The sequence below is a fragment of the Ovis aries genome, chromosome 13 (assembly GCF_016772045.2).
Source record: "Ovis aries strain OAR_USU_Benz2616 breed Rambouillet chromosome 13, ARS-UI_Ramb_v3.0, whole genome shotgun sequence".
NCBI lineage: Eukaryota > Metazoa > Chordata > Mammalia > Artiodactyla > Bovidae > Ovis > Ovis aries.
Window position 1 is genome coordinate 41,401,432 of NC_056066.1, and position 71,379 is coordinate 41,472,810.

At 49.2% G+C, this 71,379-nt stretch overlaps 2 protein-coding genes, 1 long non-coding RNA gene and 1 pseudogene across 3 annotated transcripts; 1 reads left to right on the forward strand and 3 right to left on the reverse strand.

The window, feature by feature from the left end:
- Positions 1-13,360: 13,360 nt before the first annotated feature.
- THBD (thrombomodulin) lies at positions 13,361-17,007 on the reverse strand. The gene has a single exon (XM_015099674.3). The coding sequence runs from the start codon at positions 16,886-16,888 to the stop codon at positions 15,152-15,154; it is 1,737 nt and encodes a 578-aa protein (XP_014955160.3). The 5' UTR covers positions 16,889-17,007; the 3' UTR covers positions 13,361-15,151.
- Positions 17,008-21,192: 4,185 nt separating this feature from the next.
- Positions 21,193-25,886, reverse strand: LOC132657554 (uncharacterized). The gene is made up of 2 exons (XR_009595929.1): positions 23,210-25,886; positions 21,193-22,920 (listed from the first exon to the last, which is right to left on the reverse strand). It is a non-coding gene; the product is annotated as an uncharacterized LOC132657554 (long non-coding RNA).
- A 14,176-nt stretch (positions 25,887-40,062) lies between these two features.
- Positions 40,063-42,244, reverse strand: CD93 (CD93 molecule). Its single transcript, NM_001161888.1, is given in 2 exon segments — positions 40,063-40,087; positions 40,323-42,244. Coding segments are annotated over 2 exon segments (1,947 nt in total).
- Positions 42,245-53,555: 11,311 nt separating this feature from the next.
- On the forward strand, positions 53,556-54,319 carry LOC101103498 (elongation factor 1-beta-like; annotated as a pseudogene).
- The last annotated feature ends 17,060 nt before the right edge of the window (positions 54,320-71,379 follow it).

A 71,379-nucleotide genomic window follows, 5' to 3' on the forward strand; every position in this document is an offset into this window, starting at 1 on the left:
GATGGCCGTGGGGGAAATCTGGGGAGGCAAATGGAAACCAGCCCGGATTTTGGATGGAGGAGGCAGCTCTATCACCCCCTAATAAAAAAGAGTCGACATTCAGTAAAACATCAGCCAGATGTAGATAATAAACAGATGGAGGCTGAACACAGTAAAAGGCCATAACTTTTTGCCTGATATTAACCCAAGGATAAATTATCTTTCCCCAAAGGACAGAGTCAGCTTAAGAGGAGCTTCAGTCCTGTTTTCTGCCAAAAGTGGAGGCGGGGGCTGCAGAGATGCATGCGGGGATCCTGCAGGGGGCTGGACGGCAAACGGGCTGATCTGTGTGCAGGGAGCGCCTCGGGGCCCAGTCTCAGCTCAGCCAAGGACACTTCTGGGTCTGGCTGGCCTGTCCTGGCTGCAAGAGGAAGATACTAGGGTGGGAGGGGAGCTGGCCCCTGAGGAGAGGCCCCCTCCACTCCCCTGAGTGTTGGCCTCGTGGAGCTCACAGCTTCCTGGCAGGAAAGCTTCAAGAGAAAACATCCTGGGCCTGCCTTAGCCCAGGATCTGCCAGACTTGGGTCTCCTCTGACACCCTGGAGGCACCAAGGTGGACACAGAGGGTGCTGGAAGGCTAAAGAAAACCTGAAGGATGGGGCAAGGCCAGAGGGGAACCCTCCACCACCACCCCTACTTCCCCGGTGGGCAAGGACACCTCCCTCAAAGCCAGGGCAGGAGGAAAAGCAGAAGAAGACCCTCCCCTGAAGTTCTCGGGCCAAAGCCAGGCTTCATGAATATGAGCAGGCACCTGGTGTTCTGGAAACAGGCAGAAAAGCTGAGTTCTGGTCCTGGATCCAGTGTCCTGTGACCTAGCCAGTGGCTGAACCTAGGTCCTCAAGTTCTGCCTGTAAAATCAAGAGAGCCATCCCCAGCCTAACCTTAGGGACTTTTCCACATGGCTGCAGATGCTGTTTTCTCCTTCACTGGATGAAAAAAAGAAACAGCCTTAAAAGTGACCATTGGACACTTACTCCCTCACGTGGCCAGCCAGCCTAGTGACCCAGAAGCAGTGATCAGCGGGGATCAGTGAGTCGCGTGGGCTGGAGTCTAGGTGGACGCACAGATGCATCAAGTCTGCCCCGGGGTGGTCTCCATCTGTCTCAGAGAGAAAACGTGTAGCCAAGTTTGCACTATAGAGTGGAGACATGGCTGTGGGCTGGAAGCTCCTAATGAAGGCGTGAACCAACCCACACACATAAACACACACACACATGCACACAGACACACCCAGACCACCCCCGACCTGGCAGTATGTCCTGGAATCACCTTGGACACCTGGAGTCAGTCAGTTGTTGGGGCTGCGCATAACTGTAACCTCCTGGCAGCCTTTGAAAGTCAACCATGTCTTTGTTCCCTGGTGCCTGGCGATGCCTGGCAGGACAGACACTTGGTACAAGTGGCTGAGCTGAGCTGCATGAACCACACAGGTTGATGTGGTTCCAGCTAGGCATGTGGTTTCCTGGCGTGGGCAGTGATCTGAATGGGCCTGGGCTCCAGGTCTCTGCCCCAGCCCTGAGTGGGGCTTGGAGGCCTCTCTTCAGCCTCATGCAGTGATTCTCACGGGGCACAATCTCTGACATGCAAGACTGGGCACCAACCCAGAGCCCTGGCAACAACTCATGCTCCACTGAGTAATTTTTTTTTGTTCTTTTGGCTATGCTGGGTCTCCACTGAGCTCTGTAGTTGTGGTGCTCAGGCTTAATTGCCCTACAGCATCTTAATTCCCGTCTAGGATCTTAGTTCCCAGACCAGAGATTGAACCTGCATCCCCTGCATTGCAAGGAATGTTCTTAACTACTGCACCATCAGGGAAGTCCCTCTGCCTGAGTATTTTGTGTTATTAACAGACTGAAATCTAAATACCACTTTCTTTCATCCTACGGGAGGGGGAGACCCAGTCCTGTACAAACATCTATTCTGATTCTTTGGACGTCCTGAAGTCTATATTTTAATTTCACCTGAATTATGAATAATTTCAAATACTGTAACTTATGATCACAGGGGAAAAAGGGCCTTTTCCCCCTGAATAAATGCAACCTTTTCAACTTAGTTGGTGATGATTGGAAGCAAGGTGATGGAAAGAAAGGTCACTGGGAAGCAGGGGACCTCCTCGCTAGCTGACACAGTGGATAGCGGTGTAACCTCACTGAGCCTCAGTTTCCCACCTGAAATGTGTACAAAGCCACAGGTCCCACCTGAGACTGAGTTTTGAGTTCTTCCCAGCTGCAACTCAACTTCATCAAGGAAGCAGGAGCGGGGTTCTGAGGCGGTGGGAGGGGACTATGGCATTCTTTTTTGTGTACCGCTCTCTTCACCACTTAAAAATGAGCACTGACACTGCCTTTGACCTTGGAGTCACGAATCATGCGGTGGAGAGGGGGTGTCTTGCTGGGCTGTCTTCTTTGTCAGCTGCAGGGCCTTCTCAACTCTCAGGCTTAACAAGTCGGCAGCTATGAGTCATGCCAAGCGTTTGTTGGGAATGCACTAGAGCGCTAGAGCCAGCTGTAGTAACAAGAGTCTTCGCTGCATAAAACCCTCCCTTGAGCTCTGAGGATACCTGCACATTTTACTGGCCTGGGGCATCGGCCATATAGACACCCTCTGACCCCAATCCTGCTCCACTTATCAAGACCAGGAGGTCCCAGTTTGTGGCTGCATCAGGAATGAAAACATTTTCATCCCGGGTAGAAACAGCCTTCAGGTACCTTCCACCAGTGAACTAGCTTTACTTTTTAAAACTGCCTTTGATTTACTGTGCAGTGACCAGCCAGGCATTTAATTTTTTGCAGACGATCAGGAAGATGGTATTCGCACGTGACAGGTGATCACTCATCAGAATTCTTGCCCAGCTGGTCAGCACTATGTTTTCAGCAAACATGAATGCAGTTTGCACATTTATCTTTAAATTCTTGCCTTCACTTTCACCATAAACTCGCCCTACCTAGCACATGGTAGGTGCCAACGCTGATATCAAAGGGAAAAACAACACGAGGTCTGCGTTGGCTGTGCTACCTCAGAAATCGGACTTGGCAGCTTGAAGAGTGGCTGGGAAAATTCCTGCAAACCTGCCCATCCAAGCTGTTCTCCACCAGGCTGTTGAAACTGTGAATCATTCCCACCCCGCCCTCCCTCTCCCTAAGGAGATAACCGAATAACCTCCAACTCTGTCAGCACAGATGTCAGAACCCAGAGACCTGTCCTGTTGCACCTGGTCAGCGGGCACCATGCCCTGTTGCTCTGCTCTGGGAAGGCAAGAGCAGAGCTCAGGGGAGGCAAGCTGACCGCACACAGGGCAGGGTGGTGGGAGAGGCTCTGTAGATGGGGCCCTGCCCTCTTAGAGCCTGGAGGCTGCTTAGTGGTCACCTCTTGCATTAATCTTGAATCTGGAGAAGACTCTTGAGAGTCCCTTGGACTGCAAGGAGATCCAACCAGTCCATCCTAAAGGAAATCAGTCCTGAATATTCATTGGAAGGATTGATGGTGAAGCTGAAACTCCAATGTTTTGGCCACCTGATGCGAAGAACTGACTCATTGGAAAAGACCCTGATGCTGGGAAAGATTGAAGGCGGGAGGAGAAGGGGACAACAGAGGATGAGAAGATTGGATGGCATCGCCAACTCAATGGACATGAGTTTGAGTGAGCTCTGAGAGTTGGTGATGGACAGGGAGGCCTGGTGTGCTGCTGTCCATGGGGTGGCAAAGAGTCTGACACGACTGAGTGACTGAGCTAAACTGAACTGAACTGGCATTAATCAGATAAGCCCAGGAATGAGAGTACACTTCTGGGCCAAAATAAGAAGCATCAGGGATCAGGCCTCAGCGAGGTGAGGCACCCAGGACCCTACTTTGTGCAGGGCTGCCTCCCCAGGAAGGCTGTGGGGGGCCACGTCCTCCGTGGGCTACATGGCAGTTACCAGGACCATAGCGCTTGGCAGAAGGGCCAAAGCAGAGGGGACAATGGGTTCCGGTGGCTGGGAAAGGAGGCACTGAGAGTGTCCAGGAACACAGTCCAGTAATTGCTGATCATCGGGACACACTGGCAGGTGAGGACCAGAGGCTCCTCACTGGGGACTTAGGCCGTGGGACAGTGGTGGCAATGAGATGCATGGGTCCACCTGGCCAAGAACCCATGGACAGTTCCAAGTCCCTACAAAACCGGGGTACATGTGCCTCCATTTTTCAGGGGGAGGTTGGCCAAAGGAGTCTGTCCTCATCATTTTAATGCTTTAAAATCATTTTATCGCCAAGGAGGCAGGATCCCAGGTTCTGTGACTAGACTGGCCTAGTGTCTATCAGGGTGGGCCTCTTTTGAAAACAAGGGAACCAAATTAAAAACAAAAACCCAAGATCATCAACCATGTTGCCTAGAAAGGGAGCCCTGACCACCGAAACAAGACCCGAGGCTTCCTAGCTGGCGAGATGTGGACGGTGCGCCAGGTGAGAGGACAGATTTGGGGACATGGAACAGGAATGGGTCACTGGTCACTGACCCAGCACAGCCACAAGGAAGCTGTGGGATCCCTGGAGACAGAGCAGAGCAAGAGTGTCCGGCCTGGGTGTGTGGGGCCAGCCTGGGAGGCTCGGTGCTCAGATGGATACCCAGTGGCGCAGGAGGAGGATGGGAGGACTGCTCCAGGGAGCTGGGGGGTATTTGGGGGGATTGTGCTTAGTTGTTTTTGTAATTTTTTAAAATTTACTTTTAATTGAAGCATAATTGCTTAACAGCATTGTGTTAGTTTCTACCAAACATTAACATAAATCAGCCACAGGTTTACCCATGTTGAACATCCCTCCCACCTCCCTCCCCTTCCCACCCCTCTAGGTTTTTGCTGAACCCTGCTTTGAGTTCCCTGAGTCAAACAGCAAGTTCCCATTGGTGTTTCTATATTTTTTTGCATCTAGCTTTCTTTAGCCATTCCAAGGAGGCTGTGATTTCTTTCAAAACCATTTTTATGGGAGTATAACTTACATATTCTATCACCTCCACTAGCTTTGTTCGTAGTGATGCTTTCTAAGGCACACTTGACTTCACATTCCAGGATGTCTGGCTCTAGGTGAGTGATCACACCATTGTGATTATCTTGGTCTTGAAGATCTTTCTTGTACAGTTCTTCTGTGTATTCTTGCCATCTCTTCTTAATATCTTCTGCTTCTGTTAGGTCCATACCATTTCTGTCCTTTATCGAGCCCATCTTTGCATGAAATGTTCCCTTGGGATCTCTAATTTTCTTGAAGAGATCTCTAGTCTTTCCATTGTGTTTGTTTTCCTCTATTTCTTTGCATTGATCACTGAGGAAGGCTTTCTTATCTCTTCTTGCTATTCTTTGGACCTCTGTATTCAGATGCTTATATTTTTCCTTTTCTCCTTTGCTTTTCGCTTTTCTTCTCTTCACAGCTATTTGTAAGGCCTCCCTAGACAGCCATTTTGCTTTTTTGCATTTCTTTTCCATGGGGATGGTCTTGATCCCTGTCTCCTGTACAATGTCACGAACCTCAGTCCATAGTTCATCAGGCACTCTATCTATCAGATCTAGACCCTTAAATCTATTTCTCACTTCCACTGTATAATCATAAGGGATTTGATTTAGGTCATACCTGAATGGTCTAGTGGTTTTCCCTACTTTTTTCAATTTAAGTCTGAATTTGGCAATAAGGAGTTCATGATCTGAACCACAGTCAGCTCCTGGTCTTGTTTTTGTTGACTGTATAGAACTTATCCATCTTTGGCTGCAAAGAATATCATCAATCTGATTTCAGTGTTGACCATCTGGTGATGTCCATGTGTAGTCTTCTCTTGTGTTGTTGGAAGAGGGTGTTTGCTATGATCAGTGGATTTTCTTGACAAAACTCTATTAGTCTTTGCCCTGCTTCATTCTGCATTCCAAGGCCAAATTTTCCTGTTACTCCAGGTGTTTCTTGACTTCCTACTTTTGCGTTCCAGTTTCCTATAATGAAAAGGACATCTTTTTTGGGTGTTAGTTCTAAAAGGTCTTGTAGGTCTTCATAGAACTGTTCAACTTCAGCTTCTTCAGCGTTACTAGTTGGGGCATAGACTTGGATTGCTGTGATATTGAATGGTTTCCCTTGGAAACGAACAGAGATCATTCTGTCGTTTTTGAGATTGCATCCAAGTACTGCATTTCGGACTTTTTTGTTGACCATGATGGGTACTCCATTTCTTCTAAGGGATTCCTGCCCGCAGTAGTAGATGTAATGGTCATCTGAGTTAAATTCACCCATTCCAGTCCATTTTAGTTCGCTGACTCCTAGAATGTCGATGTTCACTCTTGCCTTCTCTTGTTTGACCACTTCCAATTTGCCTTGATTCATGGACCTGACATTCCAGGTTCCTATGCAATATTGCTCTTTACAGCATCAGACCTTGCTTTTATCACCAGTCACATCCACAGCTGGGTATTGTTTTTGCTTTGGCTCCATCCCTTCATTCTTTCTGGAGTTATTTCTCCACTGATCTCCAGTAGCATACTGGGCGCCTACCGACCTGGGGAGTTCCTCTTTCAGTATCTTATCATTTTGCTTTTTCATACTGTTCATGGGGTTCTCAAGGCAAGAAAGAATACTGAAGTGGTTTGCCATTCCCTTCTCCAATGGACCACATTCTGTCAGACTTCTCCACCATGACCTGCCTGTCTTGGGTGGCCCCATGGGCATGGCTTAGTTTCATTGAGTTAGACAAGGTTGTGGTCCTAGTGTGATTAGATTGACTAGTTTTCTGTGATTATGGTTTCAGGGTGTCTGCCCTCTGATGCCCTACACTGAAGAACTATATAAAAAATATCATCAAGACCAAGATAATCATGATGGTGTGATTACTCACCTAGAGCCAGACATCCTGGAATGTGAAGTCAAGTGGGCCTTAGAAAGCATCATTATGAACAAAGCTAGTGGAGGTGATGGAATTCCAGTTGAGCTATTTCAAATCCTGAAAGATGATGCTGTGAAAGTGCTACACTCAATATGCCAGCAAATTTGGAAAACTCAGCAGTGGCCACAGGACTGGAAAAGGTCAGTTTTCATTCCAATCCCAAAGAAAGGCAATGCCAAAGAATGCTCAAACTACCACACAATTGCACTCATCTCACATGCTAGTAAAGTAATGCTCAAAATTCTCCAAGCCAGGCTTTAGCAATAAATAAACCGTGAACTTCCAGATGTTCAAGCTGGTTTTCGAAAAGGCAGAGGAATCAGAGATCAAATTGCCAACATCCGCTGGATCATCAAAAAAGCAAGGGAGTTCCAGAAAAACATCTATTTCTGCTTTATGGACTATGCCAAAGCCTTTGACTGTGTGGGTCACAATAAACGGGAAACTTCTGAAAGAAATAGGAATACCAGACCTCTGACCTGCCTCTTGAGAAACCTATATGCAGGTCAGGAAGCAACAGTTAGAACTGGACATGGAACAACAGACTGGTTCCAAATAGGGAAAGGAGTACGTCAAGGCTGTATATTGTCACCCTGCTTATTTAACTTATACGCAGAGTACATCATGAGAAATGCTGGGCTGGAAGAAGCACAAGCTGGAATCAAGATTGCCAGGTGAAATATCAATAACCTCAGATAATGAGATGACACCACCCTTATGGCAGAAAGTGAAGAGGAACTAAAGAGCCTCTTGATGAAAGTGAAAGAGGAGAGTGAAAAAGTTGGCTTAAAGCTCAACAGTCAGAAAATGAAGATCATGGCATCTGGTCCCATCACTTCATGGGAAATAGATGGGGAAACAGTGGAAACAGTGTCAGACTTTATTTTTTGGGGCTCCAAAATCACCTGAGATGGTGACTGCAGCCATGAAATTAAAAGACGCTTACTCCTTGGAAGAAAAGTTATGACCAACCTAGATAGCATATTGAAAAGCAGAGACATTACTTTGCCAACAAAGGTCCATCTAGTCAAGGCTATGGTTTTTCCAGTGGTCGTGTATGGATGTGAGAGCTGGACTGTGAAGAAAGCTGAGTGCCAAAGAATTGATGCTTTTGAACTGTGGTATTGGAGAAGACTCTTGAGAGTCCCTTGGACTGCAAGGAGATCCAACCAGTCCATTCCGAAGGAGATCAGCCCTGGGACTTCTTTGGAAAGAATGATGCTAAAGCTGAAACTCCAGTACTTTGGACACCTCATGTAAAGAGTTGACTCATTGGAAAAGACTGTGATGCTGGGAGGGATTGGGGGCAGGAGGAGAAGGGGATGACAGAGGATGAGATGGCTGGATGGCATCACTGACTCGATGGACGTGAGTCTGAGTGAACTCTGGGAGCTGGTGATGGACAGGGAGGCCTGGCATGCTGTGATTCATGGGGTCGCAAAGAGTCGGACATGACTGAGCGACTGAACTGAACTGAATTTATATATGGTAAAATTGCATCACTGACTCAATGGACATGGGTTTGAGTAAACTCTTGAAGATGGTGGAGGACAGAGGAGCCTGTTGGGTAGAGTCCATGAGTTTGCAAAGAGTTGGACACAACTGAGGGATCAAACAACAACAACAACGACAAAATTCACTCCTGTTAGGCGTATGGTTCTACGCATTTTGACACTGAGAAGACTTGTCTCCAGGTGATGACAGAAGATTCCAGGAGGACAAGGAGACCCTGCCTGAAGTTGAGGGTGCCCTAGAGGGGCTTCCCAGGGAGGGACAGCTCATGAGAGTCTTGTCCGGGGGAAGGTTATTTCAGGTGTAGGCAGGGGAGATGTCTGCCCTAAGGTGGAGGCATTAACATCATGGACCCCAGTTTGGAATCTTGGCTTTCTTCACTGGATTCCTGAAACCCTTCCGCTTCTGCCACCCCATTCATTTCCACTGTTTCCAGTGGGTGTGACTGAACTAATCATCCCCAGGGCTCCTTCTATCTTTTGCAATCACACTTTCAAAACATACTGAAGAGGATTTTGATTCTGTTAGAATCTGATGTTAAAACAATATTTCATTTCTCTGGTGAGAGGAAATCTGTTGTTTGCTTATATCTGAATCTGCTGACCATAAAAAGGAAGAAGGGCGCTCTCAAAACAAAAGGAGACAGTGCTGAACCCGGGCACACATTCTGAATAAGACAGACAAGCAGAGGCGGGTGTAGCCTGTGTTGTTTTATGAAGAAATGCCAAGAAAGTCAGGGATGTTTTCAGATGAGCTTGCTGTCCCCCACCGAGTCAGGACAACCATGGAGACGTGTTTTTCCATCTTTTCTGTGACCTCGGTTTTCCTTGAAGGGATGACGTAATGATTAACCCTGATTCAACACACAATCAATGTGAACTTAGGGTTTTCTGCCCCCTGCTCTGTCCACACGGGAAGGTCATGCCCAGGAGCCTCAGGAAGGGCTGTGTCTCTGTGGGGGTGGGGGGTGGGGCACATGGGGCACCTTGAACAGCACATCCTTACTTCCTGTTCCCTGAAATGTCTCATTTTGTGTCTTTACACTTTCCAGTGGGCTGCAAGGGTTCGGGCCTAAGCATGGGGAGATTGAACAGGGTCTGGGAAGACACGTGAGCTGGGTTTTGTTAAAACCTGTTGGTGAAAGGGAAGAGAGGATGTCAGTCTGGTCAATCCTTGGAAAATCTTGTCTTTGGATTTGAACGTGACAACACAAGACCCTCGTTTTGCGGGGAGTGTGTCGAGGGGCAGGAGGAGGGCGTATGGAGTGGAAGCCAACTTCGTGTGGCCTGTCGTATAGATGAGCCCAACATCAGAAGAGGAAAACTTCCTGGTGTCATGAAAATATTCTGTATAGTGACGACAGCAGTGTCTCCACAGATGTGTGTTCTTCAGGACTTGCAGAAATGTTCGCCAAATAAAAGGGGGGAGGGGGGCGAGTTTTGGTGTATGTCAGTTGTACAGTGGTTTGAAGAAATCACGAGCATTAACACCCACCCACCAGGGCCTGCAGATACTAACATTCCTGGTCCCTTAGCAGCAGGCAAAAGCCCCTTGGGCCATAGGCTCTTCTTTCTCTACAGAGAGCAGGACGGCCACCAGGGGACCCGGGGTGGCTGGAAAGCCCCTCGCGGGACGAGGACACTGCCTTCCCTGAGAGGAGGAAGGTGGCAGCCGGAGCTGGTCTGAGTGGCCACTTCTGACGGGCCCCTGGAGATTCAGTCCCAGAGGCCTGTGACTCCCTGGTTGGGGGCTGGGTGCCCAGGTCCACAGCCTCGTGCCGTGTCCCCTGTAGCAGACAGACGGCTGGAGGGGCTGGGTCCCTCCAAGACCACCATGGACACAGGGCCGGTCCCTTGCTTTGAACTGAAGATTCTTTCCTCCTCTGCAGGTTCCCCTTTGGTGTGACTAGATGTGGCAGTTGGGGTGGGAGTTGCTTCAGGCTGTGGTCGCCCCTCCTCTGTGGCTTCCCTGGGAGCATGGAGGAGGTGGGGAGGAGGGGCCCTGCTCCCGCATTCTCTGAGGGGCCTGTGGGCAGGGCGAGTGGGGCTCTGAGGTGGAGTTTACACCTGAGGACGTGCTTCGTCTCTGCTGTGTCACCCTCCCCACCTGCTGCTCTGCCCCGTGCCTGAGATCCCAGCAGGATATGTGTCTGGGGGGCAGCAGCCCTTCCAAGTGACCACATGGCACCTGGAAAGAACCCTTGCCACATGCTGGAAAGCTTGCACTTGTCCTCAAGGCACTCCAGATCTCAACACTTTTTTGTCTTTCCCCACTTACGCACCCACCAGTTCGATGGTGCATATGCTATGTTATGGAGCACCGACTCAGGCCAGCTCCCCTCATCCAGTCCTCTTGCAAAATCCAGGGGGCCCTGACAACGCCCTTTACAGCTTGAGGGTTATTTTTGGCTGGGCCCTGTGGTTTGTGGGATTTCAGTTCTCCAGCCACAGGACTAAACCCAGGCCATGGCAGTGAAAACAGCAAGTCCCAACCACTAGGCCACCAGGGAACTCCCAGCCTTGGAGGCTGCGTGGTGCCTGTGGCCGTGTGACCACCGTGTCAGGCTGCAACTCGTATCCAGGGGTGCATGACACCCGTACTCCTTGTTGGCCCTGAAGGATGTTTACAATGCAGACTGTGCTGTGCGTGTGTTGCCCATGGGGACATGTAACTAAGTCTAGAAGTAGCTGTGGTCTTCTCAAATGATTTCGGTGGGTAAATGGATTATCCGACGGCTCTTAACGAGACTGACTCCTTGAGTGGTGCATTTGCACAGAGAATAGAATTTAACATCTCTAAGCTGACCCATGGCGCCCTTCCACTTTTCTCTCTGCATACCACCTCTGCAGGCTTGTCATGGACCCCCTCCTCCTCGCCCACCTCACGCCACACCCTTTGCCAAGACACTTCCAGCACAGGATCTTTGTGCCTATTGTGCCCACCACCCAGACTGCTCTGCCCTGCCCTCTGCCTGGGACCAACCCTGCTCCTCCATCAGCCCAGAGTGTGTCCGCTGGCCCAGTGGCCTCTCCAGACCTGTCTCTCTGGGCTCCTCTTCCCCACTCCCACCATGGTTTCAGAGGCAAATACAGTTTTGTGGCAGTCAAGACAGGCTCATTGGTTGTATGCTATCTCTCCAACAAGAACTCAAGCTTCTCAAGGCAGGGGGTTGGTCCCTGTGTCACCCCCAACCCCTTAGGACACAAAGCACATGCTCAGTAAATATTTGCTGAACTGATCCAAAGGGTTTGGTCTGAGAACAACAACAAAAAAAGCCACGTGAGCAGTCAGATTGAATTCTGACTCCTCCAGCCTGGCCTCCTCCCCCAGGCTCCATGAGCCCTGGAACACTACCTGCAAACACACACCACACACCCTGCTGAGACCGAGAGGCCTGGATGGCAACCACGTGAACAGAAGGCAGGGTTTATGGCCCATTTCACAAGGGCCACCCACTCTGGTCTGAAGTGCTGAGGACTTGTTTTTAGGGTTAACTGACTTGTTCATACGGGTCTTTTCCGAGAGAGGCTGAGGTTTGACAACCTCAAGTTCAGGTGAAGCCTATAGGTGCTTCTCCCACGGGACAGAAAGTGAAGGGCCTCAGCAAGGTCGACACCCACCCCATCAGTGTCCTTGGGTCCAAGATGCCCCGGTGACGGTTCTCGCCTCTGAGTCTTGAGCACTCGCTTTGGTTTTCTTGTGTTCTTGAAAAAATATCCCTCTTTGGAGGAAGACATCCTAAAGCAATGAGCCTTTTTTTAAAAAAAGAAAGACACTTATATGATATTTCTTTGGCCACACTGGGTGGCATTTAAAATCTTAGTTCACTGACCAGTGATGAGACCCACGCTCCCTGCAGAGGAAGCAAGGAGTCTTTCTTGGACTGCCAAGGAATGCCAAGCAATGAGCCTTTGAAAGTCAGTTTGACAGCTCCTTGGAAGCAGACCCTTTGGAAAAAATAGAAGGCCGGGTAATGAGGTGTCACTCTCCCCTTCCCACCCCTAGTACGATTCATTGGCACCTGCTTTGCCCCCACTCATGGAGTTCTTTCTTCATATGTACCTATTATTGAATCTGGATTTTTGCTAGGCTTCCAACTACTGAGAGTAACTGCTGCTCTGGCCATCTAGAGAAGGTACGCACCTGGGACGACCCAACCCTCACCACCATCCCCCTAGCTCCCACACACCCCAAAGCCATCTCCTTCATCCAGAACAGTGTGTTGAAATCTTGCATTTCCATGACACCAATTACTCAGATTAAAACTGAGAAATTCAGCAGGATCCAAATATGTAAAAATATTTGGATATTTGACTAAGTCCAATTTTCTTCCAAGTTCTGCTTTCTGAAAACTTTCAAACACTGCATATAAAATTCAGCCAGTTTCACCATCCCAGGAAGAGGGACCCAAGATATGCATGTATTAAAAAGACAGTGTTTGTAATCTCCAAGAGAAATTAGGATGATTTCATACTGCATGAGACCTTGGTTTCTGAGCCACAGGGTGACTTTTGTGTTTGAATATCTCTGAGCCCAGATAATGCCGAACCATTTGTTGAGGGATACAGGGCCAAGATTCTGGAGATGCCCCAAGAAGGACTGCTTCTTTAACTCGGCCCAACAAATACTCCTATAATGTATTTTAAAACACATAGGCGTAAGTCCTGTGTATGAGGTTGTCATGGTAACAGAAGAAAAATAAATATTTGTGCACACAGACGTGACACGAAGTCCTTCTACAGTGAAAACAACCTCCCCTGGAAAGACCTTCGAAAGTCAGCAATGAGCCAGACGTGGATGGAGCTAGTAATGGAGTAGGGGGCAGCCTTTAAACGTACCTCTTGGCATCTGCATTTTTCATAAGCCTTGTTTAATAGCATAAAATTAAGGGGCTATGGGAGTGAGGTGAACCGACACAAACCAAGAGCACTGTTATTTATTTTCTACAAGTGACATCATAAGCAGGAGTTTTGCCTGTGTTCTAGTCCATCTCCAATAAATAAATAACTATGTACAAATGTGCTGAGTTTACAAAACAATAGAGGAAAACCTTTGCATTACAAAAGATACATTTACATGATACATTTTTTTCCATACACTAAGCATTTCATTCCTAGCTTACTTGAACCAGAGACCCTGTGTAGCAATGTCTAAAGGTGTGTACCTAGGCTCTTCTACCAGAAAGCAAAGCTATAAAAGGAAAATTTCTCAGTTAATTCCTCAGTTTCTTGAATATAGGGCCTAACTTGGCCTGCTACTTATTACTCATATTTAATCTGTTCCAGAACGTTGGCAGCTGTCTGGAACAGCTCTCCTCAAATACACGGAGCAGACAGCCCCCTGCTGAACTTGTTAAAATGTAGATTCCTGTGCAGTAGGTGGGATGGCGCCTGAGGGCATTTCTAACCAGCTTGCCGGGGCAGCTCCCGCCTCCCGGACTGCATTCCAAATGGCTGGGCTCAGAAAACTCTCCTCCAAAGTGGGAGAAATCCCGGAAGGCCTGATCAAGAAGAGGCCATGCTGCAGCCTCCATCCGCAAGCTCCCAAATTCCCAAAAAACCAGTAGAGCTGGTTTTATTTGGGCCCACAAATGACAAGGACCATGAGAGTCCAAATGGCCACTGGCGTGAATTCTGCAGCTGAAACTTTCTTGCACTGTCTCCTGGGATGGGCTTCCATCTCCTCTCAATTCAGAGCAACCATTTTCAATATTTTCACAAATAACTAATAATAAACATAGGGAAAGACACTGCATAAGAAGCTTAATGATGACTACTTTCCAAATCAAAACAGCAACAACAACAGTAAAACCCAGGTTCATTGTTTGAAAATAAAAAATGAAAATCTTGGGTTGAATTCCTAGGTCAGTCCAGCAACATGAGTCTAATAAATGCCCTTTATATTTTAACCTTTCTTAAAATGCTATTGCTCTGGAACCCTGAAATCTCAGGATAAATTAGCAACTCTGGTGAAAAAACAGATTCTCAACCATTCTTATTTCTAGTGTTTTTCTTTCTGTTTCACAAAGTAGTTCTGCCCAGGCAGACAGCTAAGAGCAGAAAAATAGGGTCCAATAGAGACAGGGTGGCTCAGGTAGGTCAGCCGAGTTCCTGGAAAGGGAAAGTTGGGAGAAATGAAAAGGATGAAATGGGGCTTAGCTTCATAAACACAAGAGGGCTGGAAAAATTTCACCAAGATAGTGTAAGGATCCCATAACAAATGGGAGCACACACATAAATAGATAGAGCAGGAGGGAGAGGGGAGGGGAGGGGAGGAAGGCGGGAGAGATGCAAAGCAGGTGTTGGAGACACACCGGGTAGGGGAAAAAGCAGAACAAAAAATAAATATTGGGGTCATTATCCTTGACTCAGTGTCATTCATCAGTCCGCTGGAATGATGTCTGCCCCCAGGCTGCCAAACAAGAACACACACACCCCCACCCAGTGCCCCTTGGTGAGGGCACAGGGCACTTTGCAACCTGTCACAATGAAGCTGTCATCCCTGCTCGCTTGTCTGATGACATCATGGAAGTGGCTAGGGCCGAACTTCCAACACCCCCCTTCCTCTCCTCCATAGCCAAGTGCAGAAGCAGTGAAAGAAGAGGGGCGAGGGGTCTTCTATTCTGACGCCAGCTGAGGTGCTTGGGGCAGGGGAGTTGGAGAGAATGGCTGTGGGGCCGGGAGGAGGGAGGGAAGTCCAGGTACCAGGCTTCTCAGAGTTTCTGAGGTGTCCGCTCAGTTTTCACCTGCTGCAGCATCAGCTCCTTGGCAGGGACCCCGCACTTGTACTCCAGCTCCCCCCGCGAGGCGCCCTGCTTCTTGCGCAGGTGGCAAAGGAGGGCCAGAAGCGCCACCACCAGAGACAGGCTTGCGATGGAGATGCCCACGAGCACGCCCGAGTGCAGGGGACCAGCAGGTGCTGGCGAGGGGCGTGCGGTGCCGCCCGGAGTCGGGCTGACCGGGGGCTCCCCAGAGCCGTCATTGTCCTCCAGGGTGCCCTGGCCCTCATTCACCTGGATGGGGTCACAGTCGGTGCCAGTCTGGCCAGAGAGGGCCGAGTCAGGCCCGCAGATGCACTCGTAAGTGCCAGGGAGGTTGTGGCACTGGCCAGGGCAGATGCCGTTGTCACACTCGTTGATGTCCGTGCACACGGAGCCCTCGTCTAGGATGTAGCCTTCAGGGCACCAGCAGACGGCCGGGTTGTGGGGGTCGCAGTCAGCCGGGCACGAAGTCTGGTTGCAGAACATCCGGCACTTGTGCGGGGCGCCGGGGACAGGCGCGAAGCCCTCGGCGCAGATGCACTGGTGTTCGGACCGGCCCACCGGCTGGCACTGGTACTCGCAGCTATTGCCGAAGCACGGGTCCACGGGCTCCACGCACTCGCCGTCCACCAGGTCAAAGTCTGGGAAGCAGTGGCACTGGAAGCCGCCCTCAGTGTTGACGCAGCTCTGCGGGCACGGACTGGGCACCTGCGCGCAGTCGTCCACGTCCTCACATCGGTGCTGGTCGGCGGCCAGCTGGTAGCCTGCCTCGCAGATGCACGTGTAGTTGCCGAGCCCGTGGAGGTGGCAGAAGTGCTCGCAGAGTTGGTGGCACGGGTGCTCGGCCGGCGGCCCGCAGGAGCGCCCGTCCGCCTGCAGGGCGGCGTCCGCCGGGCACAGGCAGTTCGAGGCCCCGTCACTCGCCTTGCACTCGTGCTGGCAGCCGCCGCGCTCGACGCCGCAGGCCCAGGCACCTGGGGCTTCCCTGCTCCAGCGCCCCTCGGTCTCTCCCAGCGGCGCCGCGCACTCCAGCTCCACCCCGAGGGGCGCCACCGCGGCGGTGCTGCCCAGCGGCAGCGCCTGAAAGTCTGCGCCGCGGGCTCCGAAAGGGGTGCCATAGGTGATCGAGAGCCCCGCGGCCGCCGTGGCGCCAGGCTCCACAGCCAGCGGCCGGCAGGAGGCGGCGAAGTGGAACTCGCAGAGGAAGCCGTCAGCCTCCGCGTCGCACGGCCGCTCCTCCCAGGCGGGCTCTCCCGGTGCCAGCGCCCCGGCCGCAGCCGAAACGGCGACGCACAGCGGACCGCATAGGCGCTCCCCGTCGTCGCGAGGTCTCGCCCACCTGCTGAAGCTGGTGCGGTTGTCGCCCGTCACCCACTGGAAGCCGCGCAAGGGCCCGGAGTGCTCTGGGTCGTCGCAGCCCGGCGGGCGCTGCAGACCGATCCAGAGGCGCAGACCGTCGCCGCTCAGGAGCAGGGAGATGACATCTTCGGCCACCGAGGAGCGCACGGTCATCAGGTGGCCCTGCAAGCGCTCGCAGACTCGGCTGGCGGCGAGGAAAGTCGCGGGGCCCCGGAAGACGGCGAAGCAGTCGAGATCGACGCACTGGCCGCCGAGGGGCTGAGGCTCAGGGGGCGCCGGGAGCCCCAGGCCCGCGGGGGCCAGCACGCCGAGGAGCAGGACGCGCAGCATAGTGTCCGCACGCGGCGCACAGGGTCCCGGCCGGGGCAGAGAGAGGCGGGGAGCCCGCGGCGACAGCTGCTCGCGTCTGTCTCCGACCCGGCGCGTCCGGCTGTGGCGAGGCAGTCTCTGACAGGCCACCAGGCTCGGGCCCGAGTTTATAAGTGAGCGGTCCCCCTCCCTGGACGTTCGGGAAAAGGAAGGAAGTGCCTGGTGGGAAGGGCTGATGCTGCGTTCTCGGATTACTGGGTCCTCCGGACGCCCTGCGCCCGCCCTCGCGCCCGGGATCACCTCGCCCGGGGATGAGTAAATTCGGCCCTGCCTGCGAGGTCCTCGGGCGGGGCCTGCAGCGCAGGCTCCCGGGGGCCCCGCACCTCTGTCAAAGGGGACCCGCCCCGCCAACCGGCCTCATGCGCGCCGCCCTACGAGGGGCTTAACACGCTACCCTCCTGAATCTCCTTGTCCTCTTTTCCTTCATCAGTGTTGTTACCAACTAATTTAAGGAAAGCCTGGATTGCGGAGCTCTTGGAAGACGAGACTGGGCGAGAAGGGCTTAGAATGAGGGGCCGGGGGAGGGCGGTTCCGTAATCCCTAGGACCTACAGGGCTTCGGGAGAAGGTGCACGTCACCCAGAGGGTTTGGAGAGGGGCTGCCTAGAGCTTGGCCTCGCACACACACACACACACAAACGCGCTCTCAAGGGGAGCTAGCCGACCGGATCCGCCAGAGCGCCTAGTTCAGGAGACCGAGGCGCTTGGAGACAGAGGGCGTGGCTGGGGCCACCCTCTGCCAAGGAGGAGGACTGGCCTAACACTTGGACCCTGGGGGACCCACAAGTTCCTGAGCGCAAGCTACCACGGCCAGACCTCATCTCGTTGCGTAAGAAAGTCGCGGAGACACTGTCAGGGTCCCAAATCTCGTCACCTTTAGGAAGTGGCGGCAGACGAATTCCTGCGGACCCCTGTAGGGGAGCGAGTTAGCTTGAGTGGTCTGAGTTTGTCCATTATCTCAGAGGGGCAGTGCAATTCGCACCCCCAAAGGGACGCACGGGGTGCCCTCGCGGGGAGGGTCTGTCTGTTGGGGTCTTTTTCCCAACAGATCAGATGGATACAGGGGCGCACATAGATGCTACTTGGTCCGCAAAGGACACGGACGAGGGGCGATTAAGCGCTGGTGCGGGGTGGGGAGCACTGGGAGGAGGAGACTGGAATCTGTCACTTTCACGACCTTATCCGCTTACTCACTTGTCAGGAATGCGGAGGGGTCAGTCCAAAGCCCAACCGAGAGTGGCAAATTTGTTGTTGTGTGTGTGTGTGTGTGTGTGTGTTTTTTTAACACCCTGTGCCATCCTCCGCTGAGGTCACTCACAGCGATGCGCCAGGTGGCGGCGCTGTTGAACTCTAAACGAAGCCAAAGAAACGGCGATCCCCGAAGTTGGGCTGAAAGGATTCCTCATGCAGAGTCCTTTCTCCGGGTAGGACTCGCAGATCCCCTTCTGACCCGGGGGTCGGGCCCCCTACGTCCAGCCGAGCCCAGAACTTGCTAAAGGAGCAGGACAGTGTGGCGTCGTCACGTGCGGAAGACAGACACCCGCTGGCGGATGGACAGTACTGTCTGCAGTAACCAAGGGGGCGGGGCGGGGACACCCCCGAAAGTGCAAGGGGATGGGGGATAGCACGCTTGACCATCCCGCCACCCCCGCGCCCCACGCAAAGGGACACGGACATTTGAGGCTTCCTGGATTGGGCCAGACTGCACCTAAAGAAGGAGGAAGGAAAGACACCTCCCCCTCACCCCCCGCCCAGGATCGGAGAGTCTCGCAGCCTGGGGTGGGTCCGGGCAGGCACTGTCTGGACATCCCACTGGCTTTGGGACCAAGTCAGGGGCCACGACTCCGTGCACGGCCACCCTGGAGAGGTTGTCTCGGTGCAGCCGATTGGGGCGGGGCGGGGCGGGGCTCCAGACACAGGCTGGAACTCGCCACTTTAGAGACCTCAAAGGTGGACGCCTGAGACAGGAAGGGAGGCAGGGCCAGCCCCACCCTTTGTGCCTCTTTTACAAAGGATTTCAGGACTGTGTTGGAGGAAGGCTCAAACAAAGGGTGGGGTCCTCTGAGCCCGCGCCAACCTTTAAAGGAGTTGAGGGACATTCCAGCGTCAGGTCTGGCCCCCACCAAGGTGGGTCACTTCTTGGAGGGGTTCTAGGTGATTTACCCATAAAGAGCCAAAGAGCTTTATCAAATGTGGGAGGCAACTTTTTTTCTTAAGAGACATTAAAAAAAAAAAAAAAAAACAACTTTCTAATTCCTACATGAACACCTGTTCTTAGATATATTAACTCCTAGGTCCCCTGATGCTTGGAACCCTTTCCAGTATTCTTGCCTGGGAAATCTCATGGACAAAGGAGCCTGGTGGGCTATGGCTACAGTTCATGGGGTTGCAAGAGTCGGACATGACTGAGTGGCTAAACCCCCTGGTGCAGATCCCGCTTGGCACTGTTTCTCTCCAGAGCACGTGGGCAGCTGTCCATGCTCTGACTTAGAATTTTAGCCTCTGAGGTGGGGAGATGGGTGGAAATACACAATTCCAGGTGCTCAGGGCTTCCAGGCTGTGAGATGCAGGGCTAACTCCCAATTGTTGGTGATAAAAGCTCCCCACCCAGGGAAATGACTGTCACTAGCACTTGAGGATGTGGGGGAAGGAGGGATGTATAACTTATGCAATACAACAACCATAATCCCCTATGGTTATTTAAACTAAAACTTATTAAAGTTAGAAATTCAGTTTCTCAGTCTCCCTTGTTACAGCAACTGCCGCACCATAGGGGCTAGTGACTATAAATTAGACATTACTGAGAAAACACTTGATCATCACAGGAACTGCTTTTGGGCCCTGCTAGTCCACGCAAGCACTTCCCTGGTGGCTCAGATGGTAAAGCATGGTCCACACAAATGATCTCAAGGAAGATATTGGTGGGGGCACGTGAGTATCCCTTCTAAGATTCCAAGTACACTGTCTTACAATCATTGCTATTTTCAAGATAATGGTTGTAAAAACTGTCCTCAGAGTCTACAAGGGATATGTTAAGAAGAATGTAGAAACTGTTTTTGTTTTTGTTTAGTTGCCAAGTCCTTTCTGACTCTTTGCAACCTCACAGACTGTAGCACACCAAGCTCCTCTATCCTCCACTATCTCTCAGAGTTAGCTCAGATTCATGTCCACTGAGTCAGTGACACTGTCTAACCGTCTCATCCTCTACCGTACCCTTTTCCTTTAGCCTTCAGTCTTTCCCAGAATCAGGGTCTTCTCCAATGAGTCAGCTCTTCACATCAGGTAACCAAACTTTTGAAGCTTCAGCTTCACCAACAGTCTTTCCAGTGAATATTCAGGGTTGATTTCCTTTAAGATAGACTGATTTGATCTCCTTGGTACTTGACTAATGAATACACTGGGCTTTCTTGATGACTCAGTAGTAAAATGGAGAAGGAAATGGCAACCCACTCCAGGATTCTTGTCTGGAGAATCCCATGGACAGAGGAGCTTGGTGGACTACAATCCACAGGTCGCAAAGAGTCGGACACGACTGAGCGACTTCACTTCACTTCACTTCAGTAGTAAAAAATCCACTTGCCAATGCTGGAGATGCAGGTTCAATCCCTGGGTGAGAAAAATTCCCTGGAGAAGGAAATGGCAACCCACTCCAATATTCTTGCCTGGAAAATCCCATGGATGGAGGAGCCGGGCAGGCTACAGTCCATGGAGTCGCAAAAAGAGTCAGACAGAACTTAGAGACTGAACAACAGTAAGTTAGTACATCAATATTATGTTTAACCTGGATATGAATTATAATAATTTAGATATTAAGAAGAAAGACATCTAAAAGGTAAGAACGTCATGTGTATAAGCCATAACAATATTAAGATGAAGACACAAAAATAAAGCCTCTGTGATGATACAGCAACATACGATTCTAGAAGTGGAAATTAACTGCCTGGTGAGCAAACTTTATTCAATAAACAAGAGCCTGGCACCTAGCAAGGTGCAGATTTTACTAAATTTTTGCAGTCAGCCAGACTTTCTTCAAGAAGCAAGATGAAAATTGACAGTCCTTTATTGGCCTATTTTTATGAAAGAAAATATGTTGCATCTACCCAAACCCAATATTTGATAACATATTTGATGGTGAAAGACCAACAGCTCTACTCCTAAGGTCAGAAACCAGACAAAGATGCCTGTTCCTGCCATAGGATTTTGGAGGTTCTAGCTAGATTCTATCCAGGGTAGTTCTGCATGGAAATGAAATAAAAGGCATCCAGATTTAAAAGGAAGACATAAAATTATCTCTTTATTGATAATATTGCCTTGCTTATATGCAGAAAACCCTAGGAAAACTATCCCCAAACCATAAGATCTAATAAACAAGTTCAGCCTTACAGGAAGTAAAATCAATACCTAAAACCCATTTGCATTTCTATATAGTAACAATGCACAAATTTAAAATGAAATTAGAAAACAATTTCATTTACAATAGTATTAAAAATAATTACTTAGGAATAAATTTAACAGAAGAAGTGCAAAATACATACTCTGACAACTACAAACAATGTTTAAAGACATTTTAAAAGACCTAAATAAAGGAAAAGACAGTTTATGTTTATGGATTGGAAGATTTAAGCTGACAAAACTCCCAAAATTAATGTACAGAGTCAATACAATCTCCATTAAAATATCTGCTGATTTTTCTACAGAAATTGTCATGCTGATCCTAAAATTCACAAGGAAATTCAAGGGGCTCTGAAAAACCAAAGTAATCTTGGAGAAGAGAAACAAGACAAGAGGACTCATACTTTTTTATTTCAAATTTTACTGCAAAGCTACAGTAATCAAAACAGTGTGGTTCTGGCATCAGAAAAGACCTAATCAGTGTCTTTGGCACAGAATTGAGTCCAAAATAAACCATTTGAATATATACAGTTGGCCAATAAGCACATGAAAAGATGCTCAATAAGAAAAATTTTTATATTTAATCAATTTAGTCAATTTTTACAAAGATGGCAAGACAGTTAAGTGGAGGAAAGAATAGTTTTTTTTACTGTAGCCATCCTAGTGGGAATGAACTGATATCATATTGTGGTTTGATTTACATTTCCCACCAATGACACTGAATGTCTATCTTCATGTGCTTATTGGCCATTTGTATGTCTTCTTTAGATGAATATCTATTCAGATTCTTTTTTAATTTTTATTTTTTAATTCAAGGATAATTGCTGTATAGAATTTTGTTGTTTTCTATCAAACCTCAACCTCAGTCAACCATAAGTGTACATATATCCCCTCCCTTTGGAATGTCCCTCCCATCTCCCTCCCCATCCCACCCCTCTAGGCTTATACAGAGCTCCTGTTTGAGTTTCCTGAGCCATATAGCAATTCCTGTTGGATGTCTATTTTACATATGGTAATGTAAGTTTCCATGGTACTCACTCCATACATCTCACCCTCTCCTCCCCTCTCCCCATGTCCATAAGTCTATTCTCTATGTCTGTTTCTCCATTGCTGCCCTGTAAATAGATTCTTCTGTACCATTTTTCTAGATTCGATATATATTTGTTAGAATACAGTATTTATCTTTTCCTTTCGACTTACCTCACTCTGTATAATAGGTTCTAGGTTCATCCACTTCATTAGAACTGACTCAAATGTGTTCCTTTTGTGGCTGAGTACATCGTGTATGTGTACCACAACTTTCTTATCCATTCATCCAGATAAGGGGATAAGGGTAACTTCCTTATCCCCCTTATCCAGTCCTTAGGGGTCTGAGAATAGACCTGCAGGATGCTTTGGTAGCCACCCTGCCCACCCCCAGGTGATGGAGTGAGACCATCTCGAAGTTGGGCAAACAGGGGCCCTGAAGAGTGAAGGAGTCACAGAGAGCAGCTGTTAGGAGGGAGCTCTGCTCGGAGTCAGGGGCTGCCAACTCTGAATCCTTTCTTCAGAAATCCCACTCCGAGTCACAGGCCCAAGGGGTGCCCAGGGTTCGGTCAAGCTCTGTGGAAAGGGGGATGGGAGTGGCTCCCCGCTGGGAGCTCCCAACCTCACTCACCTGCACCCAGAGCCAGCCCACCCACAGAGGGAGGGGGAAGCATTCACCCACACCCAAACCCTGGGAATGCTCTTCAGACTGCGAATAATTCTGAAGCCAGATTTAAGAGAAGTGCTGGCAAAGGCTTCTCTTTAGAGTTTATTCTCCTTTGGAAGGGACTCTGGGGACATTCAGCAAGACCCAGCCTTCTGGGGTCCCTTACAACACCCCTCCCAGGAAAGAGGACCTACCTACCTCATGTTCCAACAGGTGATGAGGACAGAAGCTTCCTCCTTGGAGCTGGATGCCACTTTTATGCTTCTGGTGTCCAGCTGGCCCCTGAAGAACTTGGAGTCAACAGATGCATGGGAAAATCCTGGCAGCATCATCCATGGTGCACAATTAAAACTCCAGCTGGTCCTACCGCAGCCAGGATAAATGCACGCAGCTGGTAACAAGAAAATCCAGAACTTGAAATACGCCACAGAGACACTTTAAGGCTGTTTTCTTTCAATACTTACTCTTCTGCTGTCTTCCTGTGGTTTGAGCATGGACAAGATTTTTGTATTTTATCTAAAAGTCTTGTTTCATGGTGAATTAAGCAGTCTCTGAATCTGGAGAAAATCATGATTGGAAAAAATATCTATTTGGCTTCCTGTTTCCCAGTAAGTCTTTGCCGCTGTTTCCATTTCTGGCCCAGCATCTTTCCAAAGAGTTGAGAATGTCGTTTGAATGAGTCAGTCCCCAGAGCTCAGTGGAAGTGACAAAAATGTGGACTGAACATTCAAGCATTGTCAGCTCTGGTCGAGTGAGGGGCAGCTGGGGTCGGAAACAGGCAGAGGGAAAGGAAGGAATCTACTAGCCAAGTGGCTGCCTTGCTCCCCAACGTGAGGTCCCAGACCAGCATCCTTGTCTGGGGACTGCTTCCAATGTGCCATCTCTGATGGGCCCACCCTGTGCTTCCCAAATCAGGATCTGCCTTTGACAAGACCCCCTCCTGGGGGCATGGGGGGCACACACTCCCCCCGCCAAGTGGTTGTGCTGGGGAAGGACCTAGCCAGGCAGCAGAATGGCCTCACTGAGACCTTGCAATAAACCAGCCCCTTCCCTGCTCGCTCCCTACAGAGGTTCACTGACCCTCTCTAGTTTGTGAAAAGGAGCCCTGAGACCAACAGCATCACCGTTATGTCTTATCTCTGTAAAGACCATTCATCACCTCAGACTTGTCAGAAAGGCAAATTCCTGAGCCCAGCACAGACCTCCTGAGTCAGAAACTCCAGGGCTTGGGCCCAGACATCTGTGTCTATTTGGTTCCTTCACTGTAATCGGATTACCATTTCATGCAGCTGACTACCTGCCCAGTTGGTGCAAACATGAATAAATTAAAGTGTAGCTTCCTGGGTTGCCATCTCTCTGGTCTAATTTACTTAAACTTAAAAGCTGACTTCTATTTTTAGTCAAATATCATCATTAAATAGTACCTTCTATATGTTGACGAGGTCACATCCCTCAACCCAGAGGTCAACAAAAGGGACAGATAGTCAATATTTTATCACAATGGTGGGCACATAAGATGAACTTGAACAAGTCCAAATGCTCTTAGCTCTGTTTCTATGATAGATAAGCTCCCTGAGACTCAACCTTTCTTCTCAAAATGAGGAAAAGAGCTACATCTTAGGGTTAGATGACAAAATCGGGATCCTAGGATGAATCTCTGAGTCTGCTTCATGGACACTCAGGATGGGCAGGGGAATCAGGCAGATCCGTGGGGCAAGCATTGAGTATTTGTTCCCTGAAACAGCTGCTGCTATGTATTCTGCTGTCAGCAAGCACACTTCTGTTTATACCGATATCCAAGTCTCACTGGCCAGAAGATTTTATGAAGATCCCTGGCCCTCAAAACTTCAAGCTCATGAGGACATATGATCACCTTCAAGAACCTACACACCAAGGTCATACGCAACTAATGGACTCCTCTTTAATATTAATCTAAAATTAACCGTGTCAACAATAAGTAGAGAAACTGAGGCATGGGAAAAAATAAAATTACTTTGTCAAATCTCATTCATTTAGACAAGATAGAGGAACATGTGTTTGTCTTGCTGGGTAAGGAAGGAAAGTGGGTCAGAAAATGTGAAAAGTCTGAATTAGAAAATGTTTAAGGCAACAAGGCAGACACTCTTGGTTGGCTGACTCCTCCCCCATCCACAACCCTTCACAACCTTGCTCTCTAATGACCCTCCCAGTGGTCAGCCTACAGACAGTCATGTTGTTCAATTTTAGCCAACACAATATTTTTTAAAACTGCTTGGAGGGCTATCAGGAGGATTCTTCAAAAAAGACAAATAGAGGATTTGTTTCTGGTAAAAAAAAATTAATTAATTCTGGAAAAAATATGAAAACAGCTATTTGAAGGCACTGGGTAGTGACCAGCCTCAGATAGAAACTGGAGGGATTTATCCCTTCAAAGAAGGAAACCACTTTGGGTGAGATTCATATTTATTCATACTTCATCCCAAGCACACTCTCAATTTACGAGGTATGGGACAACTAAGACCCCTTAAGAGAATGAAAAGACAAGCCATGGACTTGGAGAAAATCTTTGTAAAAAAAAAAAAAAAATGATAAAGGACTGATACCTAAAATATACTGCTGCTGCTGCTAAGTCACTTCAGTCGTATCAGACTCTGTGCGACCCCATAGACGGAAGCCCACCAGGCTCCCCCGTCCCTGGGATTCTCCAGGCAAGAACACTGGAGTGGGTTGCCATTTCCTTCTCCAATGCATGAAAATGAAAAGTCAAAGTGAAGTTGCTCAGCCGTATCTGACTCTTAGTGACCCCATGGACTGCAGCCCACCAGGCTCCTCTGTCCATGGGATTTTCCAGGCAACAGTACTGGAGTGGGGTGCCATTAAAATTCAACTGTAAGAAAACAGCCCAATTTATTCATTTATTTATTTTTATTTTTATTGGAAGCTAATTACTTTGCAGTATTGTAGTGGTTTTGCCATACACTGACGTGGATCAGCCATGGGTGTACATGTGTCCCCATCCTGAGCCCCCCCCCACCTCCCTCCACGTCATATCCCCTCAGGGCCGTCCCAGTGCACCAGCCCTGAGCTCCTGTCTCGTGCATCGAACCTGGACTGGCAATTTATTTCACATATGATAATATACACGTTTCAATGCTATCCTCTCAAGTCATCCCACCCTTGCCTTCTCCCACAGAGTCCAAAAGACTGTTCTATACATCTGTGTCTCTTTGCTGTCTCACATATAGGGTCATCGTTACCATCTTTCTAAATTCCATATATATGCCTTAGTATACTGTATTGGTGTTTTTCTTTCTGACTTACTTCACTTTGTATAATAGGCTCCAGTTTCTTCCACCACATGAGAAGGGATTCAAATGTGTTCTTTTTAATGGCTGAGTAATATTCCATTGTGTATATGTACCATAGCTTTCTTATCCATTCGTCTGCTGATGGACATCTAGGTTGCTTCCATATCCTGGCTATTATAAACAGTGCTGCGATGAACATTGGGGTACACATGTCTCTTTCAATTCTGATTTCCTCAGTGTGCATGCCCAGCAGTACAACTCAATCTTAAAATGGGCAAAAGACCTTAACAGACACCTCACCAAAGAAGATACACAGATGGCAAATGAGCATTTGAAAACATGCTCCACTTCATGTCATCAGGGAAATCCAAATTAAACCAACAATAAGATAGTGCTCAACATTCAGAAAACTAAGATCATGGCATCTGGTCCCATCACTTCATGGGAAATAGATGGGAAAACAGAGGAAACAGTGTCAGACTTTACCTTTTGGGCTCCAAAATCATTGCAGATGGTGACTGTAGCCATGAAATTAAAAGACACTTACTCTTTGGAAGGAAAGTTATGACCAACCTAGATAGCATATTCAAAAGCAGAGATATTACTTTGCCTAAAAAGGTCTGTCTAGTCAAGACTATGGTTTTTCCAGTGGTCAAGTATGGATATGAGAGTGGGACTGTGAAGAAAGCTGAGCGCCGAAGAATTGATGCTTTTGAACTGTGTTGTTGGAGAAGACTCTTGAGAGTCCCTCGGAGTGCAAGGAGGTTCAACCAGTCCATCCTGGAGGAGATCAGTCCTGGGTGTTCATTGGAAGGACTGATGTTGAAGCTGAAACTCCAATACTTTGGCCATCTCATGCAAAGAGCTGACTCATTGGAAAAGACCCTAATACTGGGAGGGATTGAGGGCAGGAGGAGAAGGGGACGACAGAGGATGAGATGCCTGGATGGCATCACCAACTTGATGGACGTGAGTTTGAGTAGACTCCGGGAGTTGGTGATGAACAGGGAGGCCTGGAGTGCTGTGATTCATGGGGTCGCAAAGAGTCCAACATGACTGAGCGACTGAACTGAACTGGACTGAACACACCTATTGGAATGGTCAAAATCCAGAACACTGACTACACTAAATGTTGGGGAGGTTGTGGGGCAGCAGAAATGCTCACTCATTGCTGACGCAAATACAAAATAGTTTGGTCACTTTGGAGGACAGTTTGGAAATTTCTTACAACACCAAACACACTCATACATTATTCACAATCTTAGGTAGTCACACTAATGAATAAAAACTTATGTCCACACAAACACATGGATGTTTATAGTAATTTTATTGATAACTGCCAAAACTTGGAAGCAACCAAAATATCCTCCAGTAGGTAAATGGATAAATTAACTGTGGTCCATCCAGACAATGGAATATTATCAGAACTAAAAAGAAATGAGCCCTTGAGCCATGAAAAGACATGGAGGAAACTTAAATGTTTCCTATGCCAATCAGAAAATGCAACAGGCTATATGATGCCAAATGTATGACATTCTAGAAAAGGCAACACTACAGAGACTGTGAAATGTCAGTGGTTGCCAGGATTTGGGGAGGGGGGATAAGGTGAACAGGTGGAGCACAGGGAAATTATTCTGTGTGATACATGCAATGGTGGATACAGTTTTCAAAACCCATAGAATGGGGACTTTCCTGGTGGTCCAGTGGTTAAGATTTTATATCTCTACTGCAAAGGGCCAGGGTTAAATCGCTGGTCAGGGAAACTAGATCCCGCATGTTGCAACTAAGACCCAGTGCAATATACACACACACCCATGTGCAGAGCTTCCCTGGTGGCTCAGATGGTCAGGAGCCCACCTGCAATGCAAGAGACCTGGGTTTGATCCCTGAGTCAGGAAGATCCCCTGGAGAAGGAAATGGCAACCCACTCCACCATTCTTGCCTGGGAAATTCCATGGACAGAGGAGCCTGACACACTACAGTCCACGGGGTCACAAAAGAGTCAGACAGGACTGAGCAACTGAACAATATTTAAGGTACAGTACAAAAGTCAACCCGAATGTAAACTATGGACTTTAGTTAACAATAATGTGTCAATATGGCTCACACATTGTACCCCATGTGCCACACCAAAGCCCAGTCTTAGTAATAGGAAATTGAGAAATCTTTATGCAGGTCAGGAAGCAACAGTTAGAACTGGACATTGTACAACAGACTGGTTCCAAATAGGAAAAGGAGTACATCAAGGCTGTATATTGCCACCCTGCTTATTTAACTTATATGCAGAATACATCATGAGAAATGCTGGGCTGGAGGAAGCACAAGCTAAAATCAAGATTGCCAGGAGAAATATCAATAACCTTAGATATGCAGATGACACCACCCTTACGGCAGAAAGTGAAGAAGAACTGAGAGCCTCTTGATGAAAGTGAAAGAGGAGAGTGAAAAAGTTGGCTTAAAGCTCAATATTCAGAAAACGAAGATCATGGCATTTGGTCCCATCACTTCATGGCAAATAGATGGGGAAACATTGGAAAGAGTGGCTGACTTTATTTTTCTGGGCTCCAAAATCACTGCAGATGGTGATTGGAGCCATGAAATTAAAAGACGATTACTCCTTGGAAGGAAAGTTATGACCAACTTAGACAGCATATTAAAAAGCAGAGACATTATTTTGCCAAGAAAGGTCCATCTAGTCAAGGCTATGGTTTTTCCAGTGGTCATGTATGGATGTGAGAATTGGACCAGAAAGAAAGCTGAGCACCGAAGAATTGATGCTTTTGAACTATAGTGTTGGAGAAGACTCTTGAGAGTCCCTTGAACTGCAAGGAGATCCAACCAGTCTATCCTGGAGGAGATCAGTCCTGGATGTTCATTGGAAGGACTGATGTTGAAACTGAAACTCCAGTACTTTGGCCACTTCATGCAAAGAGCTGACTTACTGGAAAAGACCCTGATTCTGGGAAAGATTGAGGGCTGGAGGAGAAGGGAACAACAGAGGATGAGATGGTTGGATGGCATCACTGACTCAATAGACATGGGTTTGGGTAGACTCCAGGAGTTGGCGATGGACAGGGAGACCTGGTGTGCTGTGGTTCATGGGGTCTTAAAGAGTTGGACATGACTGAGCAACTGAACTGAAAATGTTGAGAGGTTATAAAGGAACTTTCTGTACTTTCAACTCAATTCTTTTGTAAACCTAAAATTGCTCAAAAAATCCAATAATGGAAAATAATACTTGATTAACCCAAAATAAAACAAGAAAAAGGCATCAGATTAAAAAAAAAAAGTGGGCAAGGCAGAAACCAAGTAACCCAAGAGGCTTGAACCTGATAAACTCTGATTTCGTCTGTTTCAATTCCTAGAACAGGTGAAAGGACTGAATACACATAAGAAGTGAAGCAATGTTGATCTACAGGGTGAGAACAGACTGGAAGGAACATAGGAGACCCACTGGGCAGTGGAAGGTCTTCCTGATTGAAGCACTAGTTATGGGATCTGTACTCTTATCACAACTGAGCAAATTGTGGAGTCGGGATTAGTGCCTTTCTCTGCCTATAAATGAGGAAAAAAAAAGAATTTTTTTTTTTTTTTTTGCATGTGGTAAGCATGAGGATGAAAGTCACAGGCTGGTGATGAAGGACCAAAAAGACAGAAGGCAGCCTGAGATTTCCCATCTCTGGGCCCTTCATCATATAAGAAAATAGACATTATGTTAATCAGGCATTATTATGGGCAGACGAATTCACCACTGAATACTACAAGTTCACTTAACATAAAAGCAGAAAGAGAATAAAATACCCAGAATAGATATTGAAAAATACTGATTCATTTGCATTCATGTGAGAATCATTTCTAGTTCCCATCTATTCTACACAAATGGATGTAAACACTGGGATAAGCCCCTGAAGATTAATTTGGTAGGCTACATAGATCAGCTAAAAATCTCGTATAAACCTCATTTCCCCAACAAAACTTCATTCATTCATTCATTCTGGTTTGTTTTCTTGTTTGTTAAGCTGATGCGTGAGTTGATTCCAGACCGTGTGACTCCAACTTTCAAAATAACAAGGCCCAAATGAATCATCTTTTCCTATGCTCAAAAAAGAAAAAAAAAAAAAAAAGCCTCATGTTGAAGATCACTTGGCACATAACTGAAGTTAACAGAGCCTTTCATTTCAGCCACAAATCAGTAAGCACCAAATCCAGTCTCCAAGCATCAAAACCAGTCTGGGCATCTGGTCCCCTCTGAAAAAGCCTCTTAAAGAAAGGCCATGACATTACTGCTGACATCAGCACCTGCAGTGCCCAGGAGCTTTTCCAAGATTGTTTTCACTTATGAACTTAAATAACACGAAAGATTGTTTCTACAGTAAAAGATGCTTCCCTAAATAGGCAGGACCTGAAGACAAAGGATAGGGTTTGACTGTGGCCATTGCTCAGAGGGAAATGCAGTTAGGTAACTCGAAGGCAAAGGGATAAAAGAAGAAACAGGACACTGTGAAAAGAGAACATTCAGCAAGATGTTGGGCGGCGGTACTGGGGGTGACACAAGCGGGGGCTGGCAAAGACCACTTCTTAGCGAGGTATGTGCCTCTCGTGATGGAGGCCAGGAAAATGAATGGGATTCATGATTCCTGAGCTGCCCTGGAGGGAGGTAGAGAGAAGACTGGGAACAGTTGTGTCCAGGTCCACGCTCGTGAATAAACCTCCTGTGAATACCTGTGGCCAAGACTGTGAGCATCATGGTTTCATTGCCCTTGAGTAGATGTCTAAAAGCAGAATTGCTAGGTCATGTGTGTGTCCGTTTAACTTCTTAAGAAGCTAGCCCACTGTCTTTGACAAAGCAGCACCTCTGGCATTCCCGTCAGTGTGCACAAGGGGTGCAGTGGAGCAGTGGTCTCTGCCAGCAGGGTGCAGTCACACCTCCGCCTCCAGGACACACAGAGGCGCTACTGTGACCAAGACAGAGGCAGGCAGGCCCCTGTGGGCCAGTGAGGCTGCAGGCACCCTCAGATCACGGTGGGCCTCAGGTACACAAGCTCTCAGGGATGGCAGAGAGCTTTGAGCGGTGTGTGTGTGTGTGTGTGTGTGTGTGTGTGTGTGTGTGTGTGTGTGTGGTGTACATGCACACGTGTGCCTGGAGGAATACACAAGTGCAAGAATACAGAGGTGCTCGCTTGGACATAAGTTGTTATTAGAAATACCCATCATTGCTCAGTGCTCCACCTTCCTGTCTCACACAGGATGAAAGGCAGCTCGTCTCCTCAGGGACCTACTGGTTGACACCCTTGAAGTTAGCCGGAGGTGGTGAGACCTAGCAATCCAGGTGAGGCTGCAGGGTTTCATAGCCCTACTTCACCACTTGTCAGCTGGGACTGTGAGCAAATTTCCCAGCTTGTCTGTGTTTCCACTTCCTTACCTATCAAGTGGGGAGAGTAATTCTGCCTGTTTCTCAATAAATCAGTGGCACTTTTTATCTGATAGTAGTCAAAGTTTGGTAAATTTTCCTGTCACCTTGCTTTAATGTGTCCCAAGAACTGAACTATTCAGGTGGCCTTCTGTTGGCCACATTTGAGATGAAGCTGTGTGTAAAACCGTGTGTGAGGCTCACCTTTCCCTTGAGTGCCCCCCAGCCTCACAGGAAGACAGACGCAGAGCCACTGAGCCATCACGTCAAGAACAAAGGGGTGGGGGCGGTTAGAGAAATCTGGAAAGAGAGCTCTCTCCTCAAGGTCCCAGCTGCCTCCTGAGGAAATCGGCCGTGACTTGCGGAGGAAGGAAGGGCTGTTTCTGCTCGGTGTGGGGGCGATGAGGACAGGCGGCAATTCACCCAGACTGTTCACCAGAGGCTGTGTCTGTGCTCGGGTCAACTCCCATCCCCCTGTGTCTGCATCTCTGTACCTGAAGGCTTCCCCATCCCAGAGTGGAGCCCCTCTGGAAGTACCGGGAATTACCCATCCACCTGCAGCAGCCCCATCCACAATGGATGGAAGTCAGTGTATCAATACCCCAGCTCCCACGGCCCTCTGATGGAATGACATTTCCTAGTGTTTCCACAGTTGCATCGCCTCTGCATGACCCTACCGCTAATGTCCATCTTTCCCATTAAACTACTTTACTGGAATCCCTGTCTCCACGTCTGCTTCTGGAGCAAAAGGAGCCTGAAGACCAGATGGAGAAGACAGCGCTGGTCCAAGAGGAATAGGGACATCTTGAGTGTGGGCAGTGCTCTGTGCAGGGGGAGCAGCCTGGGGTGAGGAGCCAGTAAAAGATGAAGGCAGCGGACAACATCAGAGATTCAAGTAGGACCCTCATAGTCTCCCCCTGCCTGCCATTCTGCTCCAAGACCCCAGGGCAGCCAAGCATCAGACACAGAGTTATTGAGTGCTACTGTGTGCCAGGCCCAGGGAGCATCAGGGACCAGGGACCAGGCAACAACAACAAAAATTGCCCTAGAGGTGCTTACATATATGTAAGTACAGGCAATAAGTCAAGAAATCTTAACCACAGGAAGAAATGATACGCCAGGTTAGAAGGTGACTGGTGCTTTGGGCAGGACAGGGGTCTCTGGGGGGGCTGGAGAGACAGCGCAGTTTCACAGCCACCTCAAGAGACAAGAAAAGAGAGGAGCAGGGGAAAGTCAGGAGACTTGGGAAGGAGGCCCATCCAAAATCACTTCTAGAATAAGAGAGTCGAGAGAGTGGCCGGGAGGGCCTACTCCCAATAATGAGACAAGAGAACCACCCCCAAACAGATAAAGCAGAGCTCCTCCAGGGGGGCCCCCAGACCAGCAGCAGCAGTCTCTCCCGGAAACCTGCTAGAAATGCAGAGTCTCGCAGGCTCCAACCCAGACTTGCCCACTCTGGGCAGAGGCCCTGTGAGGGCTCCAGGCTCCTGAGATGGAGAGAGCGGGCCCAGAGCAAGGCAGGACGGGAACACAGAGAGAAGAACATAAAGAAGGCTGGAAACAGAGATATTCTAAGAGAAATGATTTGTATTCATAAAATGCCACAAATTAGCACAGGGTATCAGTTTGGAGATTTAGACAGGATGTAATTGGAGGTGAAGATGCCCAGAAGGTTGCATTTCATATTGGTAAAGAAAGGGATAATGCCAAACGCACGTCAGTCACCCAATTGTGCAGCTTTGCCGGTGGTTCAGCTGGTAAAGAATCTGCCTGCAATGCAGGAGACCTGGGTTCAATCCCCGGGTCGGGAAGATCCTCTGGAGGAGGGCAAGGCAACCCACTCCAGTATTCTTGCCTGGGAAATCCCATGGACAGAGGAGCCTGGCAGGCTATAGTCCATGGGGTCAAAAGAGTCAGACACAGCTGAGTGACTAAGCCATCGAGGAGAAGACAGAACTGCTAGAAATACAAGGATTGACAAAGCTGATCTCCGTGGGAGATGATGAGAAAGAGGATGGACTAGCTGGTGTGATGGGTGTATAGGACTGCACCCCCCACCCCCAGTGCACACACCAAAACCTTAACCGTGACCATGAGGGTGGGTCCTGGGACACACAGGGCACCTTGCCCTAGTTCAGAGATGATGGGCTTGACAAGGAAGTGAACAGTTAGGTTTGGGACTTAATCTTTTCAGAAAGGAAGGCTCTGGAGAAAGAAGGTAAAAGGCACAATTATTTCCTTCCACCTCATAGATCTCATTATTTTCACTGGATATTTGAACACAGAAGGAGCTCGAGAGAGCAGATGTCATGGACCCAGCTTAAGCCTTTATGATACCAGGACAAGCGTGAAACGCAGAGAGAGCAAGGTAAAAGTCTTTGCAGGGAAAGGTGACAAGAGCCTGATGAGGAGGGTGTTGGTCCTCCACAGGGGTCAGCAGGAAAGAGCCTGGCTGTTCCGCTGTGTGACCCAGGAGGTTAGAGATGGCGTGGAGAGAAAACAGCCTTGCATGGTCTCCGACTGAAAGCCGAGATGTGCTGTTGGGGCCCAGTGGCCTTCACTTTGACCTTCATCCAGGCATCCCCCACCCCCTTCCCTCCCTCTCTCTCCTTCCCTTCTTCCCTCTCTGTTTATGCTCCACTCCTCCCATCCTTCCCTCCACGCAGCTGAAATCTATGGATTTTAACCACAAGGGAGGACCAGCATCAATGGTGGCAAAACTCAAATAAAAAGCCCAGCAAACAGGACCCAGGGCAGCAGCTCTTGGGGAGCTCTGGCTGCCGGCTCCTGGAAGCTCAGGCAGAGTGTGCTCCCTGCTGTGAAGAGAAGAGTCTCAGGTCAAGTTCACGGGAGAGACTGTTGACCTCAGGGCTTATCCTCCAACTTGACCTTTCACTCCTCTCCGCTTTCTTCACTTTTCACCACTCCTGGCCTTTATTTCCTCTGAAGACAATGATCCAGGGTGTAAGAGATGAGACACTTTTGAGCGGAGGCTTTTTGGATTGGGGTTTATTGTCTCTTCCTCCTCATACTGAATAGATTGAGGAGTCAGCTCAATCAGGATGGACTCTTTCAGTCCATGTTAAAGCCGTGGAAGGTACATGATGTGTATGTGGCTCTTTCATGTTAATCTATGGGTTTTCTGTCACAGATGTACTTGTTTTGCACAATAGGTTTAATTCTGTATACATTTTTTGTGTGTGTGACTCAATCATGTTTGAAAGACTTGCTAGCACTTGCATCACTCTAAGTCTCTAAGAGGAATTGCTGCTGAAGTGTGGCATTTTTGTTCATGGGCTTTTCCTATAAATCAGGAAACCCTGGCCTCAAGGTTTTTCAATATGAAACAGAGGATGTTAGGATTGTATGTATTTGTGTGTCTCTTTGTGTCTCTCTCTTTGTGTGAAAGGTGCTTTTCTCTGAGTGTGTGTGAGTGCGTGTACGTTGCATGCCTCTGTGTGTGTGTATGTTGGGGAGAAGGCAGCCACAGTTTTTCATATTAAGATATTATTTCCAAATGGGTTTTGTTAGTGACTAGACAGCTCAAGAATAAGTTTTATTGAGCCCCGGTAATGACTGTTTATCACAAGTGTCCAGGCCATTAGCATCACCGGAAAGCCCTTGATTCCCCATAAGCCCTGTTTTTATAAAGTCCACAGTCTGGAAAGCAAGTCGACTGGGAATCAACCACCATCTGCTGCTCCAGCCTCCAGTCACGGTGAGGTTTATGTGGCCGAACAGTGAGCGAGCGGTCGGCCTGTCCAATTAGTTAAATATACTGGAAAAGGTTTGGTGCCCAAGTGGTCATAAATGCTCCTGTGATCATTGCAGAATGGTGTTTGCAAATCGCACCCATTAGACACGTTTAATCCAGCACCAGGCGTCACCCACACAACTAAAACGATGCAGGGGATAGAACAGTGGAGATGGAGGCATGCAGCAGGGCTCAGGGTCAGAGGGCAGAGTCTAGAAGCGCGGATTTGGGCCTGAGGGCCGCCCTACCCTGTCCTCCACCCACCTCGGTGCCCTGAGGCCAGTGCTGCACCCAGTGAGTAAAGACACATGTCATCAAGGCATCTCTGACAACGGACACAGGTACCTTTGAATGCAGTTCCTGCTGTGTATTGTGAGCTGCTGTGAAGCATATTAAAATATTAAACCAGACTGACAGCAATGTATTCCAGAGTTTATTAGGATAAGTGGGTAACAAAGCACAAAGGATGACAACCCACTTCCGAGGTTGCCCTGAGGTGCTTTTCAGAGGCCTGAGGGCAGCTCAGTGTCCAGCCCGCCCTCCCCCATCCTGGGATGAAATGACCCTGTCTAGAAAGCCTGTGATTCCAGCATCAGTGGAACAAACTTCAAATACACACATTCAAAGAGACTTACATGTTCTCTTCTAGCACTCAGGGAGGGACTGTTGATGTTTACAATCACATCGAATTGTATCATCATGCAAGACCTCACCTATGATCTAATTCTAGCTTAAGCCAAATATGCAAAAAGAGTTTTAGGCCAGGGGAATGGTGGGCAAATTCTGCTGAAAGGAAACACTTGCCCCCTTGCAGATAAGAGGAACAATGAGAGAAAGGAATTCCAGAGTTTCTTTCTAAAACGAGTGGGTGTTATCTCTATGAACAGACCAAAACACACTTCATTTTGTTAAAGAAAAAAAAAAAAGGCATTTCAGTGAGTTTTACTCCCGGAATCTGGAACAAACTAAGGTACTTGATTATTGAACACATGGAGAGTTTGATCATCCTCTTTCTTTTGGTTGATAGGCTCCACAAACCACACAGATTTAAGGCTTGGGTTTTGCAGCCAGAGAGGGACAGATGTTTTCAGGGATTCTCTGTCTCTGATTTCCATGCTAACCCTATTGTTTTCAGGGGTGGAAATATGTAGGGGACATTACACCATTTTGCAGCTGCTGGAAAGCAGTGCTTTCCTGTTTTCCTGATTTAGACAATGGAGAAACTAAGAAGAAAAATAATAGGAAAAGGCTTTCCTCTATTTGTTTTTTAAAAAACTGCATTATTTTGAATTTGGTACCTTTTTCAGAGTCAAATCTCATCTCTGTTCTCTTAGTTTTTATAGAAATCTATATGGGAAAGACAGTAGGAATAATAGTAACTAATGATCAAATCCACATCTTCCAGAGGTTGTTCAGGGTAAAATCCAGGCCCTGCGCAATGTGCTCAAACAAAGCTCACAACCAGAACATAAAAGGCGGAGCTACACACGCGCGTGTGGGAGAGAGTTTCACTCCCAACTCTGCTCCTCTTGAAGGCTGCACGGAAGCACGCTCACATACCTGTTTAGTTTTTCATTTCACCTTTCACCTGAGCGTGGGGAAAGATGTGAAGACTAACCTTTTGGAGAGGCTGCTAATCTATTGGCGATGGACACTCAGGCCTGAGATGGCCTTGCCAGGCCTGGTGGTCACCACAGGCTGAGTCCCCTCCCAGCTTCAGGCCAGAGCTGGTGGGTTCACCCTTAGTGCCTCTAGGGACAGGCGACAGGCACCAAAGTGACACCAGCAAGGTTGCTTCTGCCTCAAGGCCACCCAGACAAGCAATCGTGGGTTCATCATACAAAGGACCCTCCCCAGGTCCTCCAAGCCCAAGGCAAATCTGGAGAATGGCCCATCCTTGGCTGTCTACACTCCACTTTCCCAGGGGACTGTCCTCCTGCTTCAGCCCCTCCAAATGGCCAGCAAGAGAGAAGAGCAGTGCCTGCAGAGACTGCCCCTGAAATTCAGGAGCGGGCCTGTTTGAGGAGACAGTCTCCCTTTAAGTTATCTGCATCACTCACGTGATGAGTGTGTCCCAAACATAGAATTATTGAGCCATGGACAGAAGCCCAAGTTGTCTTTGAACGTGTTGCTAAGCGGAGCCTCTCCAAGACCCCAGCACCCGGCTTGCTCTGCCGCTCCGCAGGCCAGGGGGTCAGGGACAGAACGGCACCTGGTCGGCCCCATCCAGCTCACTGCTGGGGGAGTCCTCGCGTGGCAGAACCCACCTCTCCCCACACTCCATCTGTCCATCTACCTGGCTGTCATGATCGAGCCACCTGGCTTCTGGACAAATAGATACTTTGTCCACCGGCCTCAAGCTCCCAAAACAAGAATTCAAACCCCTAGACCAAAGCAGGTTCAATGGGAGAAGGAAGCATCTATCTGACGCTTTTTATCAGAGTCACGGCCCGAGGTCATCCAGCTGGGTGGCGGCTGCAAGGGCGGGTTGTCAGCAGAGGGGCCGACTCTGACCGAGCAAGTTTGGAAAAGCTGTGACTTATCCACCCATTTCTCCCCATAGAGGTTCTCAGGGGTTGGGGGAACTGGGGGAGGCACAGAGGGCAGGGCTGCGTATTCCCTACTCACCCCCAGAAGAATTCAAACATAGAAACCAGATGGGGCCGGGCCGTGGAAGAAATCAAATGGCCTGAGCCAATTCAAGGCTGGTGGACCATGGGGGTCGGGGGCACCCTGGATTGGGAATGTCCCCCTCACCCCAGTGACCAGGGTGAGGTCTGTAAAGGCCTAGAGCAAAGCATTTCTGTAAGTGCAAATACCAGCCAGCAGCACACACAGCCACAAATGGCCCACAGTCAGCCCCACACAGCACGGCACCCAGGGACCCTGGGCTGAGGGGCACAGCGTTCCACCCCTGGAGCATTAAATCCCAGTGTTCCAAGTGGAAACTGCAGAATATTAGGTGCCTTTCAGAAGCAGACACTCCGAACCCTGTGCTGGGCCCCCTCAGACCTCCATCCTTTCTTCCTTCCTTCCCCCAACCCCTTCCAGTTTTCCTTTTTTTCCCTTTCTTCAATGTGAGCTATAGCACCTTCATTTCGAAATTGGCAAAAGGCATCTACTTGGCTCTGAAGGCCAAGCACATGGGGTGCTGACCTCTGGGGCAGAGTTTGGATCCCGGAAATGGTTTCCTCGGTCTGACCTGCAGAGGAAGGGGAGCATCAGGGAGGGGTGCGGCAAGGGGTTCACCCCCAGTCCCACCTTCTCCAGGTGCCCAGGCCTCCTGTGCTGCTCAGGCAGCTTCTAAGGGCTCTGACCCGCAGTGAATTCTGGGCTGCTTTCCAGGAACCCAGGCGGAACTGATGGGGACCGAGCACCACCGAGCACCACCGAGCATGGCAGTCTCAGTTGTGGGAAGTCTGGCTAGTGGGCACTTAGAGACAAGGCTGTAAATTAAAACGGCTCTCAGCAGTGTCTGCTGTTGCACAAGATCTTAGTTATACTCTCATTCTCTCTCCATCTCCTCTTGTCTTCTTTTTTAAGGAAAAGGACCAGAGGACACCTTTGTTGTACGCAGCGCTGGGCCGGCACCCAGGGGACGAGTCCTGACTTGGCTGTGCTGTGTCCACAAGATGGGCTCAGCTCTCAGGAGGCCTCCACCACCGTGAACTGTGCTAAATGCTCTCACAGCACCTTTTAAACTCAGCCCCTCACATCATCCAGAAATCACCAGAGCGTCCAAGCCCAGGCAGAGTGCAGAGAAGGCAAGATGGCATCGGGGGCGTGGGGCCACTTGGCCCTGGAGACCAGTGGTCTTTAACCTTTGACCTCACAAGTGTCGGTCTCACCAGTCAAACACATGGTGGAACATGGGAACATTTATTGAGATAAATTGACTCACATAGTTTTGAAACAAACCCTGCCTTCTAACCCTAGTTTCCAGAGTCACTGTTTACTCGCTTGGTACAATTTTCCCGACATTTTTGAGATTTCATTTGCAAATACGCTGAAGACAATTGGAACCCGAAGAGCTAGAGAGATGTGATTTCTAAACGCCCTGCCTCTGCCGCCTAAGTGGATGGAAATGCAAGAATGGAAAACATATGTCTCCAGCCTGAACACGTTCCCTCCGTCAGAAACAGAGCTTCTTACATAATCAGACAACTGATAGACTCAGGCTTCATCACACCAGAAGGCACAAATCATTCCAGTCCAAATTTGCCCTGATTAGCGTCCTCTTAATAGATGTGTATGCTGGCAGAGAAACAGTTCAAACAGAGCCTGTTAGCACCTGACATGTCAAGTCTGATCCAGAGTCAGGGGTTACATGAACTCAGTCACATTTGAATTTCAACAGGAAAGGAAAGGAGAATTGTTAACACGCATGAAATTCCTGAAATGACACCTGACCCTCCCCTGCTTCCACACTACACACGTGTGATACCTGCACAGTTCAAGCTGCCAGGCATTTAAAGAGAAGGTTGACAACTACTTGCTAGGATTCCAGTCTAGTCTTCCAGGAGGATGGGGGTCCTGCTTTCAACGGTCTCCTGGCTCCGAGGATGGTGGTCGCTGCCAGTGTCCAGGGGCCTCGTCAGCATCAGCAGTCTGTCCCTGGTGTCGGACTACAGGAACAAAGGGCAACACGTTGGAAGCTGCGGCTCCGGGGCCATGCCATCTGGACCCTGGGCGTGGGGACAGGGCAGGGTGGCACCCCCAGAGGGCACGTGTGGGCCTCAAGGTGATCCCGGGGGGGCGTGCCTGCCCCTCACCTCTGCCTGCTGCGTGCCACGGTCACTGCCGCCCCCACCCCGCGCCCGTGCCTGCCACACTCCCCCCGGGCGACCCAGCCTCCTTCACCTGTAGGGGTTCTCCGTGGCTCTGCTCTCAGCCCGCTCGGGGACCCAGGCGTAGCTGTCCGCGGCACTCTGCGGCTGCTGCTTCTTCTCCTCCCTCTTGGCCCTGCGCTTGCGACAGACCAGCAGCCCTAGGGCCAGAGCTAGCAGGAGCAGGATGGCCACGACGGTGCCAAGAATGTAGAATAAGAGCAGCTGCTGTCCATCCGTGCCCTGGTCGCTCTGCTTGGCTGTGAAATCCTCGCCTGCAGACTCCCTGTGGCCGGTGGTGGCTGTGGGGTGATGGGTGCTGGGCTCCATCCAGACCCCAGGCGTCTCACTGGGGGCCAGCATCTCCGGTGGAGGCAGGGAGATGGGGACCCTAGCTGGGAGGGAGGGTCTCCTGTTGGAGGGCGCCACCATGGAGGTAGCCTCAGGGTTGTCCCCGCTGGGACTGGGCACGGTGGCAGAAGACTGGAGCCCCTCTTCTCCATTTCCCGTGTCTTCCCCAAGGGGAGACCTGCTCGGTGGCCCCAACGATGTGGGCCCCCCAGTGCAGGAGACGCCGTTGGTGTCCAGCTCCCAGCCCGGCAGGCAGCCACAGCGGAAGGACCCCTCTGTGTTGAAGCACAGGCTGTCGCAGAGGCCACCCTGCTGGACCTCACACTCGTCCACGTCCAGGCACTGGGTGCCATCCTCCCCAGCCAGCTCGTAGCCCTCCTCGCAGGAGCAATAGAAGGAGCCCTCGGTGTTGGTGCAGCTCTGGGCGCAGGGTGAGTGGCCAGGGGCACACTCATCCACATCCACGCAGGCCCCCTCTTCGGGGCCACCAGGCTCAAAGCCCACCCAGCACTCACAGCGGAAGCTCCCAGGGGTGTTGACACAGTCCTGGGCACAGGGGTTGTCCTGGCACTCGTCCACATCCACGCAGTCTCGCTGAGTCGAGTCCAGCTGGTAGCCTGGGGGACAGTGGCATGTGAAGTCTGTTCCGAGGGACCCGGGGAAGCACGTGGCCTCCCCTCCGCACGGGCTGGAGCTGCAAGGGTTCCGAGAGGCGCAACTGACCAGGTCGTCCAGCAGCCGGAACCCTGGCCGGCAGCCGCATCGGAAGGAGCCATCCCCGCCCTCGAAGCAGTCCTGCTGGCAGCCTCCATTGTTGAAGTCACAGCTGAACTTGGGGCTCACACAGAGGGGCCCTGAGCTGTCCCAGTCAAACACGCTGGGGGCCTTCTCCTTGCACAGGAAGTAGTGCGGCCTGCCCTCGTCCCCGTCCTCACAGGCCACACTGGCCATCGAGGCAAAGGGCACGGCCTGCAGGGAGGAGCTGGTGGCCTGGAAAGGGGTCGTGTAGTTCACCTGACCCGGGCCCCCCAGGGTCAGCGGCCGGCACATGCCTTTGAAGCTGAACTTGCACACAAAGCCCTCGATGTTGCTCCCAGGAAACCCGGATTGCCCACAAGGACCATCGACCCACTTGGAGAGGCTGCTGGCCAGGCCCGGCACAGACAGGTCCAGAATCAGGGACACGCAGCGCCTCTGAATGCAGGTGTTCTTAACCTCTTTGTACCAGTTGTTGTACTGCGAGGCCTCCCCATCGCCCAGCCAGCTGAAGCCTTTCAGGGGTAGGCTGCTGTCCGAGCAATTGCCCTTCTCTCGCTGGAGCCCAATCCAGAATTTGTTCTGGCGTTCTGGCAGGGGCGCCCCCAGCAGCAGGAGCTGGGTCAGGGCGCCCTGGATGTGCCGGGCCTCCTCCTCACTCTTCACCGTGGCCAGATTGCCCCCTTTCTTGCTGCAATGGAGCTGGGCATCCTCCGCATTCAGCTTGCGCCTGTGGGCCGTGTAGCAGGCAGCCCCCGCGCAGACCACAGCCTCCTGGTCAATGGTGTTCACCGCCCGGGACTGGATCGACAGCAGCAGCAGCAGCAGCAGGCCAGCGGAACTGGCCATCGTGGCCTCTGTGTCCCTCTGAGTGGGAGGCTGACGCCCCGGCGGTGACAGCGGCAGCCCGAGCTGAGCTCCGAGAGCCGAGGGCTCAGACGCGGACGCTCCGTCGCAGAGAAGGACACAAAGGCTGAAGGCTCTCCGCGGCCCCCTGACCCAAGGCGCATCCTGCCGCTGCACTTATTCCTCACCGGATACAGGGGCTTCCTGTGCTGAATGGCTTCTGACTCCTGCTGCCTTCATCACGGTTTTGTTGTTCATAAAAGGAGCCAGGCAACGTCGCTGGGTGCGGGCTAAGGAAATGCAGCGGCGATGGGGGTGGGGAGACGTTTACAGCTTGCATGCGCCTTTATTTAGGGGTCCCTCCTCCTTCCCATCCATGTGAGGGCACGCCGCGGAGTGAGTAGAGATTTGGAGGAGGCCAGGAACTTGAGAAACTCACTTCATAACCCATAATAAAATTCCACTTTGGTTTGCAAACAACCAGAAGAGGGAAAGAAAAAAAAAAATCCTCAGACTTGAGACAGGATGGTTATAATTTTCAGCCTTTTTTAGAAGCAAACTGGGCTCTCCTTTTGCTCGCTCATGTTCCCTTTGGCTTTGAGAGTCTTTTTTCTCTTATGTCCCCTCATCGTGAACTTTAAATAGATAGGCAATTTTAAAATAGGAACTGGGCCGTGGGAATGTCTGAGTTTCTAACACAATGCCAAGCTCCCTCCTCGAGAACGTTAAACCCAATTGGGTGAAATTTGGCAGTTTTCAGGGTTTTGTAGCACAAATGCTGTGTTGTGATGTGGCAGCATCGCAGAAAGCATCATAAAGGAAAAGATGAAAATGTCTTTGAACTCACAGGCTGAGGCTTGAGCGCCTGTTTTTCCTCAGCTCCAGGTTACCGGAAGGGTGGGAGGTCTGGGCCCAGAATCCATCCAGGCCACGGCTGACCTCCTTCCGCACAGCGACTCACAGAGGCCCTTGAATCGAAGAGCTCTTTTCCTGTGATGACAGTGCGTTCTGCTCACTGAGACTGTCACCGGTTGGGGTCCCCAAGAAGTAGAGCCCAGACAAGGATTTGGGATTCGCGGTTTATTTGAGAGGGGAGGGGTGAGACAAGGGCAAGGAAGGGGTCAGCACTGGGTGACACCAAATTGAGCAGGTGACCTGGGGCTCCAGCTGGGACTCTCAGGAGACCTGCAGACCACACATCCGGCTCCCCAGAGAAGGGAGGGGACTGGACCCTCCCCCTTTTGCTCCCCCTACCCACGGGCACCCATGACTCTCGGCACTCTGGGTGGATGGTGAGGACCCAGCCCCCAAAGGGAGCACTCAGTGGAGAGCAGCAAACCTCCGAGTGACTAAGATGGGACACCAGCTCTCCTCAGAGCTTCCAGTAGGGTGTCGTGGGGATTGGGAACTCAGGGGCTTTCAGCCTCCACAAGGATAAAGCACTCATCTCAGACTCCAGTCACAGAGCCCTCAGGGGGTGCTTCTTACGTTCTTTTTATTTTAATCAGATGTTTGCAAGAGTCCAGAGATGCTTTCTTAGAATCCACTGAATTCTCCTTGTGCTCTTTAGTGTCTGTGGAGATCCATCCACCCACCCACCTATCTGTCCATCCACTCATCCAACCATCCACCCACCCATCCATCCATCCATCTTTTTATCCATCTATCCATCCACCTAACCATCCATCCACCCAACCAATGTTGATTAAGGCCTTATTGTGTACTGGGCTGAGCACTGATATTCTAGGAGAAAACGCCTGCCTTCATAACCTTTGACATCCCTTGGAATGGACAGATTTAACATGTTGAGCAGTTTTAGCTGTGACAGGTACCTCGGGGTGTCAGGAGAAATCCTTGGGATGGACACTTGGGACAGGCTCCTCTGGGAAAGAATGACAGTGAAGCTGGAATTTAAAGGAGGAAAAGATGAGAGGGGAAATGGCATTCATGTGGGGGAACAGCATGTGCTAAGGCCCTGGGGTGGGAGGCCCATGACCTTGTTAAGGGAGTGAAGGAAGGGCGGTCCTACGAGAGCCTGAGGAATGGGAAGGAGGACGGGGGGGAGGGGAGGAGCCCTGAGAGCTCAGTGACAACTTGACTTATATCTGAAATCCGTGGGGAAGCACTGAAGGGCTAAGACCTTCATGTGGCAGCCCCCCACCCTCTGTGCAGAGAGACCTGAATGGTGTGTGAGGACCACTCAGCAGGCAACCGTGGTTTCAGGCTGAGATGGAGCTATATTGTTCCCCTTTTCATAGAATTAGAGCAGTTATAAACATCTCTAAAAAATGAAAAATGAACAAAACTAAAGAACAAACTCTGTGCCACGTGTGAGCTACTGCACTGAGCCTCCTGGGTACACTATCCTACGTGTGTAAAATCATGTGAGGACACACTTCACCAGGGGTGGTTTGTGAGTTTCCAGCTGTTTAAAGGGACAGAACACATCTACCCCTGGTTCAAATCCCACTCTGCCCCTCAGGAGCTGTGTGGCTTTAGATGAGCTGTGGGACCTCTGTCCATGTATGAGAGTCCGTAGCAGTTCCTCACGTCTCCAGGGAGCTCTGTGAGGGCTCCGGGGGCTCTGTGAGGGCTCCGAGGGCTCTGTGAGGGCTCTGGGGGCTCACATCTGGGCAGGGGATTTCGGGGGAGGAGTCACTGTCCCACCAGTATGCTGATAAGCGTTGATCACCTAAACTTGCCTCTGGCTTTGGTGCCTTGGTTTGGATATTTGCTGGCTTTGGGGTGGGACCTAAGCTCCGCATCTCCAGAGGGCTGGGTTTCCTGGTCTGTAAGAGAGGGGAGATGGGAGTCCTGATGCCATCACCCCAGTGAGGAGTCCATTAGGGCAACAGAGAGACAGAGGTGCTGGCTAAAGTCCGACTCCACACACCACCCCCCCGCCCCCCACTGAGCAAAACTAAGCAGGAGGAAACCTGTTTCACTGGCTGCAGACAGGGAGTTTTTTCTTCAAAGACTCTCCCCTGCCCTTACCCCCACCCCTGCCCCTTAGCTGGTTCAGTTCAGTTCAGTTCAGTTGCTCAGTTGTGTCTGACTCTTTGCGACCCCATGAATCGCAGCACGCCAGGCCTCCCTGTCCATCACCATCTCCCGGAGTTCACTCAGACTCACGTCCATCGAGTCCATGATGCCATCCAGCCATCTCATCCTGGGTCGCCCCCTTCTCCTCCTGCCCCCAATCCCTCCCAGCATCACAGTCTTTTCCAATGAGTCAACACTTCGCATGAGGTGTCCAAAGTACTGGAGCTTCAGCTTCAGCATCATTCCTTCCAAAGAAATCCCAGGGCTGATCTCCTTCAGAATGGACTGTTTGGATCTCCTTGCAGTCCAAGGGACTCTCAAGAGTCTTCTCCAACACCACAGTTCAAACGCATCAATTCTTCAGCACTCAGCCATCTTCACAGTCCAACTCTCACATCCATACATGACCACAGGAAAAACCATAGCCTTGACTAGATGGACCTTAGTCGGCAAAGTAATGTCTCTGCTTTTGAATATACTATCTAGGTTGGTCATAACTTTCCTTCCAAGGAGTAAGCGTCTTTTAATTTCATGGCTCCAATCACCATCTGCAGTGATTTTGGAGCCCCCAAAAATGAAGTCTGACACTATTTCCACTGTTTCCCCATCTATCTGCCATGAAGTGATGGGAGCAGATGCCATGATATTAGTTTTCTGAATGTTGAGCTTTAAGCCAACTTTTTCACTCTCCTCTTTCATTTTCATCAAGAGGCTCTTTAGTTCCTCTTCACTTTCTGCCATAAGGGTGGTGTCATCTGCATATCTGAGGTTATTGATATTTCTCCCGGCAATCTTGATTCCAGCTTGTTCCAGTCCAGCATTTCTCATGATGTACTCTGCAAACCCACATTTCATAAATAGTGTCCTTTTGTAATGTATCATGCACAGTATTTACAGACAACTTGACTGGGCCGAGCATTGTTTTTAAGGCTAACTAGTACTCACTTCCCAGATCTGGCTTTGGCAGACAAAGTGGCTCATCAACATTTGGAAAGAAATAAACCAAGGAAAGGGTACGGGGCTTGGGGCAGATTCTGTCTCCAGGAGAGCTCAGCGTGGGACGCAAGCCTGTAAACCCTGCTCACACAGCTGGTTTGGCAATTTTCAAGATCTCTTTAGCATTTACAACACTCTCAGTGGTTCCAATAAATGGCATAGAGTTTTGCCCTATTTAGACAATACAGTTTTATGGAAATAAAGATGTCTATATGTCCCACAATCAAGGTTCAATTCTTCATGAAAAAAAGCAAGCATATAACAGTCATTAGAAAACAGTGAAGTCAGACAGAGAAAAAGAAATTTGTATATTAACACATATATGTAGAATCTAGAAAAATGGTACAGATGAACAGATTTGCAAACAGAAATAGAGACACAGACATAGAGAACAAATATATGGGAACCAAGAGGGAAAGGGGTTGAAGAGATGAATTGGGAGACTGTATTGACACATACGCACTACAGATACTATACATAAAACAGGTAACTAATGAGAACCTACTACACAGCACAGGGAACTCTACTCGGTACTCTGTGGTTACCTAAATGGGAAGGAAATCCAAAAAAGATGGAAACCTGAATGCAGGAAAAGAAGCAAAAGTTAGAATCAGACATGGAACAACGGGCTGGTTCAAAACTGGAAAAGGAGTATGTCAAGTATTGTCACCCTATTTACTTAATTTATATGCAGAGTCCATCACAGGAAATGCTGGGCTGGATGACTCACAAGGTGGAATCAAGATTGCCAGGAGAAATACCAACAACCTCAGATATGCAGATGATACCACTCCAGTGGCAGAAAGTGAAGAGGAAATAAACAGCCTCTTGAAGGTGAAAGAGGAGAGGGAAAAAGCCGGCTTAAAACTCAACATTCAAAAAATGAAGATCATGGTATCCAGTCCTATTACTTCATGGCAAACAGATGGGCAAAAAGTGGAAACAGTGTCAGGTTTCATTTTCTTGGGCTCCAAAATCAATGCAGACAGTGACTACAGCCACAAAATTAAAAGACACTTGCTCCTTGAAAGAATATCTATGACAAACCTAGACAGTGTATTAAAAAGCAGAGATGTCACTTTGCCTACAAAGGTCCATCTAGTCAAAACTACGGTTTTTCCAGTAGTCATGTATGGATGTGAGAGTTGGACTATAAAGAAAGCTGAGTGCCAAAGAATTGATACTTTCGAACTGTGGTGTTGGAGAAGACTCTTGAGAGTCCCTTGGACTGCAAGGAGATCCAACCAGTCCACCGTAAAGGAAATCAGTCCTGAATATTCACTGGAAGAACTGATGCTGAAGCTGGAGCTCCAATACTTTGACCATCTGATGCGAAGAGCCACCTCATTGGAAAAGACCCTAATGCTGGGAAAGATTGAAGGCAGGAAGAAAAGAGGATGACAGAGGATGAGATAGTTGGATGGCATTGCCAACTCCACAGACATGAGTTTGAGTAAACTCAGGGACACAGGACAAGGAAGCCTGGTGTGCTGCCATTCATGGAGTTGCAAAGAGTGAGACACGATTTAGCAACTGACCAACAACAGCATATAACACATATACACACAGTTATAGAAAAGGAACAGAGAAAAAATACCAAAAAGAATAAAAACTTTCCCCTAACAACCCAGTGACATGGGTACTGATGTGACCATCATCCTCATTTTCCAGCTGGGAAAGCTTAGAGTGGTTGGGAACTTGTCTAGCTGGTAAGGAGTACAGTCAGAGCTTGAATCTAGGCCAACTGACTCCAGTCGAGGTACAGATGGCCCAGAGTGTGCAGAGAGCCCTCTCAATTTCTGGTGGATTCAGCTTCTATGGCTACCCTGAGCCTAGATTCACATGCCCAAGTTTGGGCCCATTTGTTTAATTTTATCTGTCTGGTGTCTGTTTCTGTGATTATGGTTTCAGTGTGTCTGCCCTCTGATGCCCTCTTGCAACACCTACCATCTTACTTGGGTTTCTCTTACCTTGGACATGGGGTATCTCCTCAACAGCCACCCCTCCTGACCTTGAACACGGAGTATCGCCTCTCGGCCCTCCTGCTCCCACCCAGCCGCTGCTCCTTGGTCGTGGAGTTGCTGGCATATTGAGTGCAGCATTTTCACAGCATCATCTTTCAGGATTTGAAATAGTTCAACTGGAATTCCATCACCTCTGCTAGCTTTGTTTGTAGTGATGCTTTCTAAGGCCCACTTGACTTCACATTCCAGGATGTCTGGCTCTAGGTGAGTGATTACACCATCGTGATTATCTTGGTCTTGCAGATCTTTCCTGTACAGTTCTTCTGTGTATTCTCGCCACCTTTTCTTAATATCTTCTGCTTCTGTCAGGTCCATACCATTTCTGTCCTTTATCAAACCCATCTTTGCATGAAAAGTTCCCTTGGTGTCTCTAATTTTCTTGAAGAGATCTCTCGATTTTCCCATTCTATTGTTTTCCTCTATTTCTTTGCACTGATCGCTGAGGAAGGCTTTCTTATCCCTCCTTGCTATTCTTTGGAACTCTGCATTCAGAGTTTTTCCTTTTCTCCTTTGCTTTTTGCTTTTCTTCTCTTCACAGCTATTTGTAAGGCCTCCCCAGACAGCCATTTTGCTTTTTTGCATTTCTTTTCCATGGGGATGGTCTTGATCCCTGTCTCCTGTACAATGTCATGAACCTCATTCCATAGTTCATCAGGCACTCTATCTATCAGATCTAGTCCCTAAATCTATCCCTCACTTCTACTGTATAATCATAAGGGATTTGATTTAGGTCATACCTGAATGGTCTAGTGGTTTTCCCTACTTTCTTCAATTTAAGTCTGAATTTGGCAATAAGGAGTTCATGATCTGAGCCACAGTAAAACATCTATTTCTGCTTTATTGACTATGCCAAAGCCTTTGACTGTGTGGATCACAATAAACTGTGGAAAATTCTGAAAGAGATGGGAATACAGACCACCTGACCTGCCTCTTGAGAAACCTATATGCAGGTCAGGAAGCAACAGTTAGAACTGGACATGGAACAACAGACTGGTTCCAAATAAGAAAAGGAGTACATCAAGGCTATATATTGTCACTCTGCTTATTTAACTTATATGCAGGGTACATCACGAGAAACGCTGGGCTGGAAGAAGCACAAGCTGGAATCAAGATTGCCGGGAGAAATATCAATAACCTCAGATATGCAGATGACACCACCCTTATGGCAGAAAGTAAAGAGGAACTAAAGAGCCTCTTGATGAAAGTGAAAGAGGAGAGTGAAAAAGTTGGCTTAAACCTCAGCATTCAGAAAACTAATATCATGGCATCTGCTCCCATCACTTCATGGCAGATAGATGGGGAAACAGTGGAAATAGTGTCAGACTTCATTTTTGGGGGCTCCAAAATCACTGCAGATGGTGATTGCAGCCATGAAATTAAAAGACGCTTACTCCTTGGAAGGAAAGTTATGACCAACCTAGATAACATATTCAAAAGCAGAAACCTTTGCCAACAAAAGTCCGTCTAGTCAAGGCTCTGGTTTTTCCAGTGGTCATGTATGGATGTGAGAATGGGACTGTGAAGAAAGCTGAGCGTCAAAGAATTGATGCTTTTGAACTGAGGTGTTGGAAAAGCTCTTGAGAGTCCCTTGGACTGCAAGGAGATCCAACCAGTCCATCCTGGAGGAGATCAGTCCTGGGTGTTCATTGGAAGGACTGATGTTCAAGCTGAAACTCCAATACTTTGGCCACCTCATGTGAAGAGTTGACTCATTGGAAAAGACTGTGATGCTGGGAGGGATTAGGGGCAGGAGGAGAAGGGAACAACAGAGGATGAGATGGCTGAATGGCATTACCGACTTGATCGACTTGAGTTTGAGTGAACGCTGGGAGTTGGTGATGGACAGGGAGGCCTGGCATGCTGTGATTCGTGGGGTTGCAGAGAGTCGGACACGACTGAGCGACTGAACTAACTAACTGGTGTCTGTTTTATCATCACCTTTCATTTCCCAAAAGAGTTCTGAATTACATCTCTGAATTACAATTCTGAATTACATGAAATGATGAATCACAGCATCCACGCCCTACCTGTTTCCAGCACAGCCTGGGACATTCATTGCAGGAAACATCCCTGGTAATTTCCTCTGAGTGTCCTGGTTTCTCTTATCTTGCTTCTCTAGTGCTCTTTAGAAGATCACAGCTAGAAAGTGTTCTGTTCCCTAGATCTGGGAACAGTAACAGTGCCCTCAGACCTCTCCTGTAATGTTTGATGTCTCCCAAAGTAGGGGTCCCACTGCCAGTCAGTGCAAAGAGGCCACAGCAAAGCCTCATCCCAACTTCCAGATGTTGACCTGTTTATCCAAAGAAGGAGCATCACGGGCTCCAAGTTGGGTCCAGCTCTTCAGTTCAGTTTAGTTCAGTCACTGAGTTGTGTCCAACCCTTTGTGACCCCATGGATTGTAGCACACCAGGCTCCCCTGTCCATCACCAACTCACAAACCTTGCTCAAATGCATGTCCATCAAGTCGGTGATGCCATCCAACCATCTCATCCTCTGTCACCCGCCCTTCTCCAAATGAGTCAGTTCGTCACATCCAAAGTATTTTCAGCTTCACATCAGTCCTTCCAGTGAATATTCAAGACTGATTTCCTTTAGGATGGACTGGTTGGATCTCTTTGCTGTCCAAGAGACTCTCAAGAGTCTTCAACACCACATTTCAAAAGTGTCAGTTCTTTGGTGCTCAGCTTTTTTTATAGTCCAACTCTCACATCCACACGTGACTACTGGAAAAACCATAGCTTTGACTACGGTTGGTCATATTTTGACTATGATGGACTTTTGTTGGCAAAGTAATATCTCTGCTTTTTAATATGCTGTCTAGTTTGGTCATAGCTTTTCTTCCAAGGAGCAAGTACCTTTTAATTTCATGGCTGTAGTCACCATCTGCGGTGATTTTGGAACCTAAGAAAATAAAATCTCTCACTCTTTCCATTGTTTCCCCATCTATTTGCCATGAAGTGATGGGACCAGATGCCATGATATTAGTTTTCTGAATGCTGAATTTTAAGCCAACTTTTTCACTTTCCTCTTTCACTTTCATCAAAAGGCTCTTCATTTCCTCTTCACTTTCTGCCATAAGGGTGGTGTGATCTGCATATCATGTCTGAGGTTATTGATATTTCTCCCGGCAATCTTGATTCAAGCTTGTGCTTCATCCAGCCCGGCATTTCAGCAATGATATATTCTGCATAGAAGTTAAATAAGCAGGCTGACAATATACAGCCTTGACATACTCCTTTCCCAATTTGGAACCAGTCTGTTGTTGCATGTCAGGTTCTAACTGTTACTACTTGACTTGCGTACAGATTTCTCAAGAGGCAGGTCAGGTAGTCTGGTATTCCCATTTCTAGAAGTCCAGCTCTTAGACAATTTTTATTAGCCCCATCATGTCAGTAAATATGTGAATTCATTATCAATATTTAGGAAGTGTAAGATTTTATGTGAAGATTTGGATTTCTGGCTTCTTTTGAAAAATAGCCTCTGGTGATGGTGACCCCGCCCTGACATGGAAATCAGTGGCCCTGCCAGTGCCCCTGGAGGCTGCCCAGCTGACTCCTATATCACTGGGGAACTTAGTGTCACTGATTATCCACCCAGTGCCCCACCTGCATCTGAAGCCATGATAGTAGTTCAGCTGAAAGTTACCTGGGGTCTATCAAGATCTGTGTGCATTTCTCTCTGTATAAAGTGAGCTGTGGGGAAGATGCTCTCTCTCCTTCTTCCTAAGACAAGTTCACCTGTGTACCTGTCGGCAATAAGCATCAAGAGATATCAGAAACTCGTTGATCCAGGTCTAAGCCAATGATGGCAAGTCCACCCCATGGCCAGCACCTGGACCAGGGCAGACATGTGACACAGGCCGTCCACGTGGGTTGAGGCAGAATGCTGGATGCTTGGGGAAACTTCTCCTCGCCCTCAAGCAGAGACATGAGAAATAGACACCCCATACTTGGTATGGTCTTCCGGATGCTGGTTTGCAAAGCTGATGGAGTCTGGATGAGCGTACACACTCAGAGGAGCAGAGCATGAAGATGAAAGGAGGCTGACCCTAAAGTCACCCTGCCAAGACTTCTTATTTGACATTATTAGCATTTTTATCATAGGATGGATGATTTACATTATTGTTCCAGTTTCAAGTGTCCGATACAGTGATTTAAGATTTTTATAGATTATACTTCAAGGTACTGTAAAATATCGGCTATATTGTACAGCACAGGGAATTATTAGCATTTTTGTTTGACTTGTTGGCTATTACTTGCAGCCAGTGGCATTCTTTCCAGACTTTGGGCTCTAAAGATTTTACTCTGTGGGACAAGACCTGACCCAGGGGCCTCAGAAGTCCTCCCAGGTCTGCAGGCCTTTGGTCTGTTTGCAGAACCACATTCCCACACAACAGTTCTAGGGGTCTGGGACTTCCCTGGTGGTTAAGATCTCATCTTCCAATGCAGGGGATGTGGGTTCAATCCCTTGTTGGGAAACTAAGATCCCACGTGCCTCACGACCAGAAATAGATAAATAAATAAAACAGAAGCAATACTGGGACAAATTCAATACAGCTTTTTTTTTAATGGTCCATATCAAATAAATCTTAAAAAAGAATTCTAGGGGCCAACCACTGCCTCTCCCTTCCTCCCCCCTCAACTCCACAGTGGAAGAGAGAAAAGGCTTCAGGTTGGGCTCTTTCTGGGGAAAGAGTTGGCCTCCTTGCCTGGTGCTGACTGGGAAGGAGGTGGGGTGGGGGGCCCCCTGCAGAGCCCAGGACAGCAGCAACAAAACTCTGGGGAGACTGGCTTTTCCTCGTCCAAACCCCAGCAGCCTGCCGGCACCTCAAGCGCAGCAGGTGCCCTGAGGGGGCAGAGGGGAGACACACCCGAGCCAGCGCGTCCCACAAGCTTGCCCTCACCCTTCTCTTCCCATGGGAACCTCGTGGGCGGCAGAAAGGGGGAGGAGACTCAGGGCACTCTGGGCCCCAACATGCAGAACCCTATCTAGACCCACTCGGGGAGCAGCCTCTTCGTTGCCTGCTTGGGATCACACGTGACAACCTCACAGCACCCAGAATGGAGGTGGTTCCACCGGTTTCCTAGAACAGGCTGCAGCCAGGAGCCCAGGGGCTGCCAGCATTTCCCCTAAGTGATTCAGCAAGTGTGCTTTTACGCCGGGTGTTTTAAAAGCAGAGTGATTCTGTTGTGTTAATGATTCGTCTCTGACCTTTTTTCTCTTAGCGCTGGGTGCTGACCAGTTGCATGCCTCTTTTTCTTCGCTGCCTCCCAGTTCTAGATTAGCCGTGGCCATGGGTTTTGGAGACTTGAAAAGCCCTGCTGGCCTCCAGGTGCTCAACGACTACTTGGTGGACAAGGGTTACGTAGAGGGGTGTGTGCCATCACAAGCAGATGTGGCAGTATTTGAAGCCGTCTCCGGCCCACCACCTGCCGACTTGTGTCATGACCTCCGTTGGTATAATCACATCAAATCTTATGAGAAGGAAAAGGCAAGCCTGCCAGGAGTGAAGAAAGCTTTGGGCAAGTATGACCTTACTAATGTGGAAGACACCACAGAAAGTGGAGCTGCAGGTAGTAAAGATGATGATGACATTGATCTCTTTGGATCTGATGAGGAGGAGGAAAGTGAAGAAGCCAAGAAGCTAAGAGGAGAATGCCTTGCCCAGTATGAGTCAAAGAAAGCCAAAAATCCGGCACTTGTCGCTGGTCTTCCATCTTATTAGACGTGAAACCTTGGGATGATGAGACCGATATGGCAAAACTAGAGGAGTGCATCAGAAACATTCAAGCGGACGGCTTGGTCTGGGGCTCTTCTAAACTAGGTCCAGTTGGGTATGGCATTAAAAAACTTCAAATACAGTGTGTAGTTGAAGACGACAAAGTTGGGACAGACATGCTGGAGGAGCAGATCATTGCTTTCGATGAATATATACAGTCTATGGATGTGGCTGCATTCAACAAGATCTAAAATCCATCATGGATCAGTGCCCTTAAATAAAAGTTTGAAAGACAAATAATAATAATAATAATTCATCTCTGAGCCCCCCACCAAATTTTGAAAATGAAATGAAAGTCACTAAGTTGTGTCCAACTCTTTGTGACCCCGTGGACTATACAGTCCATGGAATTCTCCAGGCCAGAATTGTAGAGTGGGTAGCCTTTCTCTTCTCCAGGGGATCTTCCCATCCCAGGGATCGAACCCAGGTCTCCTGCATTATAGGCAAATGCTTTACCAGCTGAGCCACCAGGGAAGCTCAAAAATACTGGAGTGCATAGCCTATCCCTTCTCAAGGAGATCTTTTCAACTCAGGAATCGAACTGGGGTCTCCTGCACTGTAGGTGGATTCTTTACCAACTGAGCTATCAGGGAAGCCACCAAATTTAAAATGGTGACCAATTTTTAGGAATTAGATTGTCACACTGCAAAAGCAGCTGGTTCCACAGAATTTGGTAAAACAAATTTATTTTGGTTTAACTCAGAGTTTCTAGTTATGAGTGTTGGGGTGCAGAAATATAGGTATTTCCTTCACTAGGAAACTGCATACTCGAGGTATCAGTGCAGCTTCATAGAGGACATGCAGATTTTCCCTGATAGAGGTTTACTGTTGTGTTCTCCTCCCTGATCCTCCAAGACACAGTGGGTAGCAGACTTCACTCAGGTCAATACATCCTCAGGTCTAGGAGTCTGAATCAGCCCAGTCACAGGCACCCAGGGCACTCCACACTGCCCCCACCCCCGCCCTCAAAGACCTTGCAGGGCAACCCCTACCCCCACCCTAGATGATTCTGCTGGCCTTCCTACCACAGACAGGCTGAGATGAATAAGAGCAACCCTCTCAGAACCAGGTTGTCTTGCCCAAGTTCACACATGGAGTGGTGATAGAGCAGGCAGGGTGAGGGAGGAGATGGGAGTGATGGAGGAGGCAGGAGGGATGGAGGAGACGGGAGTGATGGAGGAGGGAGGAGTGATGGAGGAGAGGGGAGCGATGGGGGAGACGGGAGTGATGGAGGAGATGGGAGTGATGGGGGAGACGGGAGCGATGGAGTGGATGGGAGTGATGGAGGAGGTAGGAGTGATGGAAGGGATGGGAGTGATGGGGGAGATGGGAGTGATGGGGGAGACGGGAGCGATGGAGTGGATGGGAGTGATGGAGGAGGTAGGAGTGATGGAAGGGATGGGAGTGATGGGGGAGATGAGAGTGATGGAGGAGATGGGAGTGATGGAGGAGGCAGGAGTGATGGAGGGGATGGGAGTGATGGGGGAGATGGGAGTGATGGGGGAGATGGGAGTGATGGAGGAGATGGGAGTGATGGAGGGGACGGGAGTGATGGAGGGGACGGGAGTGATGGAGGGGATGGGAGTGATGGAGGAGATGGGAGTGATAGGGGAGATGGGAGTGATGGAGGAGACGGGAGTGATGGAGTGGATGGGAGTGATGGAGGAGGTAGGAGTGATGGAGGAGATGGGAGTGATGGGGGAGACGGGAGTGATGGAGGGGATGGGAGTGATGGGGGAGATGGGAGTGATGGGGGAGATGGGAGTGATGGGGGAGACGGGAGTGATGGAGGAGGTAGGAGTGATGGAGGGGATGGGAGTGATGGAGGGGATGGGAGTGATGGGGGAGATGGGAGTGATGGGGGAGATGGGAGTGATGGAGGGGACGGGAGTGATGGAGGGGATGGGAGTGATGGAGGGGATGGGAGCGATGGAGGAGACGGGAGTGATGGAGGAGGCAGGAGTGATGGAGGGGAAGGGAGTGACCGGGGAGGCAGGGGTGGTGGGGGCGGTAAGGGTGATGAAGGAGTAGGATTCTCACATAGACTTGGGAGTGGGGTGAGTAGGAACACTGGGAGACACTGTTATCTATTTTAACCAGTTGAAACACAAATCAGTGGAGATCAGCAGGAAAAGGCAGCCACACCACAGTCCTTTGCTTTCTGGGCCACATTCCTTTGAGACAGCTGCACTAATTCCGTGTTCACATGATAACCTATACACATACGTGGCAGGCTGATTCCTAGTGGCCCCAAACTACTAACAACCCAAATATCCTTCAATGAATGAATGGTTTAAGGAACTGTGGGCTTACAATACCTTGAATAATACTTTGTAGTAACAAGGTAAAAACTACTGACACACACACAGCAATCCCCAGAGACTGAAAACAGCCAGTCCCAACGGTGGCATGTTGTGAGGTTCCACGTGTAGATAACCTTGAAATGACAAAAAGGTGGGCAGTGAGGAACAGATTGCTGGCTCCAGAGGTCAAAGAGGAGAGGGGCTGTGAAAAGAGCTCGAGGTGTCCTTGTGATGCTGGAAAGACTCAGGTGCTGACTGCAGAGGGTCAGAATCCTTCTGTGACTTGTCCTCTCATTCAGCAGGATGCAGTCACAGGGGAAATGACCCAGATGAGGACTCCAGGAGTCTTCTGTATTGTTTCTTATAAACTGCATGTTAATCCATAAGGATCTCAAAATTAAAGGTATAATTAAAAGAAAGGAGAGTGTCTTGGTCACGAATTTTTCTTCACCTCCAAGAGGATTGGACCAAAGGAGCTCCATCTCCCACTAGCCTCAGGGAAGACAAACCCACCCACACAGTTCCTCTGGCTTATGCGCTGGGTCTTAGGAGCCAAGGCTACATTTGTCCCCTGGCTTTAAGGCTGCAACCTTCAGAAGGACCAGGGATAAGGCCGTGGGAAAGTGTAGACCCGCCCCTGCACGGGGCTGGTAGGGAGCCATCATATGGGGTTGTGTAACCACTATAGGGACCAGAGAGCAGCAGGGCCTCCATCAAAGAAGATGCCCACTTGTCAGTCCCAACACCGCTCCCCAGAGACTGTCTCCAAAAGGTTCCATCCAAGTGGTAACACTCTACAGGGACTAAATAGCTCACTGTCTTCTAATATCCAGGGTCCCCAGCATTTCCTATAAAGGGCTGGACAGTAGATGTGTTTTCAGCTTTCTGAGCCATACAAACCACATTGTAGCTACTTTATCTCCAGCTTGAAGCAGCCACAGACGTTAAGTAAACAATAAAGCATGGCCGTGTCCAATATAACTTTATCTACAAAAGCAGGCCTCAGGCAGAATTTGGCCCACAAACTGTGGTTTGCACAACCTCCCTTATATTTACATGAAGTCTTTGCAGCTTACCCAGCACGTCAGCTCCAGCCACTACCACTGGGCCATGGGTCACTTTTAGCCAGCTCAGGGGTGGACCCCTGTAACAGGAGGGAAACCCAGAACAGCTGGGGCCCAGGAGAGGAGCTGGGATTGGATGAAGGGAAGTTGAAGGCCCGCTTAGATCCCCCACATTGTCAGAACCTGAGAGCCAGTGGGACAAAGCCAGGAATGAGGTGGGGTGTTTCATCCATCAGCAAACAGTGGAAAAGGGCCTGTCTCTCTCTCCATCATCTCAGCTAACGGTGAGGGTATTCTACCAGGTTCTGACCTGTGCTGATGCTGGGGATCATGGATGGGGGCAAAAAATTCTTCCCAGGGGCAAGAGTCCAGATCTTCTCCCAGTGTGGGACCCGCTTCCTGGCTGTGTGAGCTCAGAGCACTCACTCCCCGGGCAGCACAGTTGGAAACAGGGGGCTCCTCCCTGGAGTCACACTGCCTTCATGCTTCGAAGAGCTTCCCTCCCAATTCAGCAGTCTGCTCTCTCTGCCCAAGGAGATTGGGTCAAGGTGGCCACGTGTGGAGTCTCCCCTTAGGGAAAGCTCCAAGCATTATTTTCATGCCCTAATTCTCCCAGAACTTTAGTCCAGCTTGGGCTTCTGTCTGGACGGAGGTCCCTGGAGAAGAAACAGGACTTCTAAACCGTCTTGGGCGCTGAGGTCCTTAGCTAAGGCAGACAAAGACCTCGGGAAATGACTCAAACTCCAGGAAGGAAGTTTAAAAAAAAAAAGAGGGAGCTCATTTAAAGCGAGAACAAAAAAAAAAAAAAAAAAGAAAGAAAGGCAAGCTAACATAACAAGGAAGGCACATGACATCAGCACCATTTTCCTAGCAGTGATGCCAGCCCCCAACCGGAGTTGCTGGGTGAACTTGGCCATGCGATGTGGGGGATGGAGTGGTTGAAGGTCCTTTCTGGGAAGGTAGGAGAGGTGACTCCCTTGGTGCACTGTTATCTTTGTCAACTGAAAAAAAAAAAAAAAAAAAAAAGAACCACCTAAAAGCTGAGAATTGAATTCTGTTTAGGGCCAAAACTGAAGACTTAAGCTCATATGACAGCATCTCAGGTCTGAGGGCCTGCTCTGAAGAGGTAAGGGAGGATCCAGGTTATATAAGCATTTTTGCAACAAAAACTAGATAGTTGGACTATCAGAAGATTACTTTTGAAATCCAGATACTTCAATTTAATGAATTGAGTACTTTTCTGTGTATGGGACAAAGGAGCCTAGCAGGCTACAGTCCACGGGGTCACGAGAGTGGGACACAACTTGGTGACTAAACCACCACCACCACTGTGTTTGGGAAGATGCAAGAGTCTGGGCTCAGTATGCACCTCAGCCGCCTGAGCCAGAGTCCCAGCGCCTCAGCTACCCGGAGCTGGTGTCCCAGCGCCTCAGCCGCCTGAGCCAGAGTCCCAGCGCCTCAGCTACCCGGAGCTGGTGTCCCAGCGCCTCAGCCGCCTGAGCCAGAGTCCCAGCGCCTCAGCTACCCGGAGCTGGTGCCCCAGCACCTCCCTAGTGTCCCAGCGCCTCAGCCGCCTGAGCCAGAGTCCCAGCACCTCAGCTACCCGGAGCTGGTGTCCCAGCACCTCCCTAGTGTCCCAGCGCCTCAGCCGCCTGAGCCAGTGTCCCAGCACCTCAGCCGCCTGAGCCAGAGTCCCAGCACCTCAGCCACCTGAGCCGGTGTCCCAGCGCCTCAGCCGCCTGAGCCAGAGTCCCAGCGCCTCAGCCGCCTGAGCCAGAGTCCCAGCACCTCAGCCGCCTGAGCCAGAGTCCCAGCACCTCAGCTACCCGGACCCGGTGTCCCGGTGCCTCAGCTACCTGGACCCAGTGTCCCAGCACCTCCCCAGTGTCCCAGCACCTCCCCAGTGTCCCAGCATCTCCCCAGTGTCCCAGTGCCTCAGCTACCTGGACCCAGTGTCCCAGCACCTCCCCAGTGTCCCAGCGCCTCAGCTACCTGAGCCAGTGTCCCAGCACCTCAGCTATCCGGAGCTGGTGTCCCGGCGCCTTGGCTACCCGGAGTCGGTGTTCCAGCACCTCAGCTACCTGAGCTGGTGTCCCAGCGCCTCAGCTAACTGGACCCGGTGTCCCAGCACTGTCCCAGTGTCCCAGTGCCTCAGCTACCCGGAGCCGGTGTCCCGGCGCCTCAGCTACCTGAGCCAGCATCCTGCACTTCTCCCTTCTTCATCCCCCTGCAGTGCATGGTTGGGGCGGCTGCAGTGGCTGATGGCTCAAAGGCCACAATGTCCTTTATTTACTGACAGGGCAGGTGACCTTCTTGGTACATGTCTCTTACTTGGGGTTGAAGCGTCACTTACCCAGAGGGAGGGGCACATAGTGTAACTGAAACTGTAATTTTCATCAGCTGAGCCCATGAAACTAGCTCTCAGCTTGAGAAACAGGACATCCCCTGGAGGCCGTGGCATGGTGGTCCCCAACTCACACAGTGTGGATGGTGACTGGGTGACTGTGATTAGGTCTGTGGAGGCACCCAGGAGAGTGACCACCCTGCCCCTATCTGCGGGGCCCAGGTGTTGGACGTGGGTGACTCAACTATGTGTCGACACTGTGTCCCACTCCTTGAAGATACCACTGTTCTTAAATCCATTCATTCTATCGAGGAGTTTTGGTTATTTGGGGATTTGTGTGTGTGTGATCAGGGAGGGATGCATGGCTCTAGAGGCACCTTAACCACTGTGCCTCCTTAACAAGGGTGAGTCCCCAAGGCGGGCCGTGGCATCACCAGCTCCCAGATGCCCTGTCCCTTCCTTCTGCAGGAGAGGCGGGGGGAGGGGAGACTGGTGCAGGCATGGGCTCCTTCCTCGTCTTGCACTGGGCCAGCTCCGCATCCACTGACCTCTTACACCCCCCAAAGGTCCTTCTTGAGCCCCTGCCTCCGTCCCAGTCACTGCAGTCTGAACCTCACTACATCACGGGGCCTTGAGATGAAATAGACAACATTGCCCTCCAGGAGCTCACAGACAGGTTAAGAAAATCAAAACAGAGTTTGAGAGATACAATTGGAGAAACTGTGGCTAGAGTCTGGAGGAGGATGGGAAGGAGGTACATCAGGGAAATCCCAGAGTCTCAGATCTGAGCCGGGTTTCAAGGGATCACGCAGATGCTCACCAGGACACACCTGCCTCACTCAGGACCAGAAACAGCACAGAATTCTGGATTCAGAATCAGGTCCAACCTTTGGAGTAAAAAGAGGGTTGAGACGGTAGACTCATCCATGCTCCTTCCACTCAAAGGCAAGCCCACCTTTGGGCTGCTGCTGCAGGGTGAGAGGTGCAGGTGATTAGCAGAGTTGAGCCACGGCACCTGGGACCTCAATCCTGACTGGTGTTCTGGCAGTCTGATGTCCAGGGGCTGTGCTCGGCCTCCGCCTCAAGACGCCACCAATAGACGGTCCTGTGTGTCCATCATGAGCCCTCTCGCTGGCTGGGTGGCTTTTCCTGCCATCTCTTCTCCTCCCTGGAAGGTGTTCACCCACCTGTGACACAAAAACACTAAATAATCTCACCCCCAAGGACACCCATGCAAATGATCCCCAAGCCCAGGCCCACATTGATTTCCTGTGTGCTCACCTGGGGGAGCTCAGAGGACAGAGTTCTGCAGACACAAATCTGGAGGGCCTTTTCTGTGATGGTTTCTGTGTCATAGGAGGGCCTCCTTCCCCCCACAGCTCGGAGTCAACTTGTGGAGGATGCCAGTGCCCATGTGATTCCCAAGCAGGATCTCACAGCTCCCACAGAGGTGCTTCTGTTTGTGGATGGATATCAAATTCAGTTGTTCAAAATGGGAGACCAAAAGGAGGGATATTTTTATGTGGCCATGATGCTGACGTCACTCTCTCTGTAATTCAACCTTTAAGTAATTGTCTCTTCTCTAAAGGAGAGGGTGGCTTAGAGCTATAGGAAACTGTTGTGGGTAGGGAGAGAAGCTGGAATGAGGCTCCAGCCACCTCAGCTTTGGAGAGGATCAATAATAGCACATCTGGTGAGGGACAGGGAGGCCTGGAGTGCTGCAGTCCATCGTATCGCAGAGTAGGACATGACTTGGCAACTGAGCAATAACAACAACAACCTATTCTTTGCGCTTCCCAGTGGCAATCGTGGTAAAGAACCTGCCTGCCAAGCCATGAGAAGTAAGAGATTTGAGTTCGATCCCTGGGTCCGAAAGATCCCCTGAAGGAGGAAATGGCAACCCACTCCAGTATTCTTGCTTGGAGAATTCCCACAGACAGAGGAGCCTGGCAGGCTTCAGTCCATGGCATCGCAAAGAGCTGGACACGACTGAAACAACCTAGCATGCATTCATTCTGAAAAACTACCAAGTTTTAAAAATCGCATATAAACATAGGTATGTGATTTGAAATTCTAGAAAAATTTTAAAAGATACAAAGAAGCGAGCTCCTTTTCTCGTTCAGAGCTTGGTCTTAGTCTCTGAGGCCCTGGCTGGAGCGAATGTTCCCAGGACAACGGTTCTCTCTTCGAAGATAAACATCTCCATATATGTGCAGTCCTGTCCTGCCCTAGCTCTGTCACTTAGAAACATGTCTTGGAGTTGTCCCTTATCAGCCCCACAGCCTTGACCCTTCTTCCCAAGCGTCATCCATGATCTAGTCTAGCACATTCCTCCTCCAGACCCTGAGAACTGCCTGTTTATCTGGCGGGGGAGGAGGGTGTCTGTTTTCCTACAGAGAGTTTGCTGTTTTTCTTACTGAAACGTAATACAAGTTTACAAAGTCACCACTGTGTGTGTGTGTGTGTGTGTGTGTGTGTGTGTGTGTGCACTTTTGCTTCTATTTGCCTTTGGACTGCATTTCTGGCATTGCTTTATTTCCAGAAAATTCTAATTTTTATCTAATTAGAAATTTTTACCCATGTTTTTTATTAATGACATTGAATTTGTGCCATGCTTGAAAGTGAAAGTCATTCAGTTGTGTCCGACTCTTTGTGACCCCATGGACTATGCAGTCCATGGAACTCTCCAGGCCAGGATACTGGAGTGGGTAGCCTTTCCCTTCTCCAGGGAATCTTCCCAACCCAGAGATTAAACCCAGGTCTCCTGCATTGTGGGCAGATTCTTTACTGGCTGAGCCACAAAGTAAGCCCAAGAATATTAGAGTGGGTAGCCTATCCCTTCTCCAGGGGATTTTCTCTACCTAGGAATCGAACCGGGGTCTCCTGCATTGTAGGCAGATTCTTTACCAACTGAGCTATGAGGGAAGCCCTGCTTAGATAGTTATGTTTACCCCACACCCATTTAAAAAAATGCTTCAGTGTTTCCATATTTTCAGTCGTTTTACACTATTTCTTTTTACTTAAAGTTTTATTTTACATCTAGAATATATTTTAAAGAATGGAGTAAGTGAGAGATCCAGTTTAATATTTTTCCAGATAGTCATCTAGGTGTCTAATTTCATTTAAGGACCAAATCCTCCTGCTCTATCTATTTTAAATGCTATCTTTTTTATAAACTAAAGTCTAATGCTATTTGGATCTATCTGTGTACAGGGTTCCGTTCCCTGGTCCATGTGTCTCTTCACCCCTACAAACACCACAGTGTTTACACCCTGCGGCTGCAGTATTTCAGGGCATCTGGACTTATGTGTCTGAATCTCCTCGTGATCTGACTTTTCCCATTTTAATTCACTCTTCCTCTTTTTGGTAGGAACTTCCCATAGATAAAAGTCAGCTTATCTTGTTGAAACCAAATGATCTTTCTATTTTTATTTAGACAGCAGTCAACATATAGATTAACTGGAGAAGTTTCCAGTTGATGATAAGGAGTTATCAAATCCCAGAAGACAGGACATGCGGTCAGAGTATCCTTTTTTCTTTGCTATTTAAGTTTTTGTCAGAAGGAACATGCACTTTATTTTTTTCTATGGTGTTTTAAAATCTTTCTGTAGTGCTATCATAATTGGAATGTTTTTTCATTTTATTTTCTGGCTGGTTTTAGGTTTTATAAAGTTACTGATTTTTGCAAAGTAAACATGTAACCAGACACCTGACTGGTCGGCTTGTTACTTCTAATAATTGTTTAGTTGATTCTCCTCGTCTTTCATACAGAATCCAGCCCATCTGCAAAATGCAATGATCACACCTCCTGTCTCACAGGTTTGAACTCAGTACGCTCCCCTGGTGAATCACCCTAAAGGGATCTTCAAGAGTATGGCACATGACATGGTGTCCTCATAGAGCTGTCCTGTTCCAGGCTTTAATGGAAAAGTTTCCAGCTTCTCACCACTAAGCACGTTTTTTATCACAGTTTTATCATGTGGTGAAAGTAAATGTCTACTATTGAATCGATTTTAAAAATCAGAAACACATTGAACTTTAGCAAACATTTCCTTGACCTCAAAGGAAATGATGGTACATCTTCCTCCCCTTTGCCTAAGCAGAAGATATGCTGGCAGAGCCCCATTCATATCTCCTTCTTGTGGGCAAGCCATCTGCCATCTGCCATCTGCAGAGAATGTGGTTGGCCAAGGGCTCGCAGCTGCCCCCCACCCTGGGAATGGCCCTCAGCAACCCTCCCCCTGGGGGCCCTTTCCCCCAGAGATCCCTGGAAGGCAGGGGCCCACAGTCTTGCTGGTCTGTAAGGGTGACAAGAAGCCCGACTTCTGCCCTCCTGATGAGGCTGGCAAGGTGGTATAAATCACGCTCCAGAGCCCCAGCTGGACCTGAGGGACCCCTCTTGGCCTTGTTGCTCCCTGCCTGCACCCACCCCTTCAGCCTTCTCCTGGGACCTCCCCGCTGGAAGCACCTGCTAGGAATTCTTGCTTCAGGCTCTATGTCCAGGGAACCCACTGTGGGCAGGCTTAGAGAAAGTTGTAGGAATGGTAACTGATGTGCTGCTGCTGCTGCTAAGTCGCTTCAGTCGTGTCCGACTCTGCGCAACCCCACAGACGGCAGCCCACCAGGCTCCCCGGCCCTGGGATTCTCCAGGCAAGAACACAGTTGTTCTAACCGGATCCAAATTGCATTTTGAGGGGGAACCCTAGTTGGTGGGATTTACTATCTTTAATGCATTCCTTGGTTGTATTTGCTAACATTTCCCTTATGACATTTCCATCAATAATCATAAGGAGATTCATTTCTAATTTTCTTCTTGTGTTTTCTCAGGATCTGCTTTCACAGGAATTGAATAAAAATACACGTGAAGTTTTCTTTTTTTAATTGACTTAGAACATTTTAAATGGCACTGAAATGGCCTGTTATTTGAATTTGAAAGTTTTACCAATTTCAAAGAATTTGTCTGGACCGGGGTGGGGAGGCATAGGCCTTTACTGACTGTCTCAGTCGCTCCTTGGTAGCCCATCTGGTTAGATGTTCTATTCCTTTGAGGTCAGAAATATTTTTTTCTCGATAAGAACAAACACAAATTCTCTGTGTATTTCTAGAGTAACACCCATTCTATTCACTCATATGGAGTTAAAATATTCTCTCAAAATTATTTTTCTTTCCTCAGCTCCTATGGTTAGTTTCTCATCTCATGTATACGTTTCCTTTCTGTGCTTTCTTATCCTCCTGCTGTGAGACTAGCTTCGTTGTGTGTTTTTTTGTTTGTTTGTTTTTTGTCTTTTGTATGTGAAAATGCAAACAGTACAGAAAAGAACAAAGTAAAAACCACCCCAAATCTCGTCCCTCTGAGATGATACTATTAATAATTTGGTGGGAATGTCTCTGGTAGTCCAGTGGTTAGGAATCTACCTTGCAATGCAATGGATGCAGGTTCAATCCCTGGTCAGCGAGCTAAGCCCACACAGCAAAGCTACTGAGCCCAGGAGCTCTAGAGCCCACGTGCCACAACTAGAGAAGGTCCAAAAACCGCAATGAAGAGCCCAAGCGCTGCAACAAAACCCCAGCACAGCCAAAATAAAGTAAAATCATCATGATGACTTGGTGACTTCTCTTCATTATCCGTCTAGGCTTCCATGCCTGCAGATAGATGCGGTCAACAGGAGCTGGAAGATACCGATGCTATTCTCACTGTAGCCTCCATTCATATGTAAAAGAGGAGTATTTTGTTTTGTTTTTCTCTTTTCTTCTCATTTCCCTTCTCTCTCTCTCACACACACATACATAGACTTTCACTAAATTCCAAAGTTAGTGAGTTAGTCTCCAACGTTGTTGTTTGGGGTTCTTAGTGCTTTTGTTTCTTCAAAGTTGGGGGTCCCTGACACTCATTTTCCTTGTTGTTTTCGTTGATTTGGAGAGAGCAGGACATAGTGAAGAAAGCTGAGTGCCGAAAAATTGATGCTTTTGAACTGTGGTGTTGGAGAAGACTCTTGAGAGTCCCTTGGACTGCAAGGAGATCCAAACAGTCCTTTCTGAAGGAGATCAGCCCTGGGATTTCTTTGGAGGGAATGATGCTAAAGCTGAAACTCCAGTACTTTGGCCACCTCATGTGAAGAGTTGACTCATTGGAGAAGACTGTGATGCTGGGAGGGATTGGGGGCAGGAGGAGAAGGGGACGACAGAGGATGAGATGGCTGGATGGCATCACGGACTCAATGGACGTCAGTCTGAGTGAACTCTGGGAGATGGTGATGGACAGGGAGGCCTGGCGTGCTGCGATTCATGGAGTCGCAAAGAGTCGGACGAGACTGAGCGACTGAACTGAACTGAACTGAAGGACACAGCTGCTGTTATTCTGACATCTTCACAGGGAAGACTCTTGCATCCATCCTCATGGCTACTATAACAAATTAACACAAATTTAGTGTCGGAAAACAACACAGGCATGTTGACGTACTGTTCAGGGAGTTAAAACCAAGATGTGGGCAGGCCTGTGTTTCCTCCCGAGTCTCCAGGAGAACGACCTCCTTGTCTACCCAGCTTCTAGATGTGTGCATTGCACAGCTCAGGGCTCTTCCATCCTTTCAGAGCCAGTCATGGGGATTCAGTGTTTCTCCAACCATGTCGTCCTCACTCTGACCTCCACCCCCCCACACACACACCTCCCTCTCTCACTTATAAGGACCCTTGTGATGCCACTGCACCCTCTGGTTTATCCACGTTATTAAACTCCCCACCATGTGATCAGCTGATCAGCAACCTTAATTCACCTGCAGTGCTCACCCCCTTGCCATGTAACAAGACTCCCAGGTAAGGGCGTCCCGATGAAGGTGTCCTTCTCTTGGAGCCTTATTTGCTGACAATAATTCCCAAACACTTTTCCCCAAATCTACTCGCTCACATCCTGGGATTCAACCCCATGCCCTGACATATACTGAGCTGCATTTGGCAGCCGGTGTGAGCAGGGGACCCATCAGAGACCTGTTAGGGGAGGAACACAGTCCAGAGGGACTGACCTTCCCAGGTCTGAGATTTGCACAAAAGGGGAAGCCCCCCCCCAAACAGAAGGTTTGCTTGGGCCTCTCTCTCCTTGAACCCCCTCAACACCCATATTAGGTCTCTATTTTCCTCACACCCACGGTGAAGGGACTGAGGTCCACAAAGGTTCAGGGTCATGGAGACGCCGCCAGGAATAGAGAGTCTGGGCTCACAGCCCCCACATCCTGAGTTCCCCACTGTGCTGGAAATACCCTGGGAACTTACCTCCGGAGAACGTGGCCGGAAACCGCTCCTCTTCCCTAATCAAGCCTCTCAGCCAGTCTCCAAATACGGCAGGGGGCAGGGACGCACTCACAGGTTCTCTTACAAAAGGAAGTGTCCTCTCAGATTGCCAGGTCTCTGTATATAGCACAGAGCAGGGGGTGAGGCCAGGCCTCCGCCCCACACACCATCCGACATCCAGTGCTTTGCTCAGGGCAGGCGGGGGTGGGGGCACCCAGCTTGCTCACCCATCCAGCAGGAAAGCACTGAGCTCCCAAAGTAGTTACTTGCTGATAACACAGTCCCGTCTGCTACAGAGGAAGACAGCCAGTGCCTCTCTGAGGTGGGGGAACCAGGGAGATGCACCCACCCAGGGGTCCACCCTGCAGCCAGCCATGCCTCGAAAGTCACGCCCCCAAGGACGGACCCCTCTCAGCTCTTCCCTTGGCCTCCTTGTCTGTCTCTGCCCATGGAGATGCCACCTTCCACTTTTTTTTTAAGCTACTCACTGTTTATAACTTAAATGCCAGGCATCATGCTAAAAACATCAGTGATCCTATGGTTTCCTTTCATCTAAACAGTGAAGGTGGGATATTCTCACAAGGCAGAGCTGTGGGAAAGATACTCAAAAAAACTGAACCCTGAAGTCATAGAAGTCTCCCCATCATTACGGAATGACACTCAGTCTTTGGGAGGTGCTGCCCAAATGGAAGGTTCTGTACAGACACACGGTTAACAATCTCAGAAAAATTTAGAGATGATCACCTGGCAGAAACCTGTTCCCAGCTCATCTCTGAGAACCAAGGCTGACCCTGGAGGCACTGCCCCCTTATATCCCTGTGCCTGGGGCTCTACCCTTTAGTGGGCTGCTTCCGCTGTCTCCCCAAAGAGCAAGGAGTCATAGAAAGGGGCCATTCCACTCAGAGCCTGTGTCCCCACCTCTAGGTCATGCTCTGGACCTGGGGCTGGGTGGGCTCTTGCCTGGCCGGGCCATCCTTATAGAGGAATAGCCCTGGGTGTGTGCATTCTGACCCTCAAAGGGTAACCACAGCTGTTTGCAGGGTGTTTGTGGGCAGGATCTGCACATGTAGGCATGAGGTAGGAGATAGATGGGCCTCTGGACCGGACAGCTGGTGTTTGTCAAACAGTGTGAGATTGCAGCTTTGTTCTCCCCCAGACACTCTAAGAACAAAGCTAGAGGCAGAAGCTGAGCTCTACTGAAGTAAAGCGATAAGATGATCACTCCTAAGGCCAAAGAAACTTCCCTGACTGCCCAGGCACAAAAAGACTCTTTGGGGATCAAAAAGGAGGGGGCACCACCCCACAATCAGTGATGCCAAGACTCCCATAGGCGTCTATGGTGGAATCCATCTTAGCAAAAAGATGCACACTGCTGTTGGGCTGAGTCCTAGAAGAGGTCAGATGTGGGAAAAGAAACAAGATAACTGGTCAAAGGGAAACAAAGACCCAGAAGAACTGACCTGTATAAGTGATAGAACCCCCTCTTCACCACCTCTCCCTCTTTAGGGAGGAGACATACCCTCTCTCTCACCAGGTGTATATTTCTGCCTTGATTCTGTCTTAAATAAACTATTTCTCTGTATGCTTTCCCACATGTTAGGCTGTACCTCTGATAATAAACTTTGAATTTGTTTCTACAGTGTTTGCCTCCTTGAGACATTCTTGCCTTCAACCAGGAGAAAAAGCCAGGAAACTTTACATCTAGCCTCTGGCTCTTGATGGCCTAGTGGCTAGGATTCCGGGTTTTCATTCAGGCTACCCAGGTTCAGTTTCTGGGCAGGAAACTAAGATCTGCTTTCAGGGCCACTCACTGCTGTCTCTCCTTGAGACCCAGCAGGCTGACTGTCACGCAGGTGCACATGAGAGCCCAGGTGCGGGAAAGCTGGGATTGAGAAGGGCAGGGAGGCCATGGGCCAGGTCAGGTTCCACCCAGAAATGTGGAAGGAGGGGTCTCGCAGATCTATATTCAGTCCTGAGTTCCTAGAACATTAGGAAGGCAAACTTTTTAAGGTAGCAAGATAATCCATGTTTTATTCAACAGTTTGCTAGCTCGAGTTAAGAATTTTAAATATTTAAGCCTTCAGTAAATTGCCTGACCATCTCTGGGGCCAGCTGAGAACAAGGTGGCCTGGGGGGTCAGGAGTGTGTGATGGGAGCTCAGAGGGGTGTTGGGGTTCAGAAACCCCAGAGCACACCTGACAAGCTTGCCCAGGCTGGTGGGCACTGGGCCCTGGTGGCAGCCCCTGCTCCCCAGGAGTTCACCTCCCCAGTTCTGGAAACCACCTTGGCTTTTGATTCGGTGGTAACATAGTGGGTTTGAGAGACAGTTTTGCTCAGAAACGTCACTGTGAGTAAGAAGGCCGGCATCTCCAGAGCTAAGAGGAGAGTTACTCTGCGCAAACCAGCTGGAGCTGATGATCATGGGGCACAGGATCAAGATAGGTCTCTGGGACTGATGCATGAGGCCTGGAGGCTGCGATCTCAGGAGTGGCCAAGTCCATAGTAGCTGCAGACCTCTGCCTCCGACAGAACTTCCAGGATGACTCAGGGTTATCAACAGCGCCCATGTGGTCCCTCCATTTTTGGATGGCTCAACCTTGCTTTGTCTAGTCCTATTTGAAAACAACTCACTTCTGGACTTCCCTGGTGATACAGTGGATAAGAATCCACCTAGCAATGCAGGGGACACGGATTCGATCCCTGGTCTGGGAAGATTCCACATGCCGCGGAGCAACTAAAGCCTGTGTGCCATGACTACTGAAGCCTTTGTGCCCAGAGCCTGTGCCCTGCAACTAGAGAAGGCACTGCAATGAGGAACCTGTGCGCCACAATGAAGGGCAGACCCCGCTCACCAAAGAGCCTTCAAGCAGCAATGAAATCCCAGTGCCACCAAAAAAAAAAAAAAAAAAAAACCCAACTCATAAGACTGACAAAGATAAATAGCATATGATATTGCTTATAAGTAGCATTAAAAAAAACACATACAAGTGGATTTATTTTCAAAGCTGAAAGAGACTCACAGACTCAGAAAACAAACCAAAGGAAAAAGGAGGGTGAGGAGAGGAATAAGTTAGGAGTATAAGATTAACATATACACACTACTGTATATAAAATAGATAACCAACAAGGACCTACTGTATAACACAGGGAACTATATATTTTGTAATAACTTATAAGGGAAGAGAATCTTAAGAATATCTATGTTTATTTATATTCACATATAACTGAATCACCTTGCTGTATACCTGAATCTAATGTGATACTGTAAATCAACTATACTTCAAATAAAACACACACACACAGCTCACTTCATGGAAAATCTTCCCTGATGGTGGAACTCAGCCCGGTGTCTTCATGGAAACACGTTCCCTTCTGTGAACGTTTCTTGTGTGATTGACACGTTTCCCCCGGATCCCTTTTAGTCCACTAATTCTGTAGCCAAGGCCGTGACTTCTTGGTTGAACTAAAGTTACTGAATCAACAAGACAGAATCACATTGATTTCATAGCCTCATGCCTCACATTTTAGGAATGTTCCCACTGGGAAATGTGTCAGAGGCTCTCAAACACTGGTGTGCATGAGAATGACTAGAGTGGGTCCTTCAGAGGAGAAGCCTGGCCTCCGCCTCAGTCTGCATGTCCAGGCAGATGCCTGGCACCTGCAGGTCCAATCAGTACTGCAGGGGATTCTGACCGAAGCCACCTGGGGACAACGCAGGGAAATGCCGGTGACAGCAGCACCAGCAGAGCTTATACGGTGTCCAGAGGGAGGGGGTGGGGGCACGTCTGGGGGGCAAAGATCTGTGCTTTTGAAGAGAGGTGAAAGGAGGAAGTTTGTACTAGGTAACAAAGGATTATTTGGTTCTAAAGTAAGTGCTAAGATTAAAGATTTCAGAAGCATTTAAGTCTCATCACCTAAGTTCATAAAGATACTCAAAACCAACTTGAAACAACAAATCTATTAGACATTGGTGGACAGACCATGGTTCCAACAGCAAGGAGGGCATTCTGCAACAGTCTGGGTCAGCTTGGACGTTCATCCCTCCTGACTCGAGCCTCTGGATGGAACCACAGCCCCAGCCAACACCTTGACAGCAGCCTGGGGGCCCTGAGCAGACTCCTAATCACAGACAAAGAGGAAAGGATCAACATATGTTGCTGGGTTAAGTTTGTGGTCACTTGCTACCCAGTTGGGTTCAGTTCAGTCACTCAGTCATGTCCAACTCTTTGCGACCCCATGGACTGTGCAGCACGCCAGGCCTCCCTGTCTGTCACCAACTCCTGGAGTTTACTCAAACTCGTG

Bases quoted from the DNA above. Each gene is read 5' to 3' on its own strand.
- THBD (XM_015099674.3), bottom strand. From the start codon at position 16,888: ATGCTGCGCGTCCTGCTCCTCGGCGTGCTGGCCCCCGCGGGCCTGGGG.